This window comes from Argiope bruennichi, chromosome 9, assembly GCF_947563725.1.
Source record: "Argiope bruennichi chromosome 9, qqArgBrue1.1, whole genome shotgun sequence".
Taxonomy (NCBI): domain Eukaryota; kingdom Metazoa; phylum Arthropoda; class Arachnida; order Araneae; family Araneidae; genus Argiope; species Argiope bruennichi.
Genome location: NC_079159.1, coordinates 9,913,662 through 9,985,750, shown reverse-complemented (window position 1 = coordinate 9,985,750; position 72,089 = coordinate 9,913,662). Strand labels below are relative to the sequence as shown.

The 72,089-nt window shown below is 29.7% G+C and overlaps 1 protein-coding gene across 1 annotated transcript; it reads right to left on the bottom strand.

Moving 5' to 3' along the window:
- Window positions 1-28,955: 28,955 nt before the first annotated feature.
- Window positions 28,956-71,071, bottom strand: LOC129983974 (uncharacterized). Its single transcript, XM_056093706.1, has 15 exons — window positions 70,907-71,071; window positions 63,130-63,195; window positions 61,649-61,846; window positions 60,427-60,492; window positions 58,840-58,905; window positions 57,516-57,581; window positions 56,441-56,638; window positions 55,366-55,431; window positions 52,949-53,005; window positions 51,443-51,595; window positions 47,048-47,098; window positions 43,247-43,306; window positions 42,191-42,241; window positions 40,556-40,606; window positions 28,956-29,083 (listed from the first exon to the last, which is right to left on the bottom strand). The coding sequence occupies exons 1-15, from the start codon at window positions 70,995-70,997 to the stop codon at window positions 28,956-28,958; spliced, it is 1,368 nt and encodes a 455-aa protein (XP_055949681.1). The 5' UTR covers window positions 70,998-71,071.
- Between the last annotated feature and the right edge of the window lie 1,018 nt (window positions 71,072-72,089).

Sequence of the window (72,089 nt, the reverse complement as noted above, 5' to 3'; positions counted from 1 at the left end):
TTTTTAATTGTATTTCGCTTTTATTTTATTGATTTTTTTCTGTATTACTTGTTTCTAATCTGGCAAAACTCCAACTGCATAAAATCTTATGCAGTCAGTAAACAGATTCGTAAAATTCTGTTGGTAGCAAATAAATTTACACCCTTCCCTTCCCCCGTAAATAAGAGATAAAATTCAACTCATAAATTTTGACTCCAATGGATTTTAATGATTCTGAATTTAAATATTTAAACACATTTGGTTTTCCAAAAAAACATCATTCCAGAAATAGTATCTTTACAAATAAACATATTGTTACAGAACTTTCTCCGCTAATTCCGTAAGTCAACGGGTTCGTTTGTATTGGTTGTATGCTCTAACACAATCAACAGGCCTCATTAACAAATGACGACTTTATTAACAAATAGACACGAATACACAGACAACAAATACACAAGCAACACACAGCACCCCACTTAAAACAAACAACAGCCCAAAAGTAATAATCGGTAGCTAACAACAAACATAATATACAAAACGGCCAAACAGAATTCAGGAGGAGTAGGAAATCTACGTAGCTACTATCTACAGTCTCCAAACGCTATCAACTCTCCATTGTCTCCTCGCTTTAATTGTATCCAACTACCGATTCACTACTGCACAATTGCCTACTCCTCACACGACTCGATGCTGCTTCTATAATGAACTCGTGCAAACAGCTCAAATCATCAATCATTTAAGCTCCATTCAACGCTTGAGTTTCACTGGAGTGGCACAACTATTCTCCTTTGATTCACCAATCGACTCTAAACCTCTCTACACGACTGTCTTCGACTTGAATTGCTGGCGTTTTCAAGTTCCCGTAGCAGTGCAGAGAAGGTTCTGGAACAATCAAGCATATTTCAGCTTCTATTATCTCTACCACCAAATTTCTTGAAGATTCCAGTATCATCCATTTTCTCCATAAAGTCACCAAATTCGTCGCCAAGTTGTAACAATATTTAGTTAATTTTTGGGGGGAATTTTATGATTGTGTAGTTAAAAAGCCTTATATTCAAATCGCGATCATTTAATAAACTTGCTTATCTGATGATGAGGATTCCCGATTTTCTTTCCCTGTGTATGGTGGCAATTTAGTTCTCTCAAACTGTGGATTTTCTGTTTCCTCATATTGTGGTCTTTCTGTCGTCAATTCTGAAATACGATTGTCATCAGCGAACGAAAAATATTTCAAGGCTACGTAAAGATAGGGAAATGAATTCAAATTATTAAGAAATAATTGCACACAAAAATGGTAGTTAAAGAATATATTCAAGTAAACAAACAAATTTAGTTGGCATCTATTTAATAGGTTCCTCCACTTCGCCAAAGATGCCAACAATGCCAAACTCGATATTTATATTAGAAAGATATTAAAAGGATTATGATTTCAAACTATATTAAACATATTCGAAAGTGACGATTATATTTTATCATCCCTCTTCTTCCTAACAAAATCTAGATTTCATCCGATAAGAATATATATATATACAGGATGTACATTATAATTTTGATTAAATAATTAATATCTAAACTGTTAGATGAAGGTACATACCTCCAATTAAAAAAAATGTTTTAAAATATAGAGGATTATATTTTAAATTGTTTAAATCAAAAAATGTTCTAAATAAATACAGTACTGTGTAAATTAATTGGGACAAGCATATTTTTTAAGAAAATTGTTCCTTTCTCGGAGAGTTTCTGCCTCACACCGGTTTCATCTGCATTTTCTTACAACGTGCGACTGCCCTTGACTAGTCTAAACCAGTTTGACCACGTGATCTGGACATGTCGAAAATGTTTTCCTTCAGTTGCTGTAAGAAGTGATCGCTTGTGTGAATTGTCTCCTTCTGATGTGTATTTAAAAAATGGATATCACTCTCAGGAAAAGAATTAGAATTGTTACCCTTAGTCAGCATATTTCTATGACTGTGAGGGATATTGCTGCAGCAGTTGGAGTTGAAAAATCTAGTGTTTCTAGGATTATTAATCAGCAAAAAAAATTTGGAACAGTGTCACCAAAACGAAAGAGTAAATGTGGATGCAAACACAAGATCACACCTCGAACAGACAAATTTCTTGTACGAAATAGTACAATACATCCTTACAAAACAAGTAGAGATCTTCAGAGAGAATTATTAGTTACTAGTGTGAGCGTGTATTCATCGACAGTTTGGCGAAGGCTTATTGAAGCTGGGAGATTTGCAAGAAAACCAATCCGAAAACAGTTATTAACACCTGCAATGAAGAAATAATGTTTTAATTGGGCCAGGAAATATTAATCCTGGACTGCACAAGATTGGAAGAAGGTTGTATTCAGCGATGAAACGCATTTTCTTGGGAAAGGGTTTCGAGTGCAAGGGTTCGACCAAGATTTGTCAGGTGAAACAGTGGAGAACCCATCAGGGAACAACATCTTATTCAAACAGTTAAGCACCCTCAGAAACAGATGTCTTGGGGTTATTTTACTTCTGAAGGACCTGGCAGCTTAGTACCAGTTGAAGGGATGATGAACTTTAAACAATACATTTCTATAATAGAAAGTAAAATTGTGCATTTGATGCAAACGTTCGCTGGTTGTGTTGGTTGCTTTCAATAAGATCTTGCTCCATGTCATACTTCTAAGCTAACAACGAATTTTTTTCAAAAACAGAAAATAACGGTTTTGGATTGGCCTGGTAATTCTCCTGATGTAAATCCGATCGAAAATTTGTGTAGCATTGTGAAGAAATATGTGAGTAAAGTGGACTGCTCAACAAAGAAAACAATGATTGAGAATGCTATAAAAGTTTGGTTTCGTGATGACGAGATAAAAAATTTATGTTCTAATTTAGCGGAATCCATGCCAAACCGTGTAAAGATCTCATTCAAGCTAGAGGAGGACATATTTTGTATTAGATTGCTATACTGTGTATGTACGTTAACCTATACTAATTAAACAACATATTTGAAAATTTTTGTGTTTGTCCCAATTAATTTGCACAGTACTGTAATAATGTTTACATTTTGATGCAACTCTCATTAACAATATTAAGTAAAATATCGTTTGGACACTAAAATTTTAAAGAAATGTTTATCAGTTATCAAGATTGACAAAGTAATGAGGCTTTGAATATTACGATTTGCGATTTTAGGCCATATTTTGAGGAAAAGCCACCAATCAATGAGCGTGCTTACTTGAGGCGAAGGATGATTGGCTTATAATGATGAAATTCAATGCATCATAATTCGGTCGGATTTAATTGCAAAAACTTAAACCTAATTTTAATAACATGCATGGGTTCATACATATAATAAACACAAAACCATTTAATTAAGAATGATTTTAAAAAAACAGGAAAATTTTTCAAAATTTATACAATTTATTTTTTGCAACAATACATTTATTGCCTCAAAAAAAACATATTTTTTATCATTTAAATATTTGAGACAAAGTATCTTAAAAGCCATTCCACCTTTTATTAACTTTTTATTCATGGTAGTATACATATTAACCCACCTCGGAAAGATGTAACTAATGGTAAAAGTGTAAATAAATGAAAAAATTATGCTTCTCAAAAAACATTAATAAGTTATTTCTTCTGCTATGATTAAGATTATGCAGTGAATTTTTTATCATTCATAACGGTATGTGTTGTTTTATTATGAGTCAATAAATTGTTTTACAGTAAAAAAACAAGTTATTGATGTTTTATATTAATTTTGAAGTTATGAAAAGGTATGATTATATATATATATATATCCCTGTAAAAAAAAGGATATATCTAAATGATATTATTATTACTTTAACCTCCTTTGAATGTTTTATGTTGAATACTCGAAATGCATGAGGGTGTTTGTTATATCCTTCATTTTGGAGTATGTTTTTGCGCCCTCTATTGGAGAATTTTGAGCCTTTTTGTAGTTATAAGAAAATCAAATCAATGAAAAACATAATATTTCAGTTGAAAACATATTGGAAGAAAATTTTATCGAATAATTAGATTCCACATAGCATATTTCAGTACTAAAAAGTAAATAAAGAAATAAGGAAATAAATAAATGTGGGAAATAAGACAAAAAAGATAACACCAGATAAATCTCTAGAATAACATATCGAAGTTCAAGTTATTGATAAAAATCAACTACACTTTCAAAAAAATAATAAAAGAAACATATAAACTAATAAAGCATATAAAACTAATGCATTATCATCTGATTGAGCTTTTATTATGCGTATATAATTTTATGCAACACGATTACCTCTTGAATTTCCTTTAAATTCAAATTATTAAATAAATTTCCCATTAAATAAGTTGTATAACGTATTACAACTTTTCTTCCTCGTATTACCTTTTTAAATAGAATAATTTCTTTGAAGTCCTGACTAATGTTAAAAGAAAATAATATGCATAAGTAAATTTTTAAAGCAAGGCGTATAAAAAAAATATTCCATTTAAAAGCTTATCTGACAGATTGTATCTCGATGTTTCAAAATAAGATGCTCGTAACTAAATAACTGCTTTTTAATGATAAAAATATGATATTAATGTTTGATTCAAGAACTTTTGTAACTCTAAAATTCTGTTACACGTCTAGTGCATTTCAATATTTAATGTTATTTAACTTTCAAATCTTTTACAAAAATTTATAATCACCTTGCATTTCAAGAATCATTTTCTAAATCAAAGGCAGTTGATTATTAGATGTCATATCCACATTTAACTAATTAGGTGCTTTCTTTATTCATAATTGATACTCACGCTGAATTTCGGAATGTTGCTTATTTGGGCATTCCTCTGGCTTTATGCACTTTTTATCAGGTCCCCTGACGAATCCTAAATCGCAGATACAACCCCATAAACAAATCCTTGGACATAAAATGGGCTTGTTGTAGCTATCGCAGGTCATCTGACAGTTGGCATCGCAGCGAGTGAAATGTTCATTTTCCGGACACTTCGTTCCTGTAAGAGGATTGGTATTAAACGGCGTAGTAAAACAATAAAAAAATAAGATTTTAAAAACTCGTTTTTATTAAATGTATAATATACAGTACACCCGAGTATCCAGCAGCAAGGACAAGCCGGATAATAAAATAAAAGGATAAGCCGGAGTTATATAAACTCATTTTTTTGCCCACCAGTACCAGAACACAAAGTTTTTATACCAAAGTAAATTAAGGAAAATAAACTGTTCGCATTTTAACATGAATTCTGTACGTTTCACTGTGGTATACTTAAAAAAAAACATTAAGCACACCCCAAGAACAATTTACGAATCATGTACATACTGTGCAGTTATAATCAGGAACAACGGCAACAATTGGGATCCATTACACACTGACAAAGCAATGAACAACGAACAGAATGCTTCCTTTTTCCTGTCACAACTCGTACTTTCACACAAGCACACGACACGTAAGAGGATCGTAGCAGACGCCCGCTTTCAATGCCTTGCCTTCTTCAATTAATTACGATAAAGAAAACTATGCCGGATAGTACGGAAGCCAGATAGTCGCGAACCGGACACTCGGGAGTGTACTGTAGTAGAAAATATTTTTAGAAAAAGTATGGAGGTTAAAACAAAATCGTAAAAACGTGACTTGCTGATAAAAATCAGTTTTAATGAATAGGAATTTTAACAGATTTTATAATATTAGGGTTGTAATTTTTAAAACTCCGATATACCACATAAAATCATGAATTGAATTTATTATCAAATATACACACAAACATGTTTACGTTTCAACGTAATTGACATGAAGATTCGGCCATTTGTGAAATCTATAGTCCAGATTCCGGTCTCTTCTTCAAAAAGTGTTTTTGCCATTTGTGAAAGATGGGCCTCAACATCCCTTAAATCATTGATCAGTCTACATATTTTTTAAAGATAGAGTATGGAGTAACAATGTCTAAATAGCCATTCTTCAAAATCGCAATTTTGATTCTCATGAACCATATAAAAAATTATACGTAAAGAGCAAAACAAATTGATTAACAAAAGTTTTATAGAAACACGTTTACTTTTACTTTTCGACATCAACACTGTGAAGATAGAAGCTTTTATCATAACTGTAGGTCAAATTTCAGATGCCCTTTTCGAAGAACACTGCCTCCAATGATATAAGATGGGCCTTATCATCTTATTCTTTAAAACTCCCCATCAGTCTGGAAGTTCTTAAAAATTTTTTAAGAAATAATACGGAGGAGAAATATCTAAATAATCTCAAAAGTCACAATTTTGACACTCTGATAAGTTAAGTTTTTGCCTGGGATTTCAGGATCTTCTATTTCACTATCTTCTGTTGCGAAAATTTTGAATCCTTCTCCTCCTCCATTGAGAAACCGACTTAAAGCCGAGTGATTTTCTTCTTTTCTCTGAATTGGTTAACTCACTTGAAAACCAAAATGATAATTCCAGAATAACGAGAAGCATCAAAGGAAAGTTCAAATCCATCTTATATGATCTACAGTACTACAGTAACGCTTTTCAAAGAAAGGATCAGAAATCCGATCCACCGATATGACAAGTAACTGGAACTTTATGGCGATTATATCGCAAATGAACCATCATGGTGCATAATATTCAGTAATAAGTTCATTGTGTTCTTCACTCTTGTCTTTTCTTATGGCCTATCAGAACATGAAAAAAAAAACGATTCATAGATATACATATTTTTTCATGAGTGTTCATATGTATATGTAAAAAAAGTACATAATACATAGCTTCATACATATTTTTTGATATTTCATGAGTGTTTAATACTTTTTTCTAAAGATATAAACTATATTTTCTTTCTCTGGTCACATTGTTTAATTCGATTCATGGTTTTACAATTTTGTTTTAACATCCATGTTAATGAATATATGTTTCCAGAAACTTTTTTTTTTTTATTTTCGGTATTTTCTACTCTTTTATCTTTAATATATTTTGTAAACCATCATTATAAGTATTGTAGTATCTTTCTCCTCTTTCATAATAGATAAGGCTTGTCATACGAATATCAAATTTTATTAGAATTAATCATAACTGATAATTATATTAGGAAAATTTCAAAATATTGTATTATCATCGAGAATACACAATTAAGAAAATTTCTGGTTTCTAATAAATCAGGAATTGAAAGAAAAGTTACAATTTCTGCTTATACAAATAAAGAAAAATGCCTCTCCCCCCCCCCCAAAAAAAATAACATTTTCATTGTAAACAAACGATTAGCATAAATATACCATTACTGTCATTTCATCTTCCACTGGACGATGAAGAAGCCATACTTAAGGGAAAGAAAATTTGAAAGGTAAATAAGCAGGTTATCATTTTCTCGATGGACACAGTTATGGTTTGAGTAACCTTATAAATGAATAAACTTCTTCCTGGGAGAACTGAAATCATAGTCATTAAAACTCTATCCTCAGTTTCTATGCATCTGCCGAAACGCGATAATGTAAATAAACCCCAGATGTCTAGATAGAGTGGGTGCAATATTTTTACGGTTAATGGCGCTTCAGTGTATATCAATACAAAATATTTCATTAGTTAATAGATGTTCAAGAATTATGTACTTTTTTCAAAACTATAACAATGAATAAATTAGATAGTATTGTTACAAATCTATAACATTGTTTCACAATGCAGTTATTCTCGAAGTAAAAAAGAGAGAATTGCAGGTAGAGTTGATGAATGCCAGATCAATAATCCCGCCTTAGGCGAGAAACCTTTATAATTATTTGGCAACCTGGCGATGAATTTAATGGTTTTTCTGACAAAAATAAAAGTTCCGGAAAATACAAAAAAAAAATTATCTATAAAGAACTGAGATTTAGAGGCTAATCTTTCAAAATCCAATACACTCTGAGAAAAACTATATAAAAGTGAAACGCTGAAGCAAGTTAAGTGAATTATCTCTTTCTTTCTTTCGTTATCCCACCACTGCGTTGCTGCTATTATTTAAGCAGCAATTTGCCGTCTGTTTGTGTGTTGTTAATTTCTACTAGTGTTTTTATTTGCGTACATCTAATTTATGTTTTTGTTGCGAGTATTTTATGTTTTTTTCTTTGAATAAAGTATCGTTATCTTCTGATATGTTTATCAAATTTCTTGCAACATATACTCTCCACCCCCCCCCCACCTCGGATGAATTTCTGTAAAATATTGATAGTCATGCAGTACTCACTTTTTCGAGAGAATGCTAACAAAGGATTCTCGGTTGTCCAATGATCGGAATAACGGTCTTCATCTGTGTATGAAAGTGGATTCACTGAAGATCTCTCCACGTTCCATTCTAAAATTAAATGATTTCATATTCACTATGGGAAACTGAATCAGACATTGGATAAACATAAAATGGCAACGGAAAAAATCTCAAGCTGTTCATATCAAAAATATTCCGTAATAAAGATAATAAATTACATGCAACTGTGACATGCTACAAGACATGAAACTGTCGTTCAAAACTCAAGGTCCGATAGAAATTTTATATATGTATAGGAAGCACAGCAAAATGGAAGTTTATTGAATAGTAGAACTTCTGTACTCAAATTTTTTTAATTAATGTGAGAGAATTTATATGCATTCGACTTTTTTTTATTTTCAAAATTTTTATTAGAAATATTTTTTTTATTCTCTAATAGATGAAATTATTTAAATATCCTTTTTTTTATATTTTTTTATTCTTTAATAGATTGCATAATCCATTATTATAATTATTACGGAATCTTGTTATCATTTTTTCTTTAAATCATTTTTATATGATCCTTCACATACTGATTCAAACTGAAATAAAATAAAGCGATTAATTAATAATTAATTTCTTAAAATATATAAATATTATATTTTTATTGGAAGGGCATATTCATGCTTAAAATATTTCTGCGTATCAAGAAATGAATGAAAAATAGATCTCAAAATTCCATCTTTAAAAGAATGAAGCAAATCACTTTAAATAGAGGCGTTAATAGAGGCTTTACAAGAAAGAATTAAAGACATAAACCCTAACTGCAACAATTGATTATTTTTTTAAAAGTTTAAAATGTTTTATTTTAATTTAATCTTATTTTTTTAACATTTTGTTTGTTAACCATGCAGAATTAAATAAGAAAAAATTAGGACTCTCAAAGAAATCATTCTTAATAGAAATTTGTTACTTACTCCAATCAGCGCTAATACTCTTGTCTATCACAGATTAATCTTTAATGAAACTATAGAATTTTGAACTTAAATTTTGAAATTAAAAATTCCTTAGTATCCAAACAGACGAAATAATTTATGGCAAATAATTCAGCATTCTGATTTTTTTTTCAGTTTGCAATACTATTTCTGCTAAGACAAATCATGAATATGATTTAAAAATAATTTTATCCAAAAGTGCACATTTTAGTACTGGATTTAATTCAGTTTAATTTCTTTTTGTACTGTTTTTATCCTAAGTTTTCAATTGCTAAAACAATCAATAGTAACTAACGAAGAAATGTTAATATATATAAATTACATCATTAAAACGTGTGTAAATGCCAAGATTTTAAGATTTTCAACGACAGAAATGTTGGAATGTCTAAAGTACTTTAAATTGAAAAATATGTCAATAGATGTCACCAGAGTATTAAATTCTTCTGAGTGACCTGAAGGTCAAATTTACCCATTCGTATTTAATTGCTTTTTCCATTTCGTCTGCTGTGTCATGAGAACTAAATTTCGGATTCAGTTCCGAATGACGCAGATGAAAGGCCAAGGGATGACTGTGGTAGTCATAGGTTTAAAATGTTACACGAATTTTCTTTATTAAGTCTGGAATGTTAACAAAAACACTTGCGCAAAATTTCTATCTGATCTTGATTTTTTTTAAATTAATTAGTTTAAAATTGAAAATTTTACTAGAGGAAAAGGCTCCGACATAAAAAACATTGTGAAATCACATCAATCATATGTTTTCTCCTCTTTCATATTATGTTGAACTCTAGAATAGGACATTATATGAGTAACCAACAGAATTAATTTCTTTAAAATTTTCAATTAGCTAAAATCTTATTATTAAAATTTTAAAAACTATTATTCATTTCAAAATGATTAGGCTTAGACTAGTACCATTTTTCCCATATTAGCTTTATATATTTTAAGAATTTCAAAAAGTATACTACAGAGAAAAAAATATATTTTTTTATGGTGCCGATTGATGGCGAAAACGAAAATAATGCATTAAACTATTGTAAAATATGTAAGAAAAATGCAGTTGATACTCGAAATAAACAGAAAATTAGAATGATTAATACTCTTAACATAAAAATATAACGTTCCAATAAAAAAACACCAATCAATTATGAATTTAAAATTTAAAAAAGACAGTTAAGCTTAAAAACAGAATACGTGTATAAATCTTTGATATCTTAAGAAAAAAATTAATTTATTAGAATTTTTAGCATATTCAAATTAAATAAAGACATTATGAAATTGTTCTTGTTATTATTTTTAACTCACATATTTCTGTTCCTGAAGCTGTTGATTAATTCTTTGTTAAAAATCTGATTTTTGCAATGATAATTCTTTGTTAGAAAAAAAATTAACGAATATATCTGTACCGCAGAAGCATATTTCTGTCACAGTATATAAAATACAATGAATGCCAATTAAAAAGCGAAAGGCGTTCATTGCTTCAGTAGCTTATCATTTTATTAAAAACAAATATGTAATAAATAGAAATTTGATATTAAATGTGAATCTTGAAAGTAATATTCTTATTTTGTACAGTAGTTTGAGTCTTAAAATATTCAATGAAAATATTTTGTCTGATTAAAGTTTAATTCCCTAAAAACTGTTCGAAAACATTTTAAACGAAACTAGGAACTTACATCTCAAATTTTTTATATTTTCTTGAATTATCAATTAATATAAAAGATAATATTACTTGTACTTTTCATATTCGTGAATAATAAAAAAAATTTAGAACTGCTTGTAGATTTGTTAATCAAAAGCTAAATAATAAAAATTCCTATTTTAACAACTTTTTTTTTGCTCAGATTTTACATTGATTGATTAAACATTGAAACCAGAAAAAGCATTCACTCATTCCTACATTTTTAAGTATCGCGTTTTAAATATCACGTGCCTGCGTAATCAACTATCAATTATCGTATCTCGTATCTACGTAATAAATTAATTTTGTAATCAATTACCTTTTATGGAAAAATTCCAAAGATTTTTTTTTCTCTTTATCCAAGGATATGTAGGAAAAATTTAATTAACTAGTAAGAGCAATAACTGTTAGATTAGTTCCTTGTAAGAATCTATAAAGATCAATTATGAAATAATCATGCAAATTTCAATTTAGATCAAATTTATAACAACACATGAAGATCCAAATAATCAACATTTTTTGAGGACGATACCAAAGGCGTACTATTAATGCATTAGGATTTCGGTGGCATTTCTAAGAAATTAGTTTTGTTACTTCGTTAATCTACATATAAACCAATTTACTATGATGTTCCTCTAAATTTCCCATATACATGTTGGCTGCTCTTATTGATGATAAAAAAGGATATATGTATTCTATATATATATATATATATATATATATATATATATATATATATATATATATATATGCATAGAGGGAGACCGATAGAGAGGTCTCGTGATTGTTTCAAACCGGTTTAAACTGGTTAGTGGCTTAGATTAATTAAGATAAATAATGATTTAAAAAATAATAATGTTCTCACATGATAGCTTGAAATTTGCGATTCTAGTTTTCTTTTTAATTTTTTCCAGTTTTTATTTTTAAATACTGTATTGCAGCAAGGGTTGTATTTTATTTCATAGACTGTCTTTTGTCACATATGGTATTACATAGTAAATTAATACCATATATTAATGATAGTATTTGAGATAAGTACAACTATAAATCCTTTTATCTCCATTAAAACGCGCGTGCTCCAATTTTTTGAAATGTTGGGGAAGCATTTCCTATCTCATTTCCTCGTATCCTTGTACAAATCTTCTTACAGCCATAGTGATCTAATAATATGATCTGTACATCAAACTTAGATAAACACAGATTCAGAGCTTGATTTCACCAATATTATATCCTGTAAGCGGATATTATATGAATCAGACTTCAAGCATATTCTTGTTATCTTGGTTTGACTGTTACCATGGTGAGTATTGTCCTAGCCTTTAAATTCAATTGCAAAGTAAAGGCAGTGGAAGATGAGTGGCTCTAGGCAATACATACTATCAACCTCAACTTTTAAAAACCTCTACCTAATATTCCTAAGCAACTACCTATTCTGCAAAGTCTAAAATTCTGCCACATGTAAAGGGTATGTTCTGAAATAACCCTCGTTTTATCTCAAAACTAGACATTAATGTAACAAAAAAAATGGTACCCCAAATGTTCGTTTTAATTATATATCTTGAGACTACACACTGCAATATTGCGAAGATTGTAAATGTTATCAAACATGTTACATATGTTGTAAATGTTATTAAACACTCATGAAAACTGAAGCTTGACTTTCAAAAACAAAAAATATCATATAAGGCTTTTAATATTCAAAGAAAACGTAAATATATAAATTTTTACATCATTTACTTACCATCTGAAATTTCGGATGTAACTATTTGTATGATAGCAATAATAAATCCTGTGAAAATCAAAAAGTGTATAGTGGACGCCATGTTAAACGCCCAATCCTGACCTGAAGATTAAAATTTTTTTCTCTATTTTCTGTCTGCTCGTATCATTATTTTATCTGTTTATACAGGAATAGACCATGCATCAACAATTTTGATTTTTTTTTTCCTTTTCTTTATCCACGTCTGATGATATATGATCCGATACTGAGTTAAGGCGTTCAATATATTTCTTGCTGACATATCATCTCTTAACTGTTTAGCTGTCACAGAAATTATTTCTTCAAAAAAATTTCAGCATATCATTTAAAAAGCAGCATTTTGGATAATTATAAATATTTTTCACTGATTAGAGATCGGCTTATCAAACTTGAATAATTTTAAAATTCAAAATTTTCTTTCCTCACATTTAAACTATTTTTTTAGATAAAATTCTTATATTTGATATCATCCATCAGTTCTGAAAAGCTGAAGGGAAAAATTAAATTTTATAAAAACTTTTAAAAACACACTTGCATTAGTGTACTGAATGGCTAACTGCTCTTTAGCAAATTTTTTTTCTCTTAAAAAAATTTTAATTATAAGTCGTTATCAAATTATGAAATCAATTTCTGTCAAGAACAATTACGTTGAATGACTATTTATATTTACTACAAGAGCTATGTTTGAGTAAGTTGATCCAATTCATAGCATAGAAAGTAGCAGCTTAAAAATAAGTGGCAATGGAGTTCCCCAAGTTTTCTAATATACTCTCTAATAAAGGTTTTTTTTCCCAAGGAACGCTTTGGCGTATAACAGTTACAAAATATTAGCCTGTGGCCGGAATTTAACATTTCTGCTGAATCTATCATTTCATCCTTGGCGAGTTGTACCATGATTAATCCCTGGTATGAGGTTAATAATGTCCGAAAATTGAATCTCTGTTTTAGACGCGTAAATCCCAATCCATTGAAATAAAAATTTGGTAAAAATGACACTTGTAATCACAAAACCACATACCAAATTGGATATATTTCAGATGTTACGCTTTTACGTTATCAAGTTTACATGTTTTTAAAAGTAAAGACCGACCGACGGTCAATCCCTTGTTGAATTTTACACAAATTAGACAGGTGTCTGCATTTTAAATCTGCGCACTGAATTGTATTCGTTTTGTAATTAGCGTGTTAATTTATATTCGAATAGCCGGTCAGATGGATTTTATCAAAACAAATGTTATTCGAAATTTCATAGAAATCAATAAATATGATGTAAGAATAGTGAACTAAATTTCATCCGTCTAGATCAAAGCCCGTTGGAGTTATCTTTGTCACAGACAGACAGGTGACACAGGCATATTTTCCAAAAATGTGTTTTTCGAACTCCGGCAGATCTAAAACGTGGAGATTCGTCAATTCAAGTTCTAATCTTTTGAAGAATACTGCACTTTCTGCATACTACGCATGCGAGAAAGCAAAAAGGAGCAAGCAAAGCAAAACTTTTAAATACATGAATGAAAAAAAAATGAAATCGCCTATTAAAAGTTCTAAAAATTCATTAGGAATTAATAATTACATATCCATAAATAAAACAAAACCATGTAAAATGTTACATTAAAATAAAGATAATTTTGCTATTATATCCAATCAGTTAAGAAATGAAACCCCTAAACCCCAAAAATGCACATGGGTAGTAAAAATTAATTGGGAAAATTGAAGCACAGCATTTTCTTAAAATATTGTCTTTTTAAGCGTTTTTCATCAACAGAGTCATTTAAAAAGCTATTGTAACCAGAAAGTGTGGTCTCCCTTAAACTTTCTTGCATATTTATTGATAAAATTATTATTCATCCTCTCCCTCAGATGAAAATTGTGTACCTTGGGCAAAGCCATGAATGACACAAGTGCTCAGCTTCTTATTTTCAGAAACCCGTATATGAAAGTTTTATCACTCCCAATATAAGACATTTGGAAGATTTTTTATTGCCTGATTAAAACTAAATTTTGATTATTAGTGACATTTTTTAATAATATCATATATCTAACGTCATTTACTTACATTTTTATATTTTTGAATTAATACGTTTTACAAGCATACGAAAGTTCAGACCGACAAACGAATAATTCCTTGGCATATTAAATTTAAAACTTGATTCGGATCTAGAATTTAAATTCAATTAGATCTTTTTTTCCATTTTTAATCATCGCGTTCACTTGCACACGGACAAGTAAAAACAAAAATTTCCTGTCAACATATTTCATTCAACACGTGCGATAGAAATCTATAAATATAGTGCAAACAAGTAGCAAAGCATTTTTTCAACTCAAAGCATTTTTAAGCTATCGCATTCAATTTTCAGCACTGTCTGCATGAACTGCAGTAAATTTGAAATGTGACATTTCCTAAGAATGTAATATACACAAATTCCTAAGAATGTAATATACACAAATTCCTAAGAATGTAATATACACAAATTCCTAAGAATGTAATATACACAAATTCCTAAGAATGTAATATACACAAATTCCTAAGAATGTAATATACACTAAGTTTAATATACAAAAGAGATCCACTCTAATCAGGGACCAACAGCTAATTGCAAATCTTTAGTAATAGACACACCACATTTGCTAACAAAATGGCCTGTAGACATTTAGACATATTTTATGCAGTTTGAATCAATAAATGTTTTAATAAATTACGAATTTTATATTTTTTTTATAGCTCCTCTGTTTTGTGTGTCATGTTTAATAAAATATTCTTGCGGCACTAATATTTTAAATAACAAAAGTTCCACTGTTTGGGAATTAAAACTGACATAATTGTGAAGATTTTAATATCTCTATTTTATTCCTATAAAAACGCGCGATTTTAGATCTCTCGATCGACCGTCTTGAAGAAAATAGCCACTAAACGCTAGAACTTTTCCCGAGACTGATTGTCTAAAATAATAAAACTTGTTGATTGTACTAAAATAATGACATTCAAAGCTTTTCAACTTAGTTGGGCTTGATCGCTTGATAGAAACATTAGATTGTTAAGATAATTTTACTGGATATGAATTACAGGATTAAAGGACTGTATAAAATTTAGAATTCATAATTGTTTCAGAAGTGCTATATATATATATATATATATGATTTTATTGCATGCATCGAAAGTAACTTAACGTCCAATCAGAAAACAGATTCGTTCAAATATCCTGTGATCTACTAGTCTCTGCAATACCTTATTGTAAAGTTCCGATTTCGGGGTCGGGGTTTCAAATTCGATACAAGATTCATTTAAAGGATTTGTTATGTATGTGAGGCTGGGGCACGTTAAATCTTAGTATAAACGGTCTACACATCTTCCTGTTGATGTGATGTGAATACTTGAGAAATGGACACCAAATCAAGTGTCGTCCTCCTTAACTGATCAGTACTTAAAATTATGAAGTCTATACCGAAGTAGCTCTTCAGTTGTTTCAAAGAGAGTCATCAACGTAGCTAAAGTAAACTAATTTTCCAAAGTTTTGGTGGAAGATTATTTTCAAAAATGAGAAATGGCTATTGAAAAAATATATTTCATTTTATTTTCACAGATTTTTGAATACTTAGTTCACAAAAATTTCTTATCATAAATAATCATTTCTTTTCGTTATTTTTTCTTTATTCAGTTATCAAGCAAAACAATTTAAAAACAAACGCAAATATCGGGGAACATGCATATTCCCATTTTTGGTCCACAGTGATCAAAACAGGCGTCAATATCCGGGCATCCACCATTAATGTCGGGATCAACACCTAGAAAAATGAATTTCGTTTGAAATATATATATGAAACAAGATCAAGTGCCAACTTTCAATTATTTAATTTTTAGTTGCTTTGAATTATTGAGTTGAAATCATTTTTCAATTATATAATTCATCTCTGTTTTAAATTATAGAATTATTGTATTTTATTTCATAGCTGGATCAACTATGAATGTGTAAGTTCAACGTTTTGACAGAAATCAAAGTTTTATAATTATTTGCATTTTAGTCAAAATTTTATAATTATTTGCATTTTAGATATTAAATGAAAATCTTTATAACATCCTTTCGAATTTAAATCGTTGGCCTTTGAGTTATCTCAGTTACATGTAAATTCAAGTATATTTTGATAAATAATTAATCCATTGAGAACCTTGCTTCAAAAATTTCTTTAGTATAAATTTAATTTTTAGGTGGTTAAATCTGTGAATCAGATTTTATTCGTCTGGCTCTTTATCTTTTCCAATTATCGAATTTCCTTGTACTCGGACAGATAGACAAATAGGAATTCTGCAAATTAATTTCATACAACATGTAATAAAAGTCTACAAATTTGGAACTAAAACCGCATACCAAATTTCATCCGTCTAGCTCAAAACGTTTTTGAAATGTATTCCAAAAATATACTGTTTGAACTCAGGGAGTTCCAAAATGTGACTATTGTTTAAAAACCTCGAAATCGAATTTTTTACGATTATAATTCTTCCTTCTTGTATAATTCGTACAAGGAAAAATAAAAATGTTAGAATGATTTAATATCATTTTTTAATTTCTAGACTTTTATTCAATGAAATCAATTGATATTTAATTTTTTTTTAGTTCTTAAATATTTTTCAAAAGTTTCTTCCCTGTTTAATTCTATATTTGAACAGTAAAATTTTATACCTGATTGGAATTTCTGTTCATCACTTGAAGTTAAAATCTTTTGAGGTTTGACGCACGACCCGTGACGTCCTCGGACAAACCCTGCTTTGCAGACACATTCAAGAATGCATACTGTGTTGTCACATTTTCTGTATTCTTCATTTGGAGGACAACGAGGATCAATTTCTATAAAATATGTAATCAAAATTATTTATCTGAGCTCCCCGTTTCAAACTACATTTGATAGTAGCCGCCTTTGGCAGCCAGATGGAAGAAAATCATGTGATTAAATATTTAATAAAACAATTTGAATTTCAAAGCATTTATGTGAGCTATCGTTGGAGTGTAGGCAAAAAAATTGCATATTCAGCAAAAATTCTCATGATTATTACATTGGTATCATTAAAGAAAAAATTTAATTTTGTAACGTGTGAAATTTGTTTTTGCGCAATAATATTTTGGAAGTTATCACGAAAAAAACATCAAAATTCAATTTATTTTTTAATTACTTAATATTCTAATTAGAATTTCAAAAATATCGCTACGTGTTGCACATTCCCATCCTACAAGATGCGTATCTACGAAAACTTGGTAGCTATAGATCAAGCAGCCTATCCTGTAGAGAGCCAACATACGCACACACATATTCATCTTTTTTATTAGTATAGATTACATATTTAATATGACTGCCATATGTCGACATTTTGCGGTTATGGTCATCATTCACATAGTCACCATTTGAAATTCGCCAGACGATAATGTTTTCCTTTTCCCTGTTGAAAATTTCATTAAAATATTTTCACGTGTGTAGAATTTAGAAACAAAAAATCGTGTTTCAGTTGAATTAAGACGCCCTGTATTTAAGACTAAAGAAATGAATTGCGACTTGGGTTTCCTATGTGAATATTATTCTTATCTTTGTCTTCCACTTTCCCTCCAAGTTTGTTTCATAAATTTGGAATCACCCTGTATAATATATTAATTTTTATCTCAATTTCAATTTAAAAAACATTTGTTTTAACTTAAAAGGAGAATAGTGTGTGAAAAGTGTGAAAACACAATAAAATATCCTATCCAGTAAATCTTCATGCAGCTTTCGCATTAATTAAGAAAAAAGACTGTTGGAACAATACCTAGGATTAATAAATATGAGAAAAACTTTCACACATTTTAATTTCTTCATCTCACTCTCCACAACCAATGTACTTTTATATAAACTCAATACGTAATACGAGATGTCTGTAAGAAATCCTATTCCCTAATACCTTATATATTTCTGCAGATTTTGTATTAGCTAAGAAACAATGTCACATACCAAATGACATTTAACTAAGTCATTGCATTTTTATAGGCATATAAATGACCAATTAATCCATTAACCCTTTGAGGGATTTTGTTCAAAATATGATACATTTCTTCATTTTAAATACCAAATGTTGGCCAATGTTCTGTTAACACTAGTCAGACAGATTGACACACTTCTGTAACTAGATTTCATTTAAAATGCAATAAAAATCTATTAGTTTGGTTATTTGTACCTCAAAGCGTTTTTGAATTATGGTGTTCAAAGAAAGACAGACATAGTTTCACAAATTTTTGGGAGGGCTTCAGACATATCTGAGATTTTGACAGCCTTCGATACCTCGAATTCTTTCATTTTTGTCGGTTACATTCCTTTCTTTTCGCATATTTGTAAACGAGCAAATAAAAAGGAATATTGACGATAGGAATAATATATATGATGATAAGACATCTAAATGTTTTTATATGCTTGTATATATTTCGAAATAAATATATATTGTATATCTTGATTTCTGAAAATAGTACGTCTAACTTTGGAGAAAGTCATTCCAAATTTAAGAAGCAATTGATTCAAAATTAATTTTTAACTAAGCAATTTAATTTTCCAAATTAATAATTAATTAAACAATACCAAATTAATTTTGGCAAAGAAATATACGATAAATTTCAAAACGTTTTACTAATAATTAAATATTTTTGGAATTAACAGAATAATATATACCAAAATTTAAGAAAAAAAATATCTTACCATTCTGATTAACTTCTGTTGTTACTGCCTTTTCAGGTGGAATCGTCAAAGTTGATGTAAGTAACAAGTAAACAAGCGAATTTAGAGCAGCCATGATAATTCTTTGGTTTTTTACACGTGCAGTTTGTCTTTTTCTTAACAATTTAAAATTTTATGCGAATTTCGTACTTTATACTTTGAACATCAAGTTTATCCAGGTCTGCGATTCTGCTGTTAAAATGTTTACATTACTTTTCTAAAATGAGATTGTTTTTATCTCGAGGGAATTTTAAGTCAGACAGGAAAAAAATGATATTTAGCATAACATTGCATCTTTGTGTATTTTAGAGTTTAAATTCACTAATTCTATTAATTCGTCGTTTATTTTTAGATCACATTTGAATTCACAATAATGTTGCACTGGAAAGTGTAAAATTTTCTGATTAAACTTGTGTCATTTCTTATTACTTTGTTCCTAAAAAGAGTCACTATTAACAATGTACGTTTTTATTTTCTGTCATTATTTTAATTCACAATAATTTTTCACAGGAAACTGTAAAACTTTCTGGTGAAACTTTTGTCTTCCTGATTTTATTTCTATGAAGAGGCACTAATAGCAATGTACATTTTTATTTTTCGTCAGTATTTTAATTCACAATATTGTTACACTGGGAACTGTAGAACTTTTTAGATAAATTTTTGTCTTTCTTACTTTATTTCTACAAAGATTCATTATTAAAAATGTACTTTTTTATTTTCTGCCAGTATTCTTTCGGCAGCAGAAATGAGAAGAAAAAAAAGATAACATTTTGCTTAAAAAATATTTTTGTAAATTTTGCCCAAAATTTATGAAATTAAGAATGATAACTTACTTCACAAAAAGGCATGCAATTTTAGAAAAAGGGTCATTTTTGTTTTCATTTCTGATATATCGTCTAAATACAAACTATTATAATCGTCAAAAAATTCGACCTTCAGATTTGTAGAGAAGATTTAGATTTCTGTTACAAATACAACCGTTAATTATAAATTTCAAGAGAATTATCTGTGTTGGGAAAAACAAGTTTTTTCTTCTTTTTTTATGAAAATGGCACACACAAATAGCAAGGTTAAATCTTACCATCAGAATTTACAGATCTTCATGAAACTGTGGAGGAAATCCATTAAACTAATGTCTAATCATATATCTACCAGTGTGCATGTCAAAACAATATTAAAATTGGGGTATGATTTTTTTCTTCAAAATTGGAGGTATGTATCAATTCTTGGGTGAAATCCATTTCCATTATTAGGTCGTCTGAGGAAAGATGGTGTTGAGATGAAAGTGACAAGTTTGAATAATCCCAATTTGATTAAAATAAAAGTTATTTGGTTATTAATGACGTTTCAGTTAATCCATGTGTCATCTTTAAGGTATTGTAAAGGAAAACTAACAAATCTTTCCAGCTATTTACAATGTTTTTTTTTCTAACGATTGCTTACTTTAATCACAAATGGGTTAAAAAAATCCACATTTTTCTAAGTATTGTTACGAACCTGTGATGCGGCTTCCCAGCATAGCTGGTTCCATAGGAGGTCCCAGAGCTTGGCGACAAACTTGGCGATCATTTGGAGACTTGGCGACGAATTTGGCGACTTTGGCTCCAAAATAGATTATACCCGAAACATCGAGAATTTTCCCGATCCGTCGAGTAGGAACGGAGATGCGCCTCGAACGTCCCTGATTGGTTGAGAGGCGTCTAGCCCCGCCTCCTGAGACCTATAAAAGGAAGCAGCCGCAGCTGCCGGGCAGTCGTGAACCGGAGCGGTGAATTGAGGAGAAGTCGGAAGCGGCAGATCAGAGCACAGTATAGTGAACCATAGTAGTCGTGGTGAATTGAGTCATGACCCAGCAGTGGTGATTTGAGTCGTGGACCAGTGGAGTCGAAGAGTAGTCGGAAGCGACGGTGAAGAGCTCATCTTCCAGGGACTAGCGGAGCAGCGACGGAGTAGAGCTGCTGTGTATACTGTTGTACGCTTCTGTGTATACTGTTGTACGCTTCTGTGTATACTGTTGTACGCTTCTGTGTATACTGTTGTATGCTGCACGTCTCGGCTGAAGATAATTGTGTGCTGTATATAGTTGTCTTTGTGCTGTCCTGTGTGTCTTCGTGTAAATAAACGTCATTGTTTTATTTTCTACTGCCGCCTCGTGATTGAGTGTTCTCCACACCATATAACTCCCACTATCCAAACGAACCCCGGGAAATTTCGTAACAGTATTTTTAATTATTTCTTGCATCAGTTAGACAAGATTAGTTTCCACGTTATATTAGTAGCATTATTTTGGCCAAAAAGATTACAGTTTTAGAATAAACTTCATTTTCAACTGGACGCATGATTTATACAGGTGGAGAAGCAGTGATACTCATTCTTCCATCCGGAACAACAGCTAAAATTTAAGAAATTTTTCCCTAGGTTTTTTTATTAAGAGATTCCGACAGAGATTTTTATGACATGTGTAGACGTAGGAAAAGGAATATTAAGTATTCGTGCTTCGAGTGGGGGGATAAAAAATTGTCAACCTAAGCGAATTCTTTTTAAAAGATACCTGGATTTGCTTATCCTAGATCGAAATCCAAATATATGTATGCACATACATATCCCAGATATGATGTATTTATGTATGTACATACATATACCGGATATGATGTATTTATGTATGTACATACATATCCCGGATATGATGTATTTATGTATGTACATACATATCCCGGATATGATGTATTTATGTATGTACATACATATCCCGGATATGATGTATTTATGTATGCACATACATATACCGGATATCCCGGATATGATGTATTTATGTATGTACATACATATCCCGGATATGATGTATTTATGTATGTACATACATATACACTTTATGATGTATTTATGTATGTACATACATATCCCGGATATGATGTATTTATGTATGTACATACATATCCCGGATATGATGTATTTATGTATGTACATACAAACATCATTCTATATAATGACCGATATAGATGTTTCTGTCCTTTTTTTGTTTACGTCTGCTCTTGCATCGCTTGTGAACGGACGGCAATTTTGTTAGCGCTTCTGATATGTAAATTATACCGCCTGAGATATGTATATACATACATTTCATTCATACATACTCTTCATTTTTTTGTGACATTCTTCATTTGGCGTGTTCAACTGTTTTTGTCGAGAGACGCTAATTGAATTCTTTGAAAATTAATATTTTAGCAAATAAAAACATAAAAATTAAATAGATAGTTCAGCATTGATAATAAAATATGATTCAATATTTATATGATTTAATATTTTTACTGTCTTGTTTTATTGCCATGGAAATTATTTTCAACCCTTCTTCATAAAAAAAGATAAAAATTGTCAATAAATGTATTAGATAATTTTTTTAAAAAATATCGAACATGAAAATTATTCTATCATAGGTATAACCCTTTAGCTACGAATGTTAAGTTAAGGTTTCACATATGTAGTCCGTTGATTGTCAGAAGGTTGAAAAAGTGGTAAGTAAGAGTATATGTATTTTACTGTATAAAGTCATAATTTTTTTTAATAAATTTCTTAATGCATTCAACCGAGATTAAGAAATTTCTAACTACTATTTGTAGATTAAAATTAGATTAAAGCATTATTTATTTATTTCTGTGTTTTTTTTATCTGGAATAAATCAATGATTTTATAATAATCGTGTAATGTTTGCCAATTCGAATCAAAATATAAATAACTACATTATAATATAATGAAAAAGGTTATATCTTTATTGTCCCTTAGTGATTGCAGGATAGCATCTACATTATCATATAATGCAATAAGAATAATTTAGATTTTCTTTATTGTCTCTTAGTGATTACAGGATATCAGCTACATTGTCACATAATACAATAAGAAGCATTTGGAAGATTTCTTTATTGTCTCTTAGTCGTTACAGGATATCATATAAATTGGCACAAAAACAAATCCTTCCAAAACACACGCCCAATTTTGGTTTGCAGTAATCAGAACAGGCGTTTCTGTCCGGGAAACCATCAGAATTATCATGATTATCTGAAAAAAGAAAAATTACATAGTTATGAATTACATTTTAACAAATTTTGACATTATATCATGTGTCTAATTATTGGTTACATCACCTAGCTCAAAAGATATGTCATAGGACTACAAAAAAAAATAGTGAACACAATAAGTCGCATAAATAGTCCATTTTGACAAAATATGATTTTTTATAAAAAAAATTTAGTATAAATAAAAATATCCTGTATTATACTGGATTATTACACAGTGTTAATTTTAGGCTATTCTATATATTCTTAAAAATTGATGATAGCCCTTCTGTGTATTCAAACAAATGATATGTCATAGGATTATAGAAGAAAAATAATGATAAGTCAAAAAAATAGTCCATTTTGACAAAATATGATTTTTTATAAAAAAAATTTAGTATAAATAAAAATATCCTGTATTATACTGGATTATTACACAGTGTTAATTTTAGGCTATTCTATATATTCTTAAAAATTGATGATAGCCCTTCTGTGTATTCAAACAAATGATATGTCATAGGATTATAGAAGAAAAATAATGATAAGTCGAAAAAATAGTCCATTTTGACAAAATATGATTTTTTATAAAAAAAAATTTAGTATAAATAAAAATATCCTGTATTATACTGGATTATTACACAGTGTTAATTTTAGGCTATTCTATATATTGTTAAAAATTGATGATAGCCCTTCTGTGTATTCAAACAAATGATATGTCATAGGATTATAGAAGAAAAATAATGATAAGTCGAAAAAATAGTCCATTTTGACAAAATATGATTTTTTATAAAAAAAATTTAGTATAAATAAAAATATCCTGTATTATAATGGATTATTACACAGTGTTAATTTTAGGCTATTCTATACATTCTTAAAAATTGATGATAGCCCTTCTGTGTATTCAAACAAATGATATGTCATAGGATTATAGAAGAAAAATAATGATAAGTCGAAAAAATAGTCCATTTTGACAAAATATGATTTTTTATAAAAAAAATTTAGTATAAATAAAAATATCCTGTATTATACTGGATTATTACACAGTGTTAATTTTAGGCTATTCTATATATTCTTAAAAATTGATGATAGCCCTTCTGTGTATTCAAACAAATGATATGTCATAGGATTATAGAAGAAAAATAATGATAAGTCGAAAAAATAGTCCATTTTGACAAAATATGATTTTTTATAAAAAAAATTTAGTATAAATAAAAATATCCTGTATTATACTGGATTATTACACAGTGTTAATTTTAGGCTATTCTATATATTGTTAAAAATTGATGATAGCCCTTCTGTGTAATCAAACAAATGATATGTCATAGGATTATAGAAGAAAAATAATGATAAGTCGAAAAAATAGTCCATTTTGACAAAATATGATTTTTTATAAAAAAAATTTAGTATAAATAAAAATATCCTGTATTATACTGGATTATTACACAGTGTTAATTTTAGGCTATTCTATATATTCTTAAAAATTGATGATAGCCCTTCTGTGTATTCAAACAAATGATATGTCATAGGATTATAGAAGAAAAATAATGATAAGTCGAAAAAATAGTCCATTTTGACAAAATATGATTTTTTATAAAAAAAATTTAGTATAAATAAAAATATCCTGTATTATACTGGATTATTACACAGTGTTAATTTTAGGCTATTCTATATATTTTTAAAAATTGATGATAGCCCTTCTGTGTATTCAAACAAATGATATGTCATAGGATTATAGAAGAAAAATAATGATAAGTCGAAAAAATAGTCCATTTTGACAAAATATGATTTTTTATTAAAAAAATTTAGTATAAATAAAAATATCCTGTATTATACTGGATTATTACGCAGTGTTAATTTTAGGCTATTCTATATATTGTTAAAAATTGATGATAGCCCTTCTGTGTATTCAAACAATTGATATGTCATAGGATTATAGAAGAAAAATAATGATAAGTCGAAAAAATAGTCCATTTTGACAAAATATGATTTTTTATAAAAAAAATTTAGTATAAATAAAAATATCCTGTATTATACTGGATTATTACACAGTGTTAATTTTAGGCCATTCTATATAATGTTAAAAACTGACAACAGCCATTCTGTGTGTTCAAATATTTAACCTCCATTTTTCAGATTCATTAAACTGCGCACTGAGTAATCAAAATATTAAGAACGACCTGCTCTACTGCACTAATAATGTTAACATTTCTCTAGCTCTGTTGACAGCAAATATTCTGTTATATAGAATCAACCAGTTGCTGAAATCATTGAAATGAAATAGTTGCGCTGGCTCACAAAATGGAAATTCTTAGTTCCCTCAAGCTGAATGGTAATAGTTTCAATCCTTCCAATACTACAAGATTGGGTTCTTATGGATGCTTCCTATTAGTACTAAGTCTGTATGACATTAATGATAGCAAACATTATACTAGGTACAGACTACATCAGTTGCTAAAGCCGTTGAGGGGGAATAGTAACCCATGTAAACAAAAAAACTTTTAATTCCCTCGCTTTGAATCATAATCTGTGAATTGCTATTCTCACTCACGTACTCTACTAACGAAATAACAGAAAAAATCTACAATATGAGATCAGACAATCTTTTTCAACTCAACAAATGCCCTCCAAGATCTTTACCAAGAAAAAGCATATTTTTGTTGTTCTTCTAACAAAATCAAAGTACTTTTTGTCCCTTACTTGCAACTGAAATTTCAGTCGTTTTAAAAATTAAAAAGGGAATCAGGTGACACAACGCATGTCATCTGATTCCTCTTTCTCTGGCATTTCTCATCTGCAGTTGTACACAATGCATGTCAATCATTTTTCTCTGACATAGCTCATCTGCTGCTGCACGCGATGCATATCAGTCACCTGACTCTCTTTCTTCGACACTCTTGATCTGCTGCTGTGCATAATGCATGATGCATAAGGCTAACTCCCCTTTCTCTGATAATGCATGTCAATCACCTGATTCCTCTTTCTCTGGCATTGCTCATCTGCTGCTGCACAGGATGCATGTTAGTCACCTGTCTCCTTTCCTTTGACAATGCTCATCTGCTGCCACACAGAATGCTTGTTTGTTAACTGCTCCTCTTTTTCTGACAATGCTTATCTGCTCTGACAATGATGTCAATCCTCTGATTCCTATTTCTCTGACATTGGTCATTTGTTTACTGTACACTATGCCTGCCAGTCATCTGATTCCTCTTTCTCTGGCATTGCTCATCTGCTTCTGCACACGATGCATGTCAGTCACCTGACTCCCTTTCTTCGACACTCTTGATCTGCTGCTGTGCATAATGCATGATGCATAAGGCTAACTCCCCTTTCTCTGATAATGCATGTCAATCACCTGATTCCTCTTTCTCTGACATTGCTCATCTGCTGCTGCACAGGATGCATGTTAGTCACCTGTCTCCTTTCCTTTGACAATGCTCATCTGCTGCCACACAGAATGCTTGTTTGTTAACTGCTCCTCTTTTTCTGACAATGCTTATCTGCTCTGACAATGATGTCAATCCTCTGATTCCTATTTCTCTGACATTGGTCATTTGTTTACTGTACACTATGCCTGCCAGTCATCTGATTCCTCTTTCTCTGGCATTGCTCATCTGCTTCTGCACGCGATGCATATCAGTCACCTGACTCTCTTTCTTCGACACTCTTGATCTGCTGCTGTGCATAATGCATGATGCATAAGGCTAACTCCCCTTTCTCTGATAATGCATGTCAATCACCTGATTCCTCTTTCTCTGGCATTGCTCATCTGCTGCTGCACAGGATGCATGTTAGTCACCTGTCTCCTTTCCTTTGACAATGCTCATCTGCTGCCACACAGAATGCTTGTTTGTTAACTGCTCCTCTTTTTCTGACAATGCTTATCTGCTCTGACAATGATGTCAATCCTCTGATTCCTATTTCTCTGACATTGGTCATTTGTTTACTGTACACTATGCCTGCCAGTCATCTGATTCCTCTTTCTCTGGCATTGCTCATCTGCTTCTGCACACGATGCATGTCAGTCACCTGACTCCCTTTCTTTGGCAATGCTCATCTGCTTTTGCACGCAAGGCATGTTTGTTACCTGCTCCTATTTCTCTGATTAAAGTCTAGCGGGCGCAGAGAAAATTAGAACCAAATAATAATATAACCATTTTCGACACCCATCCACAATCATGACATCATCTATGGATGCATTTTACTCTATAAAAAGAATAACGTAGACATTTGATGGCACTCCTGACCAAGAAAGGCTTTATAAATGTAGAAACGTAGATACGTTGCAAATTTTGGATATACAGTACTCCAAATATTTTGATTATTCAATATACATAACTATTCAGTAACAGTTTGAATAGGCAGACCCCCCCCCCATTTACATGTTTTTTTAATTTTTTTGAAATCATTAACAGGATATTTTTATGTAAAAAAGACTCTTCATATCAAAGTTGAGTAAGAAATGCCAGGAACAAAATAGAGCATAGTATATTAGCTTCCTAACTTTCCTAAACCATAGAGTAATTTATAAATGTAAATCTAACACCTGTAGCTTAACATTTTCAGAAATATTTTCCCAATGCTAAAGACTTAGAAGTATTTTCATTTAAATATAACAAATAATTTTTAATTTAATATGGCGTCTGTCTTATAAGTATCCATGTTCTACATTTCTTTGGTTTGGTTTAGTTTAGTTATATTAACGTCCCATTTTAAAACAACACTAGGACTATTTTGGGACTAACTTCGTAATTTTGAACGATGGTTTGATGACGAGGATGACATCTGAGCTGGCACCCTCCCCCCTTCAAACTTCCACACCACACCAGCGGGAGGACGTTTGTACCCGACGTATTTAACGTGCACCAGACCTGCTTACACGATGGTTCTTCGGTTCAATCGGGTCTCCAGCTTGAAACCCAACGATTCCGTAGCCGAGACCTCACCAATAAGCACTCGCAGCCCTCTACATTCGTTTGGAGTATTATGATAAATGAAATTTGATAAAATTGAGCCTACACTTTTTTAAATCCAGAAATTTCTAAATGAAAAATTTTTTAAATAAAGAAAAAAAATTTCATATGTCACCTATTATTATAAAAGATTTTCTAACATATTAATGCTGTCACATTAAACATTTTCTCCCAAATGTTATACAATTCATCGGAAGTATAATTTAGAAAATGAAAAAAAAAAGTTTCTTGTAAGCGCTCTATGTTGTGAAAATGTATCTAAAAATCGGAAAGTGAGAACTTTCCCGCTTATTTCTATTACTAGTATTACACACATAAAAAAACACAAACAACTAGCAATAGAATATACTCAATTTATTTTTCATCAAATTATAGGTCAAAAAAATAAAGACATAAATAAAATATGAAAAGAATAAAAAATATTATATAATAATATAAATAAAATGAAATATTTATAGAGAGAGGTACAAAATGCTTAATTTTCAGGCATAAAGTTGGTAAAAAGTCTCAGTTTTCTTTGGTACATCAATTTCATTTTTAATTATTTATTTTCGGCTTATTCCATTCAGTCTACTTTGTGGTATATTTTGACCTTCTATATCTTCCGTCTTTTATCAGTAATCATAGCACAGACATTGCAGGCGTTGATATCCTTGGCAAGATCCAGCCCTCTTCCCACGTACCTTAATGCAATGCTCTGTACACGCTCTGCCATTGGGACAACCACCGGTACGCATTACATCTAAAAGGAAAAAAAAAACAGAAAATATTAATGCTCCTGCCTTTATTACTTTATTACTCGTCCTCTACAACAGCATCAATAAAATATATTTCAACTTGTCCATGATATACGCATCATGTAGCATATTACTAGAATGTAGCATATTACTCATCAGGAATCCATTGATTGATTAAGTAAATTGCCTTTGCTTACTTTATGTTCCCAATTCAACTTTCTAACATTTTTATATACCAATTTATAATCATGAGCTACTGTATTATTCTTTTTCCCAGTATGTTCTCGGGTACTTGATCCCTCAGCCCTCTTTCCCAATGGGATATTTAATCAATCTTCTTTTTTTAGATAAATGTGTTATCTTACGTCATAAAATTTATTTTTACATTTTGGGCTTATCCCACTAGGGGAGGGGGCACCTCAAAAATGAGAAACTCCCGAAATGGTGGTTGGTACTTGTCACCCTAGTGGGTGCAGACAGAGATGGATGTTGGTTACCTCCTATCGATGACGGAACGTATTTCCTAAGGGAAGGGCTGTACCGAGGCCGGGAACGGACCTTATAACTTGGTTATCCCCATGGGGAGCACCTCAAAAATGAGGATGAGAAGCTTCCGGAACGGTGGTTGGGTTCTTGCCTCTCTGGTGGGTGCAGAAAGAGGTCAGGGTTGGCTACCTCCTATCGATGATGGAATGTATTTCCCAAGGGAAGGGTTGTACCGTGGCCAGTGATGGTCCTTAGAACTCAACCACAGTTCTCGCCAGTGTTGTTATCTCATTGGTGCGATCATTCAGTTTTATCCGTGTGCCTCAGGAAGGGTCAGAGTAGTCAGCTAGTAATTACATTTGGGCTTTTCAACATATTTTCAATAATTTTATAGTGCTGCTTGCTTTTAAGATATTTTTTAGGAGCGGGAGATGCATAACTTCCTCGAAACTTCGAATATGCGTTTTGTTTTTCTACAATTGAAATTTAAGAAAGATTGTCAAGGTAATTTGATATAAACATTTTCATTTTATTTTGAGGATGAGCAAACCACTAACAGAAAGATAAGTGTTCGTAGATTATATAGAATTTTTGCTAAGTTATACAGCTATTACACTGTAAAACATTTTATAAACTAAGCATCCAAAAAAACACTTTCGTCTCGATCTTACTATTTCATATTACCTTTATCTATTTTAGTAAGATTAATAATTCATGTAAGGCAATTTTTTAAAAATAATGGAAGTAGTTAGATCTGACTTTAAATTTAAATATTTATTTTTGAAACTGATAAGCCTGCAGGACCCATTTAACATGCATATTTTAATCCTTAGGAATGCATTTTTAAATATTGCTGGTTTTGAAAATGACAATTCAACACTAATTAGGATTTCAACTGTCCTACCTGTAATTATTTTGTTTTATTTATAATTTAGGAGATCAGTTACAATATTAATTAAGTTTCTATATTTTAATTTGTAATTAAACATTTCGTAATTATTTTGACATTTAGAATTTCTCTACTTATAAAGAAATTTTCGATAATAACAAAATAACTGCCATCCATCTAAAAACTTCATGCATATTTAGTAGTGTTCCTTTTAAAATTTAATAATATTATCATTTTATACATTTAATTTTAAAAGGAATAAAAACGCGGAGAATAACATATGTGATTAAAAAATAGCAATGAAAAAAATTACAATTTATGTATACATGTATAATGTATTACATTACTAAAATCTATGAATAGTTCAAAATAAGTAAACAAAATATGTATCACTCAGAGTATAGTAGAAATTTTATTATTTAAAAAATTCTGGTCAATTTTTTACGAATCTTTTTTTTTTCAGTACGGTTCTATATTGATTATATATATCTTGAATAAATCAATTTATTCGTTTATGAAATGTCTGAAACAATGGCACAGCTGTTTATTGTTTTCGATGCATAACCCAAACACGAATCCTACACGTCTGCAAATCCTCGTGCAAGCAAAATCGCTGGGGCAACCACCAGTATAAAGAATGCCTAGAAAATACCAAAAAAATTATTTCCAACTTTCCTACCAATTTCGCCATGCAATGGCCAATGGTAACTCGTCTCCTAAAGCTGAAGATTTCCAAATCTACAAAATGAATCATGATCTTAAAGGGCCTTCTTATGCCCAAGAGGGTTGAAGCATGGCATGGCTGAAGAGTATAGTAGGAATTCGTGCGAAAAAATAATGAGATCCATTTTTGGATTTGGCCCTCAACCAGAATTTTTGTTAAATAGATTAACCTTTAGCAAAAATTGCTAAAAGTGAACAGAATAGGATAGGAGTTTTCTATGTTTTTATTTTATACAAAGCCCCGTTAAAAGTCTCCCAGAAAGACAGCTTACCCACATATATTAGATGTTAATCAATCTCTCTTCAAATTTACTTTTATTAATCTAAAAAGAGTTGTTTCCTCCTTATAGCAATTCTTTCACAAATAAACTCGTTATCTTACCGAGAATCAAGATTATGTATGGATCCAAAAATAGTCATTGTATTGTTTTCAAATATGTCATTAATATAGCTAAACTAGACTTGCCTTACAAAATTGGTTAGAATCCAAATGGTTCATCGAAGTGGCTCTTACTTTATGTGTTTTATCTTATCTTTCACCCCATTCAATGAAATTAATCATTTAATGCTTGAAAAGAAATAAATATTTCCTGTTCAAAGAAATTAATATTTCCTGCCTTATTGCAAATAAAAATAAAATAAATTGCGTACAGCTGGTATTATTTTATTGGTTTCATTCTTATATGAGTCAATTATTCGCATTTTACTGTTTGTTTTAGGTTGTTGCAGAGAGACTTCCATAAAAAGTTGGTGAACTAAATTCCAATTTAAATTTATCGAATTCTGGAAATGACAAGAATAATTTAAATTAATCGGATTCTGGAAATGACAAGAATAGTTTAAATTTATCAGTTTCTGGAAATGACAAGAATAATTTAAATTAATCGGATTCTGGAAATGATAAGAATAGTTTACATTTATCAGTTTCTGGAAATGACAAGAATAATTTAAATTAATCGGATTCTGGAAATGATAAGAATAGTTTAAATTTATCGGTTTCTGGAAATGATAAGAATAGTTTAAATTTATCACTTTCTGGAAATGACAAGAATAATTTAAATTCATCGGATTCTGGAAATGTTAAGAATAGTCTAAATTTATCAGTTTCTGAAAATGACAAGAATAGTTAGCAACTAATTTGGCATTTGTAATAAGTATTTAATGCGTTTGTTACGTAATACTCTGTACTTGTATAAGCATCAGTGCATGAAGTATTATTTACTTCTCTAGAATCGTAAGACTGTATCTCCTTCAATATAATGAATAAGACATGCGATAAAATAATTCCGATAGAACATCCAATAAGGTTATAAACTAATGAATAGCTATAATAGTCAAAGAAATGCAACACATACTGCCAAAATTAATCTCCTTACGAAATATCGATCTTGATTATAATAAGATAGATTGCTAAATAGAATCAAATCATTTAATACCTGATATTTATGCCACGTCTTTTTTTCTCGAATAATAAATCATTATTGTCAATGAATATTTATACATACAAAAGCACATAAATAACAAGTATCACAATCGTCGAAAAATTCTACTTAAAGATTTTGGTGGAATTCCAAGCTCCGACCATTCTTTATAGAAAATATTTGAATTCATACATCTATGTCTAAGGCGTGAAACTATTCCATTATTTAAATTATTATAGGTACAGGTATATGATGGTAGGTAGCATTATGCATGTTTACTTGCATTCTTATGAACATAATAACTATAGACTAACGAAATTTTCGAGTCATTTTCTCACCAAACTTGCAAATCTCTACTATGCATTTTGAATTAAATCCAACGAAAGGGAAATTTTTCTGTCTATCAATAAGAACATGAACATGATAACTCAAAGTCATAATCATCTAGAAGAATGAAATTCGGCAAATTGTCTACCTACAAAATTTTGGATCTGTATCGAATTACCCATTTTGAGGGATGGGTCACAGAGTTTTTGAACTGGATGTTCTTAACTACTGGACAGAACAGATGATAAGGGTAATAACACGGCATTGAAATTACTTAATATGTGGTTGTGCATTAAAAAGATTATTGGCAATTATATTGAGCAGTAATAATAAAATATTAATAATATTTCCAGAAAGAAATCTGGAGAATTTTACTTAAGATGTTTTCGGCAAAACCGGCCAAAATTCATGTAAGCATAATAAAGATAAAATTAGATTCTATGCAAGAATAAAGTTACAAGGTCTTTTGACGTTCTTCGGAAGTTTATAGTCAAATGGTTCAATTTCGTTAATAGTGATGAAGTATCAAGTTATTAAATTATCCGTAAAAGGATCAACTCTTTGTTTATCTACAATTCTGAGTGTGGCCACGCAATAATTGAGCTACAGAACTAGCTAGACAGATGAATTGTGTAAGGTCTTTAAATCAAGGTTATAGATCCATATCAAATTTTGGATTAAAAAGATTAAAAGAAACAGGAATTGGTCTTAGGATTGGATTAGCTAGATTTGCAAACTGATTAACGCCTTTCCATCAAGGTAATAAGCATACCAAATTTTGGATTTAAAAGGTAAATAATAGGTCTAAAATGCAAGTTGTCTTATCGGCTGTTTACGAGGAAGCTTAACGTAGAACGATTAAGCCTCTATTAAAAAGTAGATCTTCTATCCCTTTATCAATCCTATGCGTGGTAGCACGCTAGCTGAATATCGGAATTAGGTAGATAGATGAAATTCTGTGTAAGGTCAACATGTTAATATAATACATCCGTTTCCAGTTTTAGATTAAAACGGCTTAGAAGAATAGAAAGTGTCCTAAAATGCCTGATAGCGTATTATCTGTTAATCACGAGGCGAAATTTTACACGATAAATATCTACCATAATTTGTCGTCATTTTACAGATGATATTTAGATTTTAAAAGATGATATTCAGGAGTAGAATACGAAGAAATCGAAACTGTATGCTGGTCTATAATCTGGTTACGACAAAGCTAAACCCAGAACGATCAAACTATCGCAGTGTTAATTGCCTACTTACTTCTCGGTCCTGTTTGAAACACGAAAATTGAGCATCAAAACCAGGTAGATGAATGATTTTCAATGTAAGGGCTTTATATCAACATTATATCTGTTTCAGGTTTTGTATTAAAACTGATAACAGAAAAAGGAACTATTTAAATGGAAGGGTGTCTTATATCTATTTAAAACGAAGCTAAATCTAGAAAGATCAAAGTTTTCCGAAGTTATCATATGCTTATATCTTGTCACTTTAAAACGGAGCTTAACTTAAAACGCCCCATACAGAGGTAGTATACCATAAAGTCAATGGGGGTACACATACACCACTAAGTGTAATTAATGAAATTTATTTGTTGGTTTAACCAGAAGGAGTGATTTCCCAAAGATTTTCTAGCATACTTTCTAATGAAGGTGTTACAATAGAAAATGCCTTGCGTGGTATTCGCGGACAATAATTACGAAATACTAATCTTTGGCGGGAATTTAGCTTTTTTACTGAATTTATCGTGTTATTCTTGGTGAGAGTTTGGTGATTAAACCCTGACATCCAGTTAATAACATCCTAAAATCGAATCTGTGATTTAAATCCGTTTTTCTGAATCGCTTGATTCAAAAATTCGTTAAAAAGCTAAACTTGTAGTCACAAAATCCCATGCCAAATTTAACGTATTTAACTGACTACGCTTTTGAGTTATTGAGATTATATATTTCTGAAAACACAGACTGACAGACGATCATCCCTTTGTTGGATTTTGCTTAAAATATGATATATGACTATACTATAGATGTTAAATGTGTGTTCCGAATTTTATCTAGATCTTTTCTTTTTAAAATTATCATGTTAACTTATATTTGAATAGCCGGACAGACAGACTTCCTCTGGGCAAGGTTTGCTCAAAATTTGATAGAAATATAAAAATTTGGTGTACAGACCGTATACTAAATTTCATCTGCCTAACTCAAAGCGTTTTTGAGTTGTCATTGCCACAGATGGACATTTCCTAAAAATGACTTTTTCGAATCAGGGAGGCCTAAAACTTGAAGATTCATCAAAATTTCGAGTTCGAATTTTTTTGACGATTACTTTACCTTTTCTATACTATGTATACGAGAGAGTAAAAAGCACCGGCATCTTCCTATTACTGATACGCTAAGGTTTCATCTATCAGACATATTTCGAGGAATCCCGATATTATATAAATGAAAATGCAAGGTTTGAAATGTAATTAAAAGGGGTTGCTAAAGAATGGGAAAAATCAATGCAATAGATGCACGTAAATATTCAATTTTATTAGATCTTTGAGCTAAAATAACTTAATAAATAAGCGAACACAAAGTGTCTAACCGTCCATAACAAAATACAATTTTATCACATTATTTGTGACGTTTTTATAATTTCAGATATATTCTTCCTCTGTATTCTTATTTTATGTTTATCCTTGTCCATTAGGAAGATTAAAAACAGATCAATTTATTTCATTTCCATGTGTCTAAAACAGTAACAAGTTCTCTTGTCGGGTCCAACGCACATTCCCCATTTATATCCTTCTGATTTGCAAGATCTGGAGCAATCTGTTGAACTGGGACAACCACCAGGAATTAATTTGCCTGGAAAACATCAAACTAAATTCATTTCAAATTTGTATTGCGATTAAACCCTAGAATGCGTTAATAGTATCCAAAAAATCAAATATGGGTTTAAAACACATTTTTTTCAGTCGATTAAAACAAAAATTTGTCACAAAACTGCACTTGTATTCACAAAATCCCAGACAAAATTTGATATATTTAAGCCATTGCGTTTTTGAATGATTGAGTATACATGTTTCTGAAAGTACAGACGGACAGACAACCCATGGATGAATTTAGCTCAAAATGTGCGGTATTCAATTTCAAGCTATCTACACTAGAAATGTTAAATTTGTGTATATAAATATCTCCCTGTAGATGTAAAAATTTGTGTACCGAATTTTACCTATCTAGCTCTTTTCGTTTTATAGTTATCACTATAGTTATTCAGTATAGTTATTATTTTATAGTTATTTTCGAGCAGTCGATCAGACAGACTTCCCCTGAATGCATTTTACTCAAAATTAGATAAAAATTTACAAATTTGGTGTATAGGCCTTATACTAAATTTCATTGATTTAGCTCAAAGCGGATCAATGTTTTCAAAAATGTGTTTTTCGAACTCAGGGTGGTGTAAAACATGGAGATTTCTCAAAATCTCGAGTTCGAATTTTTTGAATATTAATATACTATCTCTACACTAAATATACGAGAAAGTAAAAACTGCCGGCATCTTCCTGTTATAGATGCACTAAGATTTCATCTTTCCGACATATTCAAGGAACACCGAAATTATATAAATTAAAATACAAGATTTGAAATTTAATTAAAAACGTTTGCTAAAGAATGGGGGAAAATCAATACAATCGATGCAAGAAAATATTCACTTTTATTATATTTGTGATCTAAAATAAATTTATAAAGAAAGTCTAACCATCCATAACAAAATACAATTTTATCCCATTATTTGTAATGTTTTTTATAATTTCGGATATATTTTTTTCTCTGTATTCTTATTTGATGTTTATCATTGCCCATTAAGAAAATTCAAAACAGATCAATTTATTTCGTTGGCAAGTGTTTATAACAGTGGCAAGCTTTCTTGCCGGGTCCAGAGCAAGTTCCCCATTTATATCCTTGTAACATGCAAGATCTGGAACAATCCCTAGAATTTACTTTGTCAGGAAAACATCAAGAAAATCTGTTCCAACTTCATATCAATTTCTATATTGTGTTCAAAAATATAGCCATCTTAAGAAGCACCTTAGATTTTAAGAGAGGAAACCACAATCTTTTTTTCATTTGAAACATGCATTAATGACTCGCTCTGATCAATTTTAGGAAGATTAATAGAAATAATTTCGTAGCATTTGAGAAACGTTTTAATCTTCTTCGATTCAAAAATTAAGTAACTAACTAGCTAGGAAATATATTCCTTACAAAAGACATATTAATCCATTGGATATTATATATAGTGATTAATTGAAAGAAAAAGAATTGTTTGAAGATCTGCTTCATCAGGTAAGTACTCAGTTTTGAAGAGTCACGATTGCTTTTGTTTACAAGATTAATATCTAGTGAACAAAAGTAAAACAAGTGGTAGTATATAGAGCCAAGGAGAATATCTCAAATAGCAACTTATTCTGTAAATTTTCTTAATAAATTTGGCTAAAGACACATTAAATCATGAAAGAAAAAGCACATAATACTATCAGCTTGCTCCAGGTCGTAATACGAATTTACTGTAACTAAGACTTAGTTTAGTTTAGTTATATTAATGTCCCTTTTTTAAAGCAACAAAAGAGCTATTTTCAGACGGACCTAGTAATTTTGAACCTCGGTCAGATGAGATGATGACACCTGAGCCGGCATTAACCCTTTCCAAACATCCACGCAACACCAGGGGGGAGGGGGCATTTGGCCCCGACGGATTTAACATGCACCAGACCCGCTTCCACACCGGTTCTTCGGTGGAATCAGATCTCGAACCTGAAACCCTCAGGTCCCGAAAACGAGACCTTACCACCAGCGGCGCCGAAATATTTGAAGATCTGCTTTAATAGATAAGTTCTCAATTTTGAAGAGTCAAGATTGCTTTCTGTTACGAAATATAACGCTTAGAAGTGGTAATATATAAAAGCAAGGAGAATGTCTGAAATAGCAACTCATTCTGTAAACTTTCTTAATAAATTTGACTGAAGACACATTAAATCATGAAAGAAAAAGCACAGATGACGATCAGCTTGCACGAGTTTGTTGTAACTAAGATTTGTTTATTTAGAAGGTGAAATGCAGTCATTAAGTGGCATAGATTTAATAGCACCAAAAGATTTTTGTTACGTCATAATCAATTTGTCATAAATGCAATTTGTGTAAATGATACATACACTCACACGGGATAGCAAATATTTATCAAAATTGTTCCCGATTTTAACACATCATGTATTAACTATATAGTAATATATACATTTGTGTGAAAATGTATGAACAAACATTAATTTAACATTTTTGACATCTGTTATATGTTTAACAGTTTCGAATGAACTCAGATCGAATAGAAAAAACCAATAAGTGAAGACAGACAGAAACCAAAACAGAAATGATACTTACAATAGATAATCAGGACAAACGCAGTGTAACAAATCAAGATATCATCCAGGAATATCGAATTCATTATATTTACAAAAAGAACGCAATTTAAGTTACAACTAATTAATTTGATTAATTTTTAATTCCCTTAAGTAGTAGTAAAAGACTACTACATAAGTGAGATCACAATAAACTAATTATAAAATTTTCTCGGCATTAAAATAATATGTGACAACTATATAATGATACGCACAAATGTGTGAGAATTCATAAACAATTATTAAATTCACGTCACTGTATGTGCGACAAACTTTTTCCAAATGACTGGGTGAATCGATAACAAATTATAGAACCCGGTCTTTATAGTGACAATTAGTTGATATTGCAATGTACTAAGTTATAAGGCTGATACCATCAAGAATTTTTTGGTACATTCCTTCTCAAAAATGAGTGAAATCTGCGCAAATAGAAAATAACCATTGACTTAAGATCCCAAAAATTGTTCTACAGTATCACTTCATATTAACAAGGCACTTGATAATTGCATGATGATGCATAAAAATGTTCGAAAATGCATAAACGATCATTAATGTAACATTCTCTACATCATTATAAGATCTCCAGAAATCCAATAGACTGATTGTACCGCAAGGTGCTTGGCGCGATTATGTCTTGAAATTTCGAAGCGCCAATATGCCAAGCTGCCTCTATGTCATGACTTCTATTCCTCATTAAATTCATAAACAAAATATGATTTCTGCATATTAATGGCTTCCGCGCATGCGCAATTACAAAATCTCTCTTTAGGAATTCCCAATGACACTACACGTGACATTTACACAATGACTCTACAAATATGAATGTAAACTTAGAATTAAAAGCATATCAATAATTATGTTGCCAAGACTTTCATTTTATTCATGATTTTATTGATATCCTAACAATAATTAATTTTTAATGTAGTTAAGGTTTTTATAAAGATAAACTTTTAAGCTCAATGTAACTGTTTTTTAATGAATAAAGTATCATGACAAAAAAAAAAAGTATCGTCGAAAGTACAAGTCGAAAAAAGTATCAATTTGTCTATACCATAATTTGTATATTGACTGAAAATAAAGATATAATAATAATATAATAATTTAATTTAATAGTTTAATTAATTAATTTAATTTATAGTAGTAATTTAATTTATATAATTAATTAATTTAATAGTTTTGTTTAAATAAAAGTAGTTAATAGCTTGTTAATAGTTTTGTTTTTGAAAAGATTTTAGATATACATAAAAATTTTAATAATTGAAATATGTTACTTTAGACATTTGATTTTAAAAAAACTTCTGAATGGTTTATGAATAGAGTATAAAAAACTAATTTATACACAACTAAACACAAAGTCTTATTGGGCAAAAAAAAAAAATCTTAAAACAGAAAAGGAAAAGCATTATCTGAAGTTGAGCATCAAGAAGTGCTCAGATCTCAAGACGTCCGTCATGAAAAGTTGTATTGCTGCTTTTACTAAATTATCTCTTATTGCACTGAAATGAAATTGAGACATAATGATACCCCCTACTAATCAAAGGAAGCATTCAAAACCTATTACAGTAATAACATCAAGTGACAACTCAATTAATCGAAAGGAAGAAAGCAATATACTGTAGGAATTATTTATAAGTTTTGGACTATCCTTCTAGCCAAGCTTGCAAGATACGAATTGATTGAAGTGATATTTGGAAATACTTGAACAATTTGATGAGCAAAGACATTTCAATTTTATCTTCTCTGATAGTAAAAAAAAATGAATATGGAAGAATAAAATTAAATGTTCCTGCCATTATACAAGTGTTGTGACCTTAAATATCCCTGCCATTATAGAAGTGTGAACTTACCCAAATTATTTTACATTTCTCTATTTCCTGTTACTTCTTCCATATATTCTTATATTGCATAATTCAACAAGCATATGAATAAAAATAAAACCATTATGTTTATTTTCAGTCACAAATAAAAGAATTTATTAAAACAAGAAAAACAATTCCATCACGTAATGTGCAATGCATAAAAGCAGTGCAAGATTCGAAATGTGCATACAAGGATAAAGTAAGGTGATATGAATATATAGTATATGTTCTAATGTGAGACGACGTCTAGAATAGACATTCCCTATGTTTAAATTTTCAAGTAGAAAGTAATATAATTTTTTGTAAGAAAATGTAATGAATTTATTAAATCTTACCACTTGAGGCACTAGGATATTGTTCAACTTCAGCTAATTCGTCAGGATCAACTGTAAAATCGAACATTACATTTTATTATTATTAGATAAACAAATTTATTTACTTATTTTTATTATATTTTCCTTTCAAAGAAATTGAAGAATTGCTTGTTAAGTTCGAATCAATCCCTTTTTTCGCCACATACTTCTGCAGTGAGCTCACTAAATTTTTTTCGCATTCAAGCTTATCACTTAATTGACATATAGTGTATTACCACAATTCTTTATTCCTTTCATGAAGAATGAATGTGGAAAAAAATAAAATACCGGTTGTAATCTATACTAAATTTACTTTGCTATTTTCCGGCAGTGTTTTTTTTTTCTGTCAAAACATTAGGTGCACATTAAATCAAGCTGATATAACAAAGTTTACATTCAGTATGGAAGTATGGTTACAGTATGAAAGGAGAATAATAAAAATTTGCCATAACACAATTTACATATTTAATACTGAGGAGCATATATATATATATATATATATATATATATATATATATATATATATATATATATATTAGTCTAATACTTTCCAGTGCAAAATTAGAAATACATAAAAGCATTCAATTTATAAAGCGTAATATATGTAAATTTAGATAACATTCCAATGCTGAAAAAAAACTACAACAAAATCGTCTGATGAATTCATTTTCAAATAAGAAAAAATAGTATTCGATTATTACATAAGAAATTTTCACTCAAATCAATGAAGGAAATCTTTTCTCTAGTAACAATAGGTTGCGGTTCTGCCTGAGCTTATCAGGATTAATTATGAAATCTAAAATTTCTATAATTATTATTTAAAAGAAGTTCATATCTACTATCAATTTTTTTAGTAGAGAAATTAACAAAAGCGATTAACGCCCATGTACGGATCTATTCTGTTTCTGCATAAGCCATCTGGCATTCTTTATTTTTCTTCGTATCATTTCATTCATTAAATTTATGCACAAGTTACCTGAGTTATATTCAATCTTCTTTAATTCTATTAGAACATTTTTCCCTTAGATCCCTTTCCTTTCTTCTTAGATCTTCTTTAATCCCTTAGCAACATATTTTAATCAGTTAACTTAAATATTTTTCCCTCAGATCCCTTCTTCTTAGATCTTCTTTAATCCCTTAGAAACATAATCAGTTAACTTAAATATTTTCCCCTCATATCGGTTTCCCTTCTTCTTAGATCTTCTTTAATCCCTTAGAAACATATTTTAATCAGTTAACTTAAGTATGTCAATCATAGGCTCTTGTCCATATATTATTCGCCTCACAAATTTCTGTAAGGAGTTTATTTTATTGTAAAAGTTCTCACACATATTCTGCTGAAAAAATGATTCCTGCCTCAATTTTCAAAAACGAAACAAAATATCATTCACGAACATTCTGGTCACTGACAGCAGTAAATAAAGTCGATGCATACAACATAAATAAGAAATGTATAGAAAATCTGCCGTAGAAAATAAAAAGATTATTAAATGGGATTTTATAGCTTTCTGATTCAAAGAGAAATTAAGTAAATTTTACAGCTTATTAATGTTCAATTAAAAATCCAACAATATGTCACAAAAGAAATTGCGTTGAAAAATGTAAGGGTAATCTTACCTCTTGAGACACTGGGATATTGCTCAGCCTGAGTTAATTCATCAGGGTCAACTGTAAAGTCGAATGGTTTTCTTATTATTACATAAACAAGATGCTCTTAATTACATTACTTTTTTCTAAGAGGAAAAGAAAAATTGAAAAAATTATTTGCTGTGTTTAGACTTATCCGCTTTTTTCCGAACTCTTAGAGCAATTAAATTACAGATTTTTTTTTTTTTAAAGAAAAACGATTATGTTGAAGTACAAACTATCCTCAGAATTCTTATCCTTCGTTCCTCTCAAAAAAGATAAGTGAGGGTAAATAACATATTTAACACTGCCAGTAAAATTTTCAAAAGTTTCATATTATAAAATTGACTAACAAGGGATTTGAAACCATGAATAGTGAAACATTTAAAAAAATAAAAGCTTCTAATTATCAATTAATGTATCAATTTGACTCCATTTTAATTTAATGCAGGTGGCGCCATCTAGAAGTCAACTTGAAAATATTTAGTTATGAATTCCTATATTTATAATTGTACAGCATGCAATATATCTAAAAAATATATGAAAATCTAAAAAATATAGGAGAAAAGAACAAAAAGTAAAAATCATTAAACACTCTCTTATTAGTATTGAGAAAAGATGGAAAGATTTTTTTTCTTTCCTGTACAATTGGAATATGTGCATAAATTTCAAAAAAGTTGCCCAAATTATTATTTTGCTATTTCCCTTCGTCTTTCTATTCTATTACAATAAATAATGAACCTTAATTCAAAACATAACAAATTTTATGCATATATATAATTAGTTTTCATGGAAAACAATAATGATTTCCCATGCTACTAAAATAAATTCAGGATGGATATGAGTGGTTAGTTCAATACCAGTCAGGATAAAATTAAAAATATATAAAGATATCCATACCAAAAAGAAAAAAGAGTGATTCATGCAAATTTCTAACTTGTCAATGCATAAAGGAAATTGCAGCAAAATTGTTTCAAGTGATATTATTCAATTAGAAATTAAGGTTTTATGAGAAAATTGCATTTAATATCAATAAAGAAATCTTGCCTCTTGGATACTGCATGCTTCTGGGATATTGTGCAGCTTGGGCTAATTCATCAGGATCCACTGTAAAATCAAAAGTTTTTCCAATTATTACAAAAAAAGTATTATTTTCTAACGTATATTACATTTTTTCCCTAAAGAAAAACAAAGTAATGAAGTGAATATTCATTACTGGGTTTATCCAACTGTCGCCACCATTTACTTGGGCATTTTCACATTTTCACCTCAGACGATAAAATTTATGAAAAAAGATATCTCAGAATTCTTCATTTCTATTGTAAATTATTAATTTTGATTACAATAAAACATGTTGCTATCACATAAGCGAATTGTAATTTAATATTTCGTGCAACATTTTGCTGATGCTTTTCTGTATCATCATTTTTTTACACTTTTATTTAATTTTCCAAGTTTCATATTTGTAAAGATAAAATATTTAAATCGATTTTTCTTTCACGTACTGATGAAATAGAGTTTTGAATTATTATATATTTGCGTATTAATGATGTATACTATTTTAAACTTTTCGAAAAATTCTTATCGTTTAATCAATTATTTTAATCTAATTTTTATTTCTTGCTATTAGTGCCATCTGATAGTGAATTTTTGAAAATATAGATTGATACCATAAATTTTATAACTTATATTATAAATTAAATACAAAAAGTAGAAAAATATATAACGAAAACTTTCCCATTTTTAATTACTATGAACACTGTCTCAAATTTTCTAAAATATTCTTATAATTTAATTTAGTTTCTATTCCTTGGTAACAGCGCCATCTGGAGGCAAATTTTGGGAATATATATTGAGACCATGAATTTTATAATATGTATTATAAATTAAATAAAAAAAGTAAAAAAATATAATATAAAATTTTTACATTTTTAATTTTGTTACTAGCTACTGAACCCTCGGCTTCGCCAGCTTTTTTTCTGTCTTATATGTGTTAAATGTATATACTTTTTTGTCTTATACTTTTTTTATATATTTAATCAACTAAAAAGTTTTGAGACCATTAAATTCCAATCAATTATTGATCCAAATATTTCGAATAAAAGACATTTCTATCCATAAATTTCGTGCATACTCAAGAAGGATTTCTTAGAATTTCCCTACTCCAGAATATTGCAATTCTCAAGGTGATGTAAAGAGTAGGTAAATAAAGGCTTTTTTGGTCTTAGCTGATTAACATTATAAAAAGCACATGAAACACAAAGGTAATTAAACAATTAAATTAGGGTTTATACAAAAACCAACTTTTTGAAAAACCAGTTTTCGAATTCAATATTTCCAAAAAGACCGGTTGTAGCCGGTTTTCGAATTTTTGTCAAAAAAAATAGAATGGGGGAAAATATTTAAGTTAATTCTTATAAAATAACAAAAAAAAATCAATATAAAAGTCAAAATATTAAAAAAATTAAGAATTACATATACATATTACTTACACAAAATAACGAAAACTCAAACAAAAATTTCAAATAATATTTATATTATTTTTCGTAATTTTAATGTCTTTTAAGAAAATAGGATTTTAAAAAACATAAAATATCCACTGAACGGCGGCAGGGTCTTGTTCTTATTTTGGGCGCAATATTGCCTGAAATTGAAAATACACGTTCACTAGTTACTGAGCTTGGTTTATAGTTTTCATGGCATCAAATAACAAATCTGAGTCTTTTGTACTTTTACTCGTTGCCTCAAATAATGTTAATTTAGCTTTCAGTGTCTTCGAGTTTGTAAGTTTTTCTTCAGGGCCTTCAAAAAACTTATGAATTGATTTTTACATAGCTTCTTTTAAAAAAAAAGCATTACTCTGATGAGGAGTTTCTTCGATTTTCTCTTCATCAGAATTGATTTCCACGCAAGAATTTGGAAATATTCTAGACAGTATCTTTCCAGATAACTTCATAATTTTGGTTTTTGAAGCTAAAGAAAGTACATTAGATTTCTTCGCTGAACTAGAAATGTTTAGTGGATTTTGCAAATTACAGCAAAAAAAGCTGTTAATTCTACTTGTCTTCTGTCTTGAATTCGTTCTTCTAAAGCATATAATAATTTCAAACTGTGTCTCAAGTGTTTGGTTCATTTAACAGAAATTCGAATATACCTTCACTTGTTAATAAATTGGCATCTCGTCGTCCTAAGCCTTCAGCTGCTAGAAACTTTATGAAGTTCTAAAAGTTTAGTATATTCAGCTTCATTCCACATATAAAAAGAACCAATATCATTCAATGCTAAAGCAACACATTCTTTTACTGTCAGAAAAATGTGTTTGCTGCCCGTTGCATAAGATGAATAGCAAATCAAATAAGTTTAAAATTAGTATTTACATAATAATATGAATTCTTTAAACAGGTTTTCTTGATTTAAAAATCAGTTTTCAAATGTGACAGATTTACTTTAAAAAAACCGGGTTTGAAAAACCGTCAAATCCTAAATGAAATAAGTTTAATATTGCGACAAATAATTGATTTTATATTTTTTTAATTTAAATTAAAAAATTAATTAAAATTCAATGAAACAGTGAATGGAAGTAAAATTGACGTCACTGAAAAGTTTATCTTTCAAATTTTAAAATAGTGAAAAATGTTCTTCTTTTAATTGTATGCTCCAAAATTATGGAGGTAAAAAGTAAAATTGTTTTATCCTCTTTCTTCCTCCTTAAATGAGCTTTTAATAGTGCAATTTATCTTCACAAGTTTCAACGAACTAGCTCTTTGAATTTTGTGTGAATCCATCAGAAGTATAAAATCATATTGATTTCTAACAAACAAAAGAACTTTCTATGGCTTGGTTTGGTTTGGTTATATTAACGTCCCGTTTGAAGCAACACTAGGGCTATTTTGGGACGGACCTCGTAATTTTGAACCGCGGTCAGATGACGAGGACGACGCCTGACCTGGCACCCCCTCTCCATACCAGCGGGAGGACGTTTGGTCATGACGGATTTAACGCGCAATAGACCCCCTTACACGACGGTTCTTCGGTGGAATCGGGTCACGAGCCTGAAACCCTCCGGTTCCGAAGCCGAGACCTTATCACCAGGCCACAGCAGCCCTGGACTTTCTGTGGCATATAAACAGATTATAAGAATACTTTTTTAAACTGCTTATTTCTAACTTATAATGCAGCAATTCGTGAATGAACAAATTTCATATTCCCTGGGCAAGAACAACCGCTATTGTTTCTGTTGTTGTTTTTTATTTGAAATCACATGATTAAGTTCATGCACAAGTCACCGTTGATCCTGTCTCTTTTCATCTCTCTTCTGTTGATCCTCTCTCTTATTCCTTCTGATGTGGATAAATAATAGACCTATTGATGTTAGGGAAAGCTAATTACGAACATAGGCTTTATGCTAAATTTAACTCGCTATTTGTTTTCAAATGCAATAATTAAGGTCGAAAAAACAAAGTTTGTAACTGGAGGAAAAAAACTAATTTTCCATAATGCAGATGATAGTCTCAGCTCTGATATAAATAAATAAATTAAATGGAAATCAATGAAAAAAATTAGAAATATTAATAAATACAAGAATATACAATACAAATTGCAACTTTTGAGTTTAATAAGTGTAATATACAATACAAATTGCAACTTTTGAGTTTAATAAGTGTAATATACAATACAAATTGCAACTTTTGAGTGTAATATACAATACAAATTATAACTTTTAAGAATTTATAATTTTTAAATATATTCAGAAAACTAGCAAAATTACCTCAGTTATTGATATCCATTTATAAATTAACTTAATTGCTTTTAAGAAATTGCATTAAATATTATTAAAGAAAGTCTTACCTCTGGACACACTGGGATATTGCTCAGCCTGAGCTAAATCATCAGGATCAACTGTAAAAAAAAAATCATTTTTATTATTATAAGGACTGCTTTTTTTTATTTTATTATAATAACAATACTTTATACTTTTTGTAATATCGCATATAAAGGGTTATAACCACTTAATATCTTCTATCTGAAGCAATTTTAATCATTTTATCTTCAATATTGTCCGGAGCAAAATATTTTTAAATAGAGAAACAAGTGATTTTATAAGATTAATAGAAAAATTCTGTATCTTGGAACATTGCATATAAACTGTCATAACTATTTAATATCTTTTATTTAATGTAATTTATAATCATTTCAGCCCCAAATTCGTACAAAAAAATCTTAAAAGGAATTTTTATAAAAACAGAAATGGCTAGAAACTATGGGACGTAAGAAGAAAATGTATGAAAGACATTGAAATGCACTTTAGAATAAGGACAAGTAGTTCAAATTAAAAATAGAAAGTAGAGCGATCTCTTCAAGTAAAACATTCAAACTTTTATTAAACTCATTTGTCTCAAATATTTACTTTACCTGAAAAAGCTACTTTAACTATTAGATCTGGTTATATAGATTTTATCGGAATCTCGAAATTAGAAAACTATCATTAACCACACATAAAAATTTTGATTCAGTGAAATTGGTGTGCTGTTCATATCTATTACATTCAACTAATCACGGAAAATTCTGTCAATTACTCAATTAATGAATATATATTTATTCAAATACCCTTAATATCATGAATCAAAGTATACATTTTCATTTTAAAATTAACAATACATTATCCAAAATTAAATTCTCAAATTTCTCAATTTTTGTTTACTTTTGGGAAATTCAAAAGTATAATCTTCAGATTCTCCTCTTAGAACCACTTTTCTTCCTTCCATGACAAGAAGGAACAAAGGTCTTCTTCCAATCTTTATTAAACATTATTTTCGTATGTGAGAATTAAAGAGTAATTTCATTCTTATCGGGGTTTTTTTTACGTTTCGTAGCATAGATTCTGTAGAAATTTCAGCTGTTAATTTATTATAAAATGGTAAACATTAATGGCGAGTTCTGACGCCACAGCTTTCCTACATTTTATAAAGGATTTCCCAAAATTAATACCATTCGCGCAGTAATACATTGGACCGGTGATAGTTTAGGGTTAGTAAAAATGGAGCATTGCACGATAGAACAACGTGTTTTCATTATTAAACAATATTTGAAAAATAATTAAATTATGGCGGCCACAATTCAAAAATTTCGAAAGTGGTTCTCTAGATCGTACAATTTAACATCATCGGATTACTTTTTTGGGGTTATTTGAAATCAAAGGTCAACAAGTCCACAAGCACGCTTGCACTGAAGGAGAAGATTCAACGCTACATCGACGAAATTCAGCCACATTTATGTAAAATGATCATGGAAAATTTCCACAAAAGAGTGCTTAGATGCCAGCAAAGCCGCGGAGGACATATGTATTACTGTGTAATTTGGGATTCAATAAAAGTATAACGATTTAAAGAAAAAAAGACTATGTTTTTATATTTAATTCAAATTTTGCGTTAACTCATTATTCTTTAGTATAAAGCTCCATTTTTATTAACTTTAAATTATCAGCTGTCAATTGATTTTTTTAATTGAATTGCCAACACCTTACTGCATGAATGGCGGCAAATTTAAATCTTGCGTGAATTTTGGAACATCCTTTATCACTTCGTATAGTTTAACAAATTATTCCAAATGTATGAAAAATATAAATTTTTACTCCGTTAAATACTTATTGCGTTTTACATCAAGAATGAAAATTCCCAAGGATAATTCAGAAAACTATCCTGTTCCCAGGTAGAAAGTTTAAAAATGAAAATTAAATCTTTCTCGTAACCTTTCAAAACTATCGATCAAGAGATGTAAGCAATAATAATTTTATACATAATGTGATACATAAGAAAGTTTTGGTTTCACTTTTATTGAATATGATTCCGGCTAATGAAAGCAAACATTAGAAAGTAACACTGAAAAAAAAGGAGGAGGAACGATTTGTTTCTTTCTGTAAAGTGCCTTAAAGGATGGATATATTTCCCAGATTGCAAAGGCTTCACTGGTGCATATACGAGGGCTGTCTAAATGACCTTGAATAATTCTACCGACTTTTAATATTCCTGCGTACAGTAATGATCTCCGTATTCGTCATCATACGTATTCATATCTCCGTATTCGAGTGTGTCATTGGCTGCCTGTTGGTATCTGAGTAAGGTGTTATTATAAGTGATCGTCGGATTTTTTATTTCTCTCAAGATGACTGAACGAGTTGAGCAAAGATATACTGCTTAAAATTTTATCTAAAGTCTGGTGAGTCTCACAGAAAAATAATTCGCAAGATTCAGAGAATGTTTGGAGATAATGTTATGAAGATAACACAAGTGAATGAGTGGTTTAACCAATTCAAAAATGGCCGCACATCGGTTTAGATGGTCACGAATATGCACCGGAAGGATAAATATTGACAAAAGAGTACTACTAACAAATTGAACACCGACTCAGAGATGCAGTTCAGCTCAAATGACCACACCTCTGAGTGAAAAACTTTCAGTTGCATTCAGTTGACAATGCTCCGGCTCATTCGTCACACCTGATCCAAACTTTCTTGACGAAATCCTGTCCTAACCTCCCTACTCTCCAGATATGGCTCCTTGCGACTTTTGATTGTTTCTAAAATTGAAGATGCTGTTGAAAGGATATAAAGTTTGAAAATAGCGAAGAGATAATGCAGAACTCGACAAAGGAGATGAACAGCATTCTAAAAAAAGCCTTCCAATAGTGTTTTCTGGAATGGGAGGATCGATAAGTGTATGAAGGCGCAAGAGGCCTATTTTGAAGGAGCTTAGGATCCCTATTTCATCACGTAACTAATATATTTTTCTTGACCAAAGCTCGGATACTGAAAGGTCGGACAGCACTAGTAAAGACACTGTTCCGAATTACTCCTTATTCCCAATTACTCTTTCTACTATATTAAAGCTATACTATACTACTGTTCAATTCCATTATATTACCATTCATTCCTCCCATTATTTACGTTCTGTAATTATAATGTCTCCCTGCATTCAGTCAGATACACAATAATTCTTTTGAAAAATTTCGTTCAAAATTTCTACGAATTCAATTTTATTCTACGAATTCAGAAAGAATACTATTCTACACTATTCAGAAAGAATAGAATTTTACGAATTCAGTTTAAAGATGCTTATTCATTTTCATCTATCTATCTTAAAGCCGTTTCGAGTTATGACGCTCACGGAGAACCAGACAAATAAACTGAGGCATCAACAGGTAAATATATACACATAGATCCAAAAATGGAATTTTCAACTCAGGAAGATCTGAAACGCGAAAATGTGTCAAAATCACAAGATCTCCGTTTTCGATTATTGCAATGCATTTATTTTGTTTGAAGCAAAAAATGAGAGTTTTCTTCTTGTTTTAATGTTCATGCATAAAAAAATTTGTTACTTTTTGAAAAACTGAAAACTATTAAAGGAAATCTACTTTTCGTGAAGCTAGGATATTGCATGCTGCTGGGATATTGTGCTGCTCTATCTAAAATTTTAATACAAAAATATATATTAAAAAAAATTTACACAATAGAGTATTTTACATGAATTAATAATTTTTCAATCAAAAAAGAAAATTAAATTAAATATGACGTGTATATTATCTTCAAATAGAAAGTAACATAATTTGATTAAGAAATTGTCAGGATATTATTAAAAGAAGTCCTGACTCCCTTGACGATTGTATATTGTTCTGTTTTTCTTAATGGAACACTAGGATATTTTCTGCTTCTGGGATTTTCTCTGTCTAAATGTTGCAAAATTCAAATGTATGAAACCATCAGTCTAGTTAATGTAAGAAAAAAGTCTTCTGTAGGGTTTAGCTTCCCGATGCATAAAATAAAAAAAATGTAAAATTTCTCGATGCTTTATTTTTCAAAAATGAAATAACATAAGATCATTTAAGAAATTAAACTGAATTTTTTAAAGAGAATCTTTTTTTTTGCGATGTAAGGATATTGTACGCTACTAGGATATTGCTACTAGGATATGCTTGCTAAAGAAATATGTAAAGAAATACTTTTTTGTGTATAAAAAATATAGAAGAGGCTTTAAAAGAAGTATCTGCCGAATATATGAAAAAAATTATATAAATTTACAACTTCTCAATCTAAAAAGAAAATAAATTATTCCTCATGTATTAACATTTAATTAGAAAATAACATAATTTGTTTGATATTTTCGTAATATTATTTTTTTTAAATCTTATTTCCTGTGACACTGGGATATTGTTCTGCTGTACTTATTGGGAAAATAGGATACTAACTGCTTCGAGGATACTGACTGCTTCGAGGATACTGACTGCTTCGAGGATACTGACTGCTTCGAGGATATTGACTGCTTCCAGGATATTGACTGCTTCTGGGATATTGACTGCTTCTGGGATATTGACTGCTTTTAGGATATTGTTCGACGTTATCTAGAAATTGTGAAAAAGACATGTCTATAAGACCATCAATGTACTTTGTTTATTATGAGTTTTTAACTCCTCAACATATAAATAAACTTAACCCCTAATTGGAAACGGGAGTCAAAATAACTCTGCATTATTCATTAGTTCTGAATGTCACGTGACATAATGTATTTGAATGCAATCATCTTCTCAGTTCTTTCAAGTTGTTCTTTCAGAAGTACGTTGGTCAAAATCTAAGTGCGTAAAACGTGCGTATAAACGAGTTATTCATTTTCAAAATTTTTGTTGTTATTTATGAAGTCATTGCATCCATGTCTCTGAAACTGCTTTTAATTTCAATAATGCAAAAAGAATAAAGAAATATTCTTATAATAATATTTCAATAAATTGTATTCTTCATTTTTGTTTGTAAAATTCTAACACTTATTAACATTAGTTTAATTCCGTGATATCTAAACGAAGTAAATACTCATTAAAAGATTGTTTAGGTTTTTCTTATAACATTTTTTTAATATTTAATATTATAACATTTAACATTTTTAATTTTTTGGTTTACAACATGATTTCCAGAATGTATTGTGCTCCCAAAATAAATTCCAAAACACAAAAAAGAAAAATAACAATGGAGTCATTTTGACTTCATGTCTCCAGTTACGGGTTAAAGAAAAATGACCTAATATTTTATTGTTGAAACATAAAATAGCAGATCACTTAAGAAATTGGAAGGAATTTTTAAAGGAAAATCTTCTTACGCGATGTGGGACACTGTTTTGCCTAGACTGATTGATTAGGTTCAATTCTGAAAGCAACCTTTTTTTTATTACAAAAAAATTATTTCATATTTAAATTATATTGTTTTCTGTCTAAATTATACATATTCTAAATATTGCTTATTTTCATTCATAAATGCGTAACACATAAACAGTTTTGCAATACTGAAATGACACTTATAAATTTTAGATTCATGAATATTTTTTTCCGAAAAACTTTTTTTTGTCATTTTACTATTCAGAGAATAAATAACATGAAACGTCTTAAGAAATCGTGTAAAAATTGCTAAAGGATATCTTACATTCAGTAACAGCATTGGGATATTATTTTGCCCCAACTGGTTCATCATGATCAAATAGGAAAGTAACTATCTTTTCTATTACAAAAAAAAAAAAAAAAAAAAAAAAAAAAAAAAAAATATTTTCACATCTAGATTCTATTGTTTATTTTTATGATTTAAACTGCACGTTTTGATATTATTCAATATTTCAATATTTATTCAATATATTTTTGCTCGTTTTCAATGATAAATGTGTTCTGTAAGTATTTTTATTTTAATTATGTAGTAATTTATTAAATTTTACATACCCTGGGCAGCTCTAGAATAGTCAGGATCTTGCTCAGCTAGAGGCTGTACTGGAGGGTCTGTAAAATCAAACAATTATCTTATAACAATTATTTCTTTCATATAACTTTTTTTGTTTATATATAATTCACTAATAATGATTAATAAGTTTCTTCATTAAATATTTTACTCTCCTGGTTAAATAATAAATAGTAATTTACTATTAATAGCATTAATTTACTTTAATAATAGTAGAGCATTTCATACATCAAAAATGATATTAATTAATTTTTAAAATGCTGGAGAATTAGTAAAATCAAACAATTATCTTATAACAATTATTTCTTTCATATAACTTTTTTGTTTATATATAATTCACTAATAATGATTAATAAGTTTCTTCATTAAATATTTTACTCTCCTGGTTAAATAATAAATAGTAATTTACTATTAATAGCATTAATTTACTTTAATAATAGTAGAGCATTTCATACATCAAAAATGATATTAATTAATTTTTAAAATGCTGGAGAATTAGTAAAATCAAACAATTATCTTATAACAATTATTTCTTTCATATAACTTTTTTGTTTATATATAATTCACTAATAATGATTAATAAGTTTCTTCATTAAATATTTTACTCTCCTGGTTAAATAATAAATAGTAATTTACTATTAATAGCATTAATTTACTTTAATAATAGTAGAGCATTTCATACATCAAAAATGATATTAATTAATTTTTAAAATGCTGGAGAATTAGTAAAATCAAACAATTATCTTATAACAATTATTTCTTTCATATAACTTTTTTGTTTATATATAATTCACTAATAATGATTAATAAGTTTCTTCATTAAATATTTTACTCTCCTGGTTAAATAATAAATAGTAATTTACTATTAATAGCATTAATTTACTTTAATAATAGTAGAGCATTTCATACATCAAAAATGATATTAATTAATTTTTAAAATGCTGGAGAATTAGTAAAATCAAACAATTATCTTATAACAATTATTTCTTTCATATAACTTTTTTGTTTATATATAATTCACTAATAATGATTAATAAGTTTCTTCATTAAATATTTTACTCTCCTGGTTAAATAATAAATAGTAATTTACTATTAATAGCATTAATTTACTTTAATAATAGTAGAGCATTTCATACATCAAAAATGATATTAATTAATTTTTAAAATGCTGGAGAATTAGTAAAATCAAACAATTATCTTATAACAATTATTTCTTTCATATAACTTTTTTGTTTATATATAATTCACTAATAATGATTAATAAGTTTCTTCATTAAATATTTTACTCTCCTGGTTAAATAATAAATAGTAATTTACTATTAATAGCATTAATTTACTTTAATAATAGTAGAGCATTTCATACATCAAAAATGATATTAATTAATTTTTAAAATGCTGGAGAATTAGTAAAATCAAACAATTATCTTATAACAATTATTTCTTTCATATAACTTTTTTGTTTATATATAATTCACTAATAATGATTAATAAGTTTCTTCATTAAATATTTTACTCTCCTGGTTAAATAATAAATAGTAATTTACTATTAATAGCATTAATTTACTTTAATAATAGTAGAGCATTTCATACATCAAAAATGATATTAATTAATTTTTAAAATGCTGGAAAATTAGTAAAATCAAACAATTTTCACTCAAGAAAATTTTTTTAATATATTATTATTTTCTTATTTATATATTATCATTCTGATTATGTATAAATGAGTAAATACATTACATTATTCTTCTGCTTCAATTTTTTATATCAACAACTCAAAACATAAAGTTATGATTATTGGTTTGTAAGTTTGGCTTTCCAGAATAAGACAAAGTAATTACCAAGGGGGGAAAGTATTACTGAAAGGCGAATCTTGGTTTATTCGTATCAGCCATAATTTTTAAAATTCATTCACTAAACAATAGTAAAAAAATTATTCTATGCCCCGGATTTGTATTTACTTAGCCACCAATGAACAATGAAATTTAAGAATATCCAACCATAATCCAAGAGCCGCGAACCTTTTCTATGACACTACCAATTAGTGCACTCAGCTGCCTTCTGATCTCATGCCGTATTTTTTTTTTTTGAAGGATTTTCTTTTTTAAAAAAACTATGCACCACCCATTGCGCTTTAAGTATCGTTTCGAATTGCACACGTGCAATAGATATCAGTTCCTATATGACAGAATTCGTGCTACCAGTTTGTTTATAGACTGAAAATACTTATTCCATTATATAGACTCGTGCATCATTAATTTTCTAGTATAATTGAATACGAATAATGTAATGCTTATTAACGGTATGAATGCTTAGAATTTCCCATATCGTTGCTACACTGCTTATTCGTCCAAGACGACGCCTACTACAAGTTATGTGTCATAATTAAACAAGTATTACTTACAGTCGGTTACTCTGGCTGCATCCGAGTAGTCTGGGTCTTGTTCAGCATAAGGCACGATTGGAGGATCTGTGAAAGATCAAACATTTGTTTTCATCAGAATAGTTCTTTTATTATTATTTTATATTAATTATTGCATCATCCTACTATTTTTCTGTGTTAAAATATATATTGACTTCTGAGAAACTAGATCGATATTAATGAAAGTACAGTCGTTCAACAAAAAAAAGAAAAATGGGACACCTCTTTAACTAATCGATCGATTTAGTAAAAAATCTCAATTTTTTTTAATGGAAAATTTTTGAGGAAGTAGTTAATTAACTCGGTTAATCAATTTGTCGGTTGGAATAAACCTATTCGCTCGAGTCTTTTCCATCTACACCAATTTGGTTAAGGTGTGATAATAAGTAAAAAAGTTATTGAGGTGTGCCAGGCGTTTCTGAATATGTTCGGTGGCCTATGCAACGGCGCTGTGAATCTCGTGTTCGTGTAAATGGTCGCCATTTTGAGACCCTTCTGTGAAGCAACTACTGATAACGAATGTGCTTCACCTTTTTAGAATAAATGTCACCTTCTTTATCACTTAACTTTACTGTTTCCTTGTGTTCACTTCATTTGTCCATTTTGTCCATGCAGATGAAGTTTGCGGACATACTTTCCTATGTGAAAAAGACTTCCTGAGATATTCCCTACCACCCCACGAAATCACCCGTATGTTGTGGCTTCATGTGCTGTTATGAAGTATCACATTTTACTGCTGACAAATCCCGCCAATAATGTTAGTGCTGCCATACTTTCCAAGTTTTTACTTTAGAAATCTCCTATAGTGAGATTTCGGTTATTTTAGTTCGTCGTTAATGAGATTTCGGTACTAAACGAATATTTCAAATGTTCAAAAAGGAGGTATTCTTTTCTCAATGGATTTCTAAATCAATGAACAATCAATTTTTAATCAAATCAATTTTAACCAAATCAATTTCTAATCAATGAACCAAAAGAAATCATTATAAACCTGGTTCCGATTTTTAGAGATTTCTGAAATTTGCTATTAAATTACAAATGAGAAAAATCATCTTACACTGGGCGGCTGATGGGCAGAGTGGTGGAGCGATACATTTTTTATTGGGTCCTCTGACTGCTCCTGGTTCTTCACATACACAACCGGGTACACAAATTCGAGGGCAAATGACTACTTCACCAGCATTTTCGCAGGTGTTCTCGCATCCAGCATCGCAGTCACTCCATGTCTCGCCTGGAGGACAACTTTCTTCACCGTCTACAAAATAGAGGACAAATTCCATCCTGACACATTTTTCACTCAATAACAACGGAAGAGTTTCCAAATCAAACATTGATTATTATACTTGAAATTTTAAAAATGCTAGAGAATTAGTAAAATCAAACAATTTTCACTCAAGAAATTTTTTAATATATTATTATTTTCTTATTTATACATTATCATTCTGATTATGTATAAATGAGTAAATACATTACATTATTCTTCTGTTTCAATTTTTTATATCAACAACTCAAAACATAAAGTTATGATTATTGGTTTGTAAGTTTGGCTTTCCAGAGTAAGACAAAGTAATTATCTAGGGCGAAAAGTATTACTGACAGGCGAATCTTTGTCTATTTATATCATGCATTTTTTTAAAAAATTCATTCACTAAACAATAGTAAAAAAATTACTCTATGGCCAGGATTTGTATTTACTTAGCCACCAATGAACAATGAAATTGAATAATATCCAACCATAATCCAAGAGCCGCTAACTTTTTCTATGACACTACCAATTAGTGCACTCAGCTGCCTTCTGATCTCATGCCGTATTTTTTTGAATGATTTTCTTTTTAAAAAAATTATGCACCACCCATTGCGCTTTAAGTATCGTTTCGAATTGCACGCGTGCAATAGATATCAGTTCCTATATGACAGAATCCGTGCTACCAGTTTGTTTATAGACTGAAAATACTTATTCTATTATATAGACTCGTGCATCATTAATTTTCTAGTATAATTGAATACGAATAATGTAATGCTTATTAACGGTATGAATGCTTAGAATTTCCCATATCGTCGCTACACTGCTTATTCGTCCAAGACGACGCCTACTACAAATTATGTGTCATAATTAAAGAAGTATTACTTACAGTTGGTTACTCTGGCTGCATCCGAGTAGTCTGGGTCTTGTTCAGCATAAGGTTCGATTGGAGGATCTGTAAAATATCAAACATTTGTTTTCATCAGAATAGTTTTTTATTATTATTTTATATTAATTATTGCATCATCCTACTATTTTTCTGTGTTAAAATATATATTGACTTCTGAGAAACTAGTTCGTTATTAATGAAAGTACAGTCATTCAACAAAAAAAATGGGACAAATCTGTGACTTTTTATTTATGGTCCCATCTTCACAAAATTGGTGTAGATGAAAATATATTAAAGGGACAGGTTTGTTGAAATAGACAAATTTATTAACCGAGTTCATTAACATGGTTAATTAATTACTATCTAGAATTTTTTCCATTACGGGAATCGAGATTTTTTATTCCCATTACAGAATCGAGATTTAATATTCGAAGCAAGATTTTTCAAGACCCTATAATTCTCGAAATTATCATCAGAATTTCATAAAGTTTTAAAGTTAATCACAAACTAATCGATAGATTTAGTTAAAAATAATTATTTGAATGGAAAATTTTTGAGGAAGTAGTTAATTAACTCGGTTAATCAGTTTGTCGGTTGGAATAAACCTGTTCGCTCGAGTCTTTTCCATCTCCACCAATTTGGTGAAGATGTGACAATAAATAAAAAAATTATAGAAGTGTCCCATCTTTTTGTTGACGACTGTACAATATTATAACTTTAATCGATTGACTGAGTTTATTTTCATGAAATTAATGTCGGGTTTAAAGATTCTGCGCTAATCCTAAGGGACTTAGCAAAATCAAATAACTTAAAGTAAGTAAATAAGTAATAATAAGTAAAGGTATTTACATTGTTATTCAAATAACAGAAATAAAACAAGCAACGAAGAAACAACAATAATGAAGTCCATGAAAGCAAGATTAAACCAAATCAAATTATCAAAGCCAATTTCTGCAATAAAAGAATTTTATCTTCCAAATATCACCAATAATTCTGATAAGCATTATCGAAAAATTTCATAGTTAAATTCTCAAAATTGTTGTAATCGTTCAAAGGACCTTAGCAATATTTTGCGTTCATCAACTTTTAAGAGATGGATTTAATTTTATCAATTTTGCTCGAGTGACTAATGTTAAATACAATGCACCATATCTGCTCATTCATTATTAATTACATCATCGAGTAACTGAATACCAGCTTTTACGATGTTTATTAACATTAAGATTACTTTTATATCGTTATTTTTCATGCCTCATTTCTCCCTTAAGAATATGCCTCTGACTGAAGAATATGCCTTTGTCATTATTAAGTAAGTATTACTTACATTTGGTTACTCTGGCTGCATGTGAGTAGTCTGGGTCTTGTTCAGCATAAGGCTGGGTTGGAGGATCTATGAAAATCAAATTTTTTCATTACAATCGGAATTTTATTATTATTATTATTGTATATTTATCATTGGACATTACTATTTTCTGTGTTAAATTACTTATTAATTTTTGACTAACCAGATCGTTACTTGTAAAAATATAGAATTATTATTTCAATAATTAAATTATAAAAATATTGAATTATTACTTAAATATTCTTATTTCAATTGATTGATTGAATGAATATTTATAGCCAAAAGTCAGGTTTTTTCCAATTCTGCCCAAAGCCCACAGTGCTTACAGTATTCAAATAAGTAACTTTAACAAAGATATTTACGATATTATTAAAAATAACAAAAAAATAAGCGATGATGAAATAACAATCTTACGATTCCAGAAAACAAAATCAAATGAAACAAAACTTCCAAAACCAATTTCCAATTAAACCATTTTTTTCTTCAGTTTATCTCCAATAATTCTAATAGGCTAGTATGTAAATTCTTGAAGTTCTTAAAATATTTCATATTAAAATTCTTAAAATTGTTTCAATCACTTAAATGATTTTAAAACATTTTGCGTTCATCAATTTTTACGTAATGGATTTAATTTCATCACCTTTGGTCGACTGAAAAATACTAAGTCAACCATATTGGTCCCTTTATTGTTAGTTATCTTGGGTAGATGATCACCAACTTCTACAATGTTTATTAAGAGTAAGAATGCTTATAATTTTTCTGCAGATTCCTTACAATTAATAAATATTACTCACATTTGGTTAATCTAGTTGCATGTGGGTAGACTGGATCTTGTTCAGCATAAGGCTTTGTTGGAAAATTTATGAAAATCAAACATTTTCATTACAATCGATTTTTTTAATTATTATTATGATCGCACATTTACAGTTGAATAATTTTGTTATTTTTGTTTTGTTTTGAATTATTTAATAATTTTTGACAGTTAAAATCGTTATTCGTAAACGCATAGTATTAATATTTCTATCAATTGATTGTTTAATTGAATTTAATAGAATAAAATTCAGATCTGATTATCCAAGAAGAATGTGCTTACTATAATAAAATATGTTACTTTAGTAAAAATATTTAAATTATTATATAAATAACAAAAAAAGTAATGATGAAATAACAATAATGATGTAGAAGAAAATAAGAATATCAAAACCAACAACAGTAAAATACTTTTTATTTTCGATATATCTCCAAAATCTCTGATAAGCTAAGATGCGAATTGTTAGAAAACTTCATAGTTTAATTCTAAAAAATTGGTACAATCCCTCAGAAGATTTTAGAGACATTTTGAGTTCATCACCTTACATGTGATGGATTTAATTATATTATCTTTGCTTGAAGGAATGATACCAAATCAACCAATCAATCATTCTTCTTTAATTATATAAGGTAACTGAAAACCAACGTCTACAATGTTTATTACCAGTAAGAATGCTTTGAATTTTCCATATTATCATTACCTCGTATTTTTACTTCAAAAGACATCCCCATCAAAACTGCACCATTATTATTACTTACATTTAGTTACTCTGGCTGCATATGGATAGTCTGGGTATTGTTCAGCAAGAGGCTGAACGGGAGGATCTATAAAAATCAAATATTTACTTTCATTAGAATAGGATTTTATTATTGTATATTTATTATTGCAGGATCTTATTAAAAAATTTTCTGTGTTAAATTATTTATTAATTTTTTATGAACAAGATAGTTTGTACTAATAGTACAATATTATTATTTCAATTGACTCATTGATTGCAATTTTATAATATTAAAAGTCAGATTTTACAATTCAGTGTCAAACATAAAGTATTTAATATTGTAAGATAAGTTATTCTTGCGAAGATGGTTACATTTTTATTAAAATAGCATGAACAAGAAAATAAGGAAATAAAGATTCAAAATTTGATTCCAAACTTATCGTTCCTTACCGTGATCTGGGTGGCCAAACGATTGGACCACCTCTACCAAGCCATTGAACTTCGAATGTTCGGTTCAGACAATCACACGCAATAGTTGTGCTATGGTGTGGTGTTCCGCCATGTTGATACCACATACCTCGGCGGATATGCCACAGGCATTATCCGTGATATGGCAGGCGTTTCTGAAAATGTTCGGTGGTCTATGCAACGGCGCTGTGAATCCCGTGTTCGTGTAAATGATCGCAATTTTGTGAACCTTCTATGAAGCAACTACTGATAACGAATGTACTTTACCTTTTTAGAATAAACGTCACCTTCGTTATCACTTAACTTTACTGTTTCCTAGTGTTCACTTCACTTGTCCTATTTGTCCATGCAGATGAAGTTTGCAGACATACCTTCCTATGTGAAAAATACTTCCTGAGATATTCCCTACCACCCCACGAAATCACCCGTATATTGTGGCTTCATGTGCTGTTATGAAGCATCACATTTTACTGCTGACAAATCCCGCCAATAATGTTAGTGCTGCCATACTTTCCAAGTTTTTACTTTAGAAATCTCCTATAGTGAGATTTCGGTTAGTTTAGTTCGTCGTTAATGAGATTTCGGTACTAAACGAATATTTCAAAGGTTCAAAAAGGAGGTATTCTTTTCTCAATGGATTTCTAAATCAATGAACAATCAATTTTTAAACAAATCAATTTTAACCAAATCAATTTTTAATCAATGAACCAAAAGAAATCATTATAAACCTGATTCCGATTTTTAAAGATTTCTGAAATTTGCTATTAAATTACAAATGAGAAAAATCATCTTACACTGGGCGGCTGATGGGCAGAGTGGTGGATCGATGCATTTTTTATTGGGTCCTCTGACTGCTCCTGGTTTTTCACATACACAACCGGGTATACAAATTCGAGGACAAATGACTACTTCTCCAGCATTTTCGCAGGTGTTCTCGCATCCAGCATCGCAGTCACTCCATGTCTCGCCTGGAGGACAACTTTCTTCATTGTCTAAAAAAAAGATGACAAATTCCATCCTTACACATTTTTCACTCAATAACATCGAAGAGTTTCCAAATCAAACATTGATTATTACACTCGAAACTGTACTGGGAAACGAAGTTTGTTGATTAGTTACCCAAATTGGCTTGCTACTCTTGCTGAGCATAGAGATTGATCTCCCTAAATTATATCTTAAGAAGAAAAAAAAATGCAGAGAGTTTTCTTTTAACATATTCGCTATCAAGATTCTTGCCTATGATTCTGACCACTATGAAATAAGATGCCTGTTCCTTTGCTATACCTTAATTGTAATAGAGAATAGAATATCTGATTAGATGGTAAATGCGAATAACCGACATTCATACGTATCAATAAAAAAGAAGATATAAACTAAACTTGGGCGTATTCTATTCGCATCAGATTCTACACTAAATGAGAACTTTTAGTCAACGTGTTAAAATTTCTCAACATAAATGGAATCCTTTGGGGAAAAGCATCGAACTTTTATATTTGTATTCTACATTAATACTAAACGAGCTTCTTCCTGCTCAAAATTAAAGCTATTCATCGCAAGGCATAGTCACTTTATGACCTACCTCAACGGATTCAGCTTATGTTCCCACATTCGCTGTGTCTTTGACGACTAGAGAGATTCGAATTATTACGTTACAATCTGTCCTGTAACAAAAAATCTTTCATTTTTCCAAGCCTCTTTTTCCAAGATAGGAAACTCTTCCTTATTTATCTGATGTTAAAATATTGCTTGAGATAAAAGATACACAGTACGACTACTGAAGATTATGAAGTCCCTACAAGAACGATAGTTATTGTTATTGACAAAGATTGACTTTAAATGCCTTGTTAGCCGCTAAGACACTCATTGTAATTTCTTTCAGTGCACGTTGTATGTGAAAGTACCCTTTTCCCCATTTACAATCTATATTCTTCTTTATGCCGATATGTTTTTTCACAACTCTAAAATTTATAATTTCATTTCCCTCCTAGTGACTTAATAATATTGATGATGGTTGCATTTCCTGTAATACGATTATGAAACAATTATGAAAATTCTTTGTCCTTTTCCTAGTGAAAACTCAGTAAAGAATAACAGACATGTTTCTTTTCTTTTCTTGATATTTTTTATAATTTCAATGCTAATTTATTTATTTATTTTATTCTCTCTTCATATCAATTGTTATGATTAAGTGTCTACTTAAATCATAACAATTAAATGCTATAACCCTAAAGGGAAATAAATACAAATTATATTATTTCATTCTTAAGGTACTTACATTTTGCTACGAGGGATTGTGGTGGCCATGCTTCAGTAACCGGTGGCTCAGGAACAATTTCCCAAGCTAAAAAGAGATTGTTTCAATTAAAATGTTGGTGATCATATCACGCAGTCGAATACAATTATACAATGAAGAATGATATCCCAAATATAGACTATGAAATATATCCGGTTCTCCCAAATATTACTTAAAAAATATCCATTTGTTACCAGTTCTATGGATGTTAAGGAAAAAAAGTTACCGGAAAGAATTCTGATTTTTTTTCCGCATGAATTATCATTTAAAAATAGTCTATAACTCAATGGACTATAACTATCTATAATGCAATTTTTCTCAGCAAGTAAACACATTTGGATACATTTTTACAGTCATAAATCCAAAATTCAGGAAATGGTAGTTGGTTCCTAGTAGCACTCTTTCAAAAAAAAAAAAAAAAAAACTAAGGTTTTTTGGCGATGGTTGATACAAATTTTAATTAAAATATTTTAAGGAATTTTTTTAATATTCTTAGGAAAATATTTTTAAACTTCAGATTTTGATAGATATATAGTTAATATTATTACAGAAACATTACACCGTTCTACTCTTTGTCATAGGCGTTTTGTTACTTTTCTTAATCTCTTAATTAATTATAATTCTTATAATTAATCTTAATTATAATCTCTTAGTTAATTTAATCTCTTAATTAATTATAGAGAAATCAAATATTCTCGCCTACTTGGTGGTTACAGAAATAGCGTTGTGTCGACTACCCTCTACTGATAATGGTATGTACCTCCTATTGGAGGGGTTGTACCGTAAACGGTGATGGGAGTTAGGATTCAATCATAATTCCTTTCAATGCTGTTACAACATTCTGGTCATTCAGATTTTTCCGTGTGCCTCAGGGCGTTTCTGGGAACTCGTTTATGATTATATAACTCAAATATTTCACAGGTACGAGAGTAATGTTTAAAAATAGATGTAATTTTAAAAAATATCGCCTTTACTTAAATCTAATGTTAAAATTTAATTGCAATTCAACAAAATTCAACTATTTTTAAAGCAAGCCTTGTATTGAAAGCTTCCCAACATGGTAAGATTAGCCGAATCTTCATACCTTGATCATTAACAATGAAAAAAGTATTAAATAATAGTTGCAACAATGGAAGTAATTTGAATTTCACTTCATGAATATTCTATATATAATATTGCAAAACAGCCCTAAACTATTTTTAACTAATTAAAAAATGAAAAAGTATCGTAATCCAAAGGAATTGGCAATGTTGAAAATATATTTTTTTTTGCATTCTAATATGATGCAACAAATCATGTTTAGTCGGAAATTTGTTTTTGAGATTATGACGAAGAAAACGTTAAGACATCTCTTAACTTTTAAAAGATTAAAAAAAAATACTAAAGTGCACACTGCCTCCCTGTAGTGTGTGTGTGTGTGCGCGCGCACGCTTCTATGAATTAATTTAATAGTTCTAGATTAAACAGTTTGGCTTCTAAGATGCCAAACACACACACAACCATCTTTATTAGTAGTAGAGGTAACAAATACGAGTAAAATGCATTGAATAAACATATTTGTTTCAGAAGATCCTGCGCCGATTTAATTCACTCTATTCGAGTGCTATTTTAGGACAGGTAATTTAAATTTAATTCATTTTATTCATGTTATTATTATCTAGCAAGAATTATTGTACATGTCATTTCACGCACATCTTTGCCGAGTCATAACCTTTAGTTTCTTTTTAATATGACAAATCTACAATTCCTTCATAATTTAAACAACATGACATAAATTGTATATCATGTATCTGAAAAAACATAATCTAACTAAGCAATAAGCCTTAAAATAATTTTCAGTGAGCTTGCAGAATTGGTTATAAGCCCAAAACAATTTATAATTAAAATCATCAGCTAGATGGTTGTTATAGTTACTGATGATTAAAATAAAGATGCAAATCATAGAACGCATTTGATAATAATAAACTAAGGCATCTCAAAAAATAGAATCTTCAGCATTCAATAGATTTATAAGTATGATGTTATATTTTATTCTTCAAATGATATAAATATAGGAAAGAACGAGTTGCTTCGTTAAAACAGAAGAAGAAGGACTGAAGATTTCTCGGATAGGAATAATACAGCTTTCTTGCAAAGATTTTCAAATAATCTAAAAATGGCGATAAGAGTACGCTAATCTAAGTCAAAAGGTAGAGAAGGAAAATGCGATGAATTGTAGATTAGATTGTAGTCAATTATTTACTGAGTTGGACCACCTGAGTTATTCAACCACCAGTGAATGAATTATATATAAAATAACTATGCGCGGTTGTTAACAGTACTGTTATTCAAGTAGTTGCACTTACAATGACACTATACGACAAAAAATATAACTCTAGACAGATAGCTTCATTCAGAGATATTAATTGTGATTCTCCACATGAAAAGGGAAAATTGTTTAAAGAAAAATAATTCTTTCTCTGAGACTCTAAAGTCACTTTTAGAGGGAAAATACGAATAGAAAACTACCGGTATTTTTTTTAAATTTCTTTTTGACTTCCCATTGAATCTAATCCCAAACATTTTCTGAACTGATTAATACAGAATAATACAATCGAATATGTTTCCCAAAAAAGAAACTTCAAATTTACATGAGATACTTTGCTTGGAGTGGCTTCAAAATTCAAATGCTTTATTTGTCAAACATTATTGCTATGTACGAGGGGTGATCCAAAAAAAAAGTTTACAAGGCAAAGGAAAAATGCTTTATCAAAAATAGACACAGGATACAAATGGTAATTAAGAGATATGTGGCGGTCACTTCTCTACATAATCACCAAACCTGTTGAGGCATTTATAACTCCGTTGGATCAATTTGTTTAATCCGTCTTGGTAATAATCAGGTCCCTGGCTATTGAGCCAGTTCTCGGCACCTTTTTGAACATCACCGTCTCATATGAATCTTGTTTCGGATAAGTGTTTCTGCATTGCCAGGAAAAAGAAATAGTCACTGGGAGCCAAAGCGGGGCTGTATGGGGGTTGGCTCGAAACCTCCCACTTAAACGTTTCCAGCAATCTCTCTGCCTTCTTCAAAAGAATAACACCATTCCATCCCCTGTTGTCTACTCATTGCTTCGTCCCCGTCCATTTCAGCGATTTGCATGTGAATGTCCGATGAGGACACATTCTTGGCCCATAGAAATCGTATTATGTCTCGCACGATACCACTTCTATAGACGTCTTGTCATTACTGTCGTTGTTTCAGATCTCACTATCTGCTCGAACGAGCGGTCTAAGACAACTAGGGCCATCTCTCTTCACTTTTGGTAACAATATCCCCATCCACAACTTCTACTTTCCAAATACTGCTTCTTGTAAACTTTTTTTTTTGATCACCCATCGTATAAGCAGAGAATTTGAAAAAGCTTAGTTTCTCATAATACTAACAATTATTAAAAGATGGTTCAACTAAAAATCTGGTGTTTTAAACCTGGCTTCATAAAACTATTTTAAAGTAACGTCACAGAACACTAACAACAGCGCCTCTACATGCCCCTGAACTCAATGAATAGAAGAGTTCTTGTTTGTTTTATAGATATAAATGATGAGCTGAACAGGCCTCTCTTAATGAGAAGAAGAGCCGATCATATATCAGAAGAGTTGAATTCTTAAATTCATTTTTGAATTTACTTAGCCCTTCTAATACAGAAATTAAATTCATGCGATTTTTTGCATAACCCTACAGAAAAATTCAAATGCTGCTTTTTTTACCTTCTCGTATACCTAGTATAAAAATGTCCACATTTTAAACCACCCAGAGCTCAAAAAACACATTTTTAAAAATGTCTGTCTGTAACTAAAATAACTCAAAAATGCTTTGGTCTAGACAGCTGAAATTTAGCATATGGTCTTTTACAACATATTGTAGATTTATATCAAATTTAGTAAAATATTGCAGATTTATATCAAAATTTGAGTCGCATTTATTCAGATGAAGTCCCTCTGAGCATCTTTTCGGACATAAATTAAAACGAGAACGACAAAACGAAGAGATAGATAAAATTTGGTACACAGATTTAACATCTATAGTATAGAGATCTATCAAATTTTGATCTATATCCAACACGGGTTGACTGTCTGTCGGTCTGTACTTTCATAAATATGTAAACGCGGTAAATCAAAAACGCAGTTACTTAAATATATCGAATTTGGTATGGGATTTTTTGACTACCATTATAGTTCTGTGTCAAATTTTAGTTTCAATCGGTTGGGAAAAAATCCTATTAATTCTAATTATCAATTTTCTGATTCTATTAATCGCATGCCAGGAGTTAATCGCCAAATAACTCGCCAAGGATCACACGATAGATTCAGTAAAAATGCTAAATTCAGACCAAAAATTATCTCTTACACCAATGCCACGTAAGGCGTTCTCTGAAATAAAAAGTTTATTAGAGGGTGTAATTCTCTACAAATAATTACTCATTTCTTTCTGGTGAACATCATTTTATTTTCGGACACATTTTTTGTGCCATTTCATGTAGACCGTTACAGATTAGGACACCTCTCACAGTTGGATGCCTCGTCTCTCTCACAGAATCGTTCTTACACACTCTACGTTCTGATACAAAAAGAATTAACAGGAACTTTGTACTCGACAGATACGCCATCTATCGGCGTGAAGCTGTAACAGAGGGTATGCATAAAAATTTGAGGAGGACCACTTACGCTTGTTTTAAACGATATTATTATGTTATAAGCAGCATAAATGGGTTAGTTTTCCGAAGAACGCCAAAGATTAGTCCTTTTACAATAATTCTCAAAATATGAGGGTTTGTTCCCGATTCTATAAATCCATTCCAAAATAGCATGGAATAGGAATAATATTAACCTTGGTGTATACAGATGAGTTCGAGAATCAGAAGGGTTCCTGTTTATAGATGAATACAAATAAAAGGAAGAGGAAGCCATGCTCCCAATAAAAGATATGATGAATCGATCACATGCCATCATTTGGGCCAAATGATCAAGCAAAATAGTGTGAAAATTGAATGCAAGTCGAGAGAGCTTCCTGTATGAGAAAAATTGCAATCATAAAATATATTTTTGAATTTAGATAATCTAAAAGAAATAATGATTGTTGCAAAAAAGCATAGATTATGATGGATGGCATTATGAAAATAATATATCACAAAGCATTTGATCCGAAAAAGAAAACAAAAAATAAATTGACGTTGATAAAAGCACAGAAAAAATACAAAATAAAAATTCTTGGCTAAAATACAAACATTTAATATTGGAAAAATTAACATAATGTAATAATGCAATTCAAAATAAAAAAACAAATGGATATTCAAAAAAGAAAAATTGTAATAAATGCCGAAAGTACTATAAATAAAAGGAAAATAATAATAACAATAAATACCGAAACAAATATAAAACAAAAAGCAAGAAGAAAATGTTTTTCTGGTAAAAAAAAGACTGGCAATAAGAAGAAAATTATAATAAAAAATAAGATAGAATTAAAGCTGACATTAAATGCTATATAGAAGTGGAAAACATACGATTGTTGAGTTCAAAATGAATAACAGAAATGAAATAGTTAAAAAATAGAATTCGTAATGATTAAAAAAGGAATATTCACACACAAAACACTTAAAAAGAGAGAGCAGTATTGGTTGCTTGAATCGAAACAAGAAAAGAAAATAAATGCAAAAATACCACTTGGTCAAACAGAAGAGTAAGAAATAGGGGAAAAAATGGTTCAAATGGAAAAGTAGAATTGAAACTCATTTTCTAAAACAGGAGGTCTTTAAATAAAAATTATAGAATTTTTGGAGTCTGAGAAAAATGAATTACGAATACTTCGAAAATAAGAGTTATTAATTCAAAACATAATAACATAAAATAATATAAAATCAATGCGAATTATTAAATAATAATAGGGACTAAAATATATTAAAACGACTATTAGAAAGCAATATAAATATTTTCCACGTCCTGATAAATTATTTTTAAAAGAGTGTTAAATTAAAATATAAGGCATATTTAGAATATGGTATATAGTTTGAATAGAGCAGAAACCCAATAGGAGTTCATAATATCTATTGGAATTACTTCGAATTTAAGGTAGAAAAATGAATTACTAATGCATGTGAATCAATATTTTAAGACTAAAGTCTTAAAAAACTTTTATATATACATTTTTTTATCTGTTTAAGGCTTTAAAAATGGTTATTTACATTTGAATTTGCATATAACCTCATTTGATGTGGCCAAATCATGATGCTTTATATATTTGTAGTGAAATGTTTCAATGTAACGATTTTTAAAGATAAATTATTATTTTGCTTTGTGTTGTATTATAAATATTTTAAGATAAAATGTTTCATTCTGCAAATATCTTCCAATTTTTTTTTTAAAAAATTCTACTATTTTTAGGCTATTTAAATTTAATTTTAAATATGATTACCATTTCGAAAAGTCTAAACTTATTTTTTTTAATTCATACCCTTTTATAAACAAGTGATATTGTATTTTTTAAACGGGAGTTTCTCCGTAAGATACTTAAGATTTTCATCATGATATAGTGTTTTAATGCATTCAAAAGTAATGTTGAAAGCAATACATCAAAAAATATGCGAATATTTAAAAATATTCAATTAAATTTACATTCAATTTTTTTTTTCAATTTTCTCTGCGTAATTCAAATGAATCGTTATTTATCGAATAACAATTAAAATTAAACATTAAACATTGCTATATAATGATGAAACTAAATCACACTGACTTTTAATTTTCAATTTCAGAGCTTCTTTCATTTTTTTACTTTCACGTATACATAGTATAGGGAAAGCATTGTAATCGTCAAAATATTCAAACTCGAGATTTTGACGAATCTTCACATTTTAGACCTACCTGAATTCGAAAAACATTTATGGAAAATTTCCATCTGTCTATATGTGACAAAGATAACTAAAAAATATGCTTTGAGCTAGACGGTTGAAATTTAGTATACGGTCGTTATATCAAACACATTTTTCTATCAAATTTTGAGTGAAATCTGTTCAGTGGAAGTTTATCTGTCAGCCTTCTGGAATAAAAGTTAACACGATTATTACAAAACGATGAGAGCTAGATAGATAAAATTCTGTATATATTTAGCATTTACAGTGTCGATGCCTGTCATATTTTGAGTCAAATCCAAATACGAGTTCACCGTCTGTCGATGTGTATTTTCATAAACATGTAAATGCAATCATTTAAAAACGCGGCAGATTAAATATGTCAAATTTGGTATGGGATTTGTGATTATAATCGAATTTCATGCAAAATTTTTGTTTCAATCGATTAAGAAAATTCGGGTTTTTTTAGATATGCATTAATGCATGCCAGGTATTAAGCGCCGAATAATTCAAGAAGCAGGTTGGCGATAGATTCAGTAAAAATGCTAAATTCACGATATAAATGAATATTGTTTGTCAATGTCATATAAGACGTTCTCTGGCATAAGATATTAAAGTGTACGCGAGAAAGTTTTGAAAAAAACCTCTCCCAGTGATTTTTTTTTTTTTTTTTTTTTTTTTTTTTTTTTTTTACTTTTAGTAATACAAAATGAAGAACTGGTAAGTTCAAATCATATTTTCCAACAAACAATTGAATCTTAACGAACAATAGAAATTTAAAAAAATAGCAGAATGAATATGAACTAATTTTTGAAAAATAATTTTCCAAGAGTCTATCATTAAAATTTCAAAAAAAAAAAATCAAAATGATTTACCATTTAGTGAAGGATCGGTTGTTGGCTCATCATGAGCAGCCAATGACAGCAACGAGTAGAGCAAGTACGTCAATGAATTGGCAGCAACCATATTGATTGACTTATTTCCAAGACAGCGCGATTTTCTTGAGACTTTGTCCTTTTATATAGATCTAGGATTGTTTATGAACATCGCAACTATTAAACGTTGATACTGCAATTTTCTTGCTCGCCGTGCGCGTCTCGTGAAATGCGATTCCTTCCAGAATCAAAACAAGGTTTTCTTTTTTTTACTCTCATTTTGCTGACTCCTTGGCTATTACTGATAGCGGGCAAACCAGATTGTCTCAGAAAATATCCGTTTCATCAGAAATCATCGGTACTTCTAATGTTTATCCGGAAAAAATTGTAACATCATCCTATACGTTATTTTCTCGCCATATGAAATTGGTCACTGAAAATCCTCAGATGTTCAATATTTTTAGAATTATAGTGCGTGGTCCATGAGAAAATTCAACTATTCACTTTTTTTAAAAAAATTATAGCGGAAAAACAATTCAGAATATATTATTCCAAGAATATCAATATGAATTATATCTTTTAATATTATAATTGATGTTAATATCGCGAAAATTATCCTTCTAATGTTATTTTTTTACATCAATTACTATAAATTTTCTCAAGTACTCTATTTCTAAAATTACAGAGCATATTCTATGAGACTAGTTCAATTACTTTAATTCTGTTCTCTATATTGTATCAAAATCGCAGTGTAAAAATAATTCAGAATATCTTGCTAAGAATATCAATATCAATTATATCATTTAATAATATAATTGATGTTAGAATTCGGAATTTTGTCCTTCGTTTATTTCATTTTCTTTTCACATCGAATATTAAAAAGTTTCATCAGATATTCTACTTTTTGAATTGCAATGCATGTACAATGGGGTGGAACGAAAAAATCACCTTTTGATTTTTAATTTGTAACATCGTGGAAAAGTTGCCTTTTAGTAGAGATAAGATAAATTAAAAATATGAAAAATATTGGAGAGTTTTGGAAAATATTGGAGAAAAATTGGAAAAATATTGGAGATATGAAAAATATTGGTTCAGTTACGTCATACGTCATTTTCAAGTCATGAGATCATGCCGATGTAAGACTTTGCATCGAATTTTATTTTTGGAACTTTAAACCTTCTGA

Bases quoted from the DNA above. Each gene is read 5' to 3' on its own strand.
- LOC129983974 (XM_056093706.1), bottom strand. From the start codon at position 70,997: ATGGTTGCTGCCAATTCATTGACGTACTTGCTCTACTCGTTGCTGTCA. The intron at 53,006-55,365 runs GTAAGTAATACT...TTGATTTTACAG, and splicing joins TGCAGCCAGAGTAACCGACT to ACCCTCCAGTACAGCCTCTA. The intron at 51,596-52,948 runs GTATGTAAAATT...CACAATTTCTAG, and splicing joins CTATTCTAGAGCTGCCCAGG to ATAACGTCGAACAATATCCT.